General features: G+C 43.1%; 1 protein-coding gene across 1 annotated transcript; it reads right to left on the bottom strand.

Moving 5' to 3' along the window:
- Nucleotides 1-8,618: 8,618 nt before the first annotated feature.
- LOC145393422 (intraflagellar transport protein 74 homolog) lies at nucleotides 8,619-61,503 on the bottom strand. Its single transcript, XM_080267518.1, has 12 exons — nucleotides 61,401-61,503; nucleotides 60,509-60,694; nucleotides 54,387-54,464; nucleotides 53,947-54,109; nucleotides 43,515-43,711; nucleotides 37,157-37,333; nucleotides 36,589-36,714; nucleotides 34,318-34,419; nucleotides 33,133-33,332; nucleotides 32,860-32,983; nucleotides 24,111-24,335; nucleotides 8,619-8,867 (listed from the first exon to the last, which is right to left on the bottom strand). Exons 1-12 carry the CDS (start codon nucleotides 61,443-61,445, stop codon nucleotides 8,652-8,654), a joined length of 1,839 nt encoding a protein of 612 aa, XP_080123644.1. The 5' UTR covers nucleotides 61,446-61,503; the 3' UTR covers nucleotides 8,619-8,651.
- Between the last annotated feature and the right edge of the window lie 4,873 nt (nucleotides 61,504-66,376).

Raw genomic sequence — 66,376 nt, 5'->3', positions numbered from 1 at the left:
GGGTGTAGAAGCTGCAATTAAGGAGAAAAGAAGGCTTTTCCGGGAATGGAAGAAGGGTGGTAGCAAAGAGGAATATTTGGCTGCCAAGCGTAGGGCTAGGAGAGAGGTATACAGGGCAAAGTCTGAGTCACAGAGACAATTACTTGATAACCTAAATCATGGGGAAAGGAAAAATATATTTAGGGTGGCAGGTCAGGTGAAGAGGGATAATCGGGATATCATAGGTGAGCAGTGTGTGAAGAATGATGAAGGAAGGGTAGTGGTGAACAGTGAGGATATTCAAGATGCATGGAGAGAGCATTATAACCGGTTGTTGAATGAGGAGTTTGACTGGGGCAGGGAAGGTTTGGAGCCAGCAGATCCAGTGTCTGGCCCTTGGCCTTTGATTGATACTGCTACTGTGAGTGAGGCAATAGGCAGGATGAGGGTGGAGAAGGCAGCAGGTGTGTCTGGGTTGACTGCCGAAATGTTGAAGGCCTCAGGCGATATAGGGGTGAGTTTAGTCACCGACCTGATAAATAGGATTATTTATGAGTGTGTTGTCCCAGATGATTGGCTGAAGAGTGTAATTGTAAATGTGTATAAAGGGAAGGGTGATGCCCTGGAAAGAGGAAATTATAGAGGTATAAAGCTTTTAGATCAGATAATGAAGGTAATGGAGAGAGTTTTAGAAGGTATGATTAGAGAAAGAGTGAATATTGATGAGATGCAATTTGGGTTTATGCCAGGTAGGGGGACCACTGATGCCATATTCATTGTTCGACAGCTTCAGGAAAAATATATTGGTAGGAGAAGGGATCTTTATTTTGTTTTTGTTGATTTGGAAAAGGCCTTTGACAGAGTCCCTAGAGAGGTGGTGAAGTGGGCAATGAGAAAGCTTGGCTTGGAGGAGTGGCTGGTTAGGGTGGTTATGGCCATGTATGTGGGTGCTCACACCCAGGTGAGAGTGAATGGAGATTTGAGTGATGAGTTTTCCGTGAATGTTGGTGTGCATCAGGGGTCAGTCTTGAGTCCCATGTTGTTTATCATGGTACTTGAAGCCCTTTCACGTGACTTTAGAAACGGACTCCCGTGGGAGTTGTTGTATGCTGATGATTTGGTGTTGATTGCAGAGAATGAAAGGGAGGCGGGGGAAAGGTTTAGGAAGTGGAGAGATGGTATGGGGCAAAAGGGTTTAAGGGTAAATGCAGATAAAACAAAAGTGATGATATCTAGGGTTGGTGGCGGTACTGTCAAAGACGAGGGAGAGTGGCCATGTGCAGTTTGCCACAAGGGCGTGGGAAGTAATTCCATCTTGTGCGGTGTGTGTGATAAGTGGGTGCATAAGAGATGTAGTGGTATCAGAGGTAGACTGCGAGATAATGCTGATTTTATGTGTACGGCGTGCCGGGGTGAGCAGGTGGAGATCGTCAGACGTGAAAGGATTGAACTTGCTGGTGAATCTCTTGAGTGTGTGGAATAGTTTTGTTATTTGGGAGACATGTTGTGTGCTGGAGGTGGGGCTGGAGCTAGCTCTGTGGCTAGGGTGAGAAGTGGTTGGAAGAAGTTTAGGGAGCTCTTGCCTCTCCTGACATTGAGAGGGCTCTCCCTACGTGCTAAGGGGTCTTTGTATGCAGCATGTGTTAGGAGTGTAATGCTGTATGGCAGTGAGACCTGGGCAGTGAAGGAGGAAGACATTCGCCGGCTCAGACGTACAGAAATGACAATGATTAGGTGGATGTGCAGTGCGTCCCTGCGTCCAAGGCCTGGAGGGGCTGGGTTTATAATGGAAGAGTTGAGAGGTAGGATGGGACTGGAGTGTATTGGTGTTGTGATGAGGAGAGGTAGATTGAGGTGGTTTGGACATGTGGAGAGGATGGGGGATGATAATTGGGTGAGGAAGGTGAGAAGTGTTAATATTGGGGGTGGGGCTATGAGGGGTAGACCGAGAAAGACATGGGACGAGGTCATTAAGTGTGACCTTAGGGTTAAGGGACTGAACAGGGAGGCTGCAATGGATCGTGCAGCGTGGAGAGCCGCCATTATGTGACCAAGGCCGACACATGCAAGCATGTTGGAGCCTTTAAAAACGAAATGAAACGAAACGAAACGAAACGAAAACGAAACGAAAAAAATTACTACAACTTTATTCCCTATAATATTTTAGGTTAAATAATTAGTACTGGGTAATTGTTAGGGTCCCAGGTTCATATGAAATGTAAACTTGGTGAACTGTAGGCTGAAGCTGTCCTTTTCCTACAGTTCACCATCCTCCTCTGCGGGATATGGAAGGAATTGAGGGATGATTGTATAACAGTGCGATGGAACCTCCCGGTTATAACAGTTCCACTGCATGAAGGCATCCCTTCTCAGCATCTGCCAATACTGATAATTGAACACGTCATCAATAATGGATGAAATAAGTGCAAAAATACTGTGGTACAGTAATGAGAATGCAGACAATACAGTACACCACAGTACTGTAAATGTAAATTGCATGGTATGCTAGGAAAGTGCAGTTCTTTCATCTTAGCTTGCTACAATTTTCATCCCTTTGCAGCTTATGTCATGTAGCTTAGTGGCAGAGAGACAATACAGTACTACCATTCCACATACTTTCCACTGGACCTCTTCATGACCAGTATCACACTCCAGTGTTAACCTGTTCTTAAAATTTTGCATTCACGCTGGAAAGATAGCACTTTTAGACCACACTAAGGCAAAAAGAGCATAAATGTCTGGGGAAATGCAAAGTTGGTTTCATATATGACAAATTTCAAAGGATGAGTTTGCTGAGTGGGTGTTAGCGTACTTTACTTATATAAATGGTGCAAACAATTATATAACGTGCGAAGAACTGGGTGGATTAAGAAAGGGCTGGGGTACATACATTTTCAAACTGAGAATTCTACCACAGAAATATTTGCAGAGAACAGGGGAATGCAATATGGAAGGAAGTACATTAACCCGTAAACTACTAATCAAGGCAATAACACACACACACACACACACACACACACACATACACACACACACACACAAATTTGATTCTGCAAAGTTTCTACAACTGAATTTTTGGTCATACTGGTTCAAGGCACACAAAATTTGATACTGCTAGGCTTCTATAACTGATTTTTTGGTCACACTGGTTCAAAGGAATGTGATTAAGTATATGTATGTATATTAATTTATATTGTTATGTGCCACAGCTTTTGCTGCTCCACTTTCCAGAGGTTAAGTAGTTTTCAGTAAGCTGAAAAGCCTATGTGACACTGCCTGTTATAAATTCAAAGACTGGTTATATAGGTATGTGATGAGAGAGGGAATGCTGAATTTTGGGTAAACATATACAAATTTCCAAGTCAGTATCTACTGCACCAGTATGTTGGGCATAATGAGAGCTAATACTGTACAAAAAGTACAGCAGATTAAATTTTAACTTGTCTATATTAACCCCTTCATTGCCAATAGCATTGATTGATGCCAAATAATTTGCTAGGTTCAAGCTGCCTGTGGCACTGACCTAGTCTATGCCACCAAAGTCTGCATGATGAATCCAGGGAAATATGCATGGTCAGAGAAACAACGGAGATGTGTCGCTATGTATCAAGTGTGGCATAGCCTTGAGAAAGATAATGTAAGCCATATTTATACTGTATTTTTGTTCTTCAGTCTTTTGTGTGCTGCTTCAAAGCACTGTCCTACTCAACACTGCAATTAAAAGTATAATTTCTGTTAAACACCTTCCCCCTATCAATAAAGCAGCAGCAGCATTAGTAGTAGTAGTAGTAGTAGTAGCAGTAGTAGTAGTAGTAGTAGCAGCACCAGCAGTAGTAGTAGTAGTAGAGTAACCCTGGTTTGTCTGCCAGTGCAGACTCATCAATCATGGACAAGCAATTGCCACTTCAGGGCCATCATCTTCATTGAACCAATGTTCCCTTGTGGTGGACAGTGCCTTGGAGTGACAATGCCTTGTCACAGCAAGGTGCAACAAAGAATGTAGAATGTGGAGCTTTGGTTCCTGGAAGGATGCTGCATTTGCATCTCTCCACCTAGTTAACAGGGGCACCATAGTAGACTCCAGATCACACCTTTATCTGGTTATATGGTTACCATCCTGCATTGTAAATGGTTTCTTGGGTTCAGGGAACCATTAGGCTCATCACTCTGTGTTGAGTCACCTTCAGAAGAAGTTGGCAGCACTACATCAAGTGAGTGGATGATGGTCACCACAACCCAATGGTACTACTAGCAGATAAACTAATGAGGAGACATCTGACTTAAAACCATTATATGCTATTAAATATATTATTTATAACACAGTTACATGACATAACACTCCTCATGAGATACTGTATATTTCCTTCCCATAAAAAAAAAAATCAATCTGGCTTCTTAAAAGAGTTAAATACATAGGGCTATTTCAAAGTACTGTACTGTATATGTTAACTTTGAAAGTCAGTACTTCGATACTAAAGGTAAACTGTTATGCTAGTACAGTGGTTTTGACAAAAACTGATCTTAATACATGAGAATTCATTCTTACTTCAATAAATAATGACAGGGTAACTAGAATATGAGAATTTACAGTATGAGTAACTATGTATGTACTAGTATATATATATGTTTGTCTGGCCTGAAAGACAATTACTGTACAGTATTATGTTTATCAACCACTGGCTATACATGAAAAAAGATAACTTCTTTAATTCACACAAACACCAAACATTTACTGGCTGCGCTGCTGCATCTTTACCTCTTTTCTCTCGCTACTTCAATGGTCACTGTTCCTCTGAACTGTCTGCTTGCATCCCTCCACCTCTACAACAGGCACGTAGCACCCGTCTAGCGACAAACTCTCATCCCTTTTCCGTCCAACTCTCCAATGCAAGAGTTAACCATTACTTCCAGTCCTTCATTTGTGCAACTGGTCAACTCTGGAACTGTCTCCCTCTGTCTGTATTTCCTACTTCCTATGATCTCCAGTCCTTCAAATGCAGTGTGTCCAGGCATCTCAAAATTTAACAGATCTTGAATTTGGCTCTCTTTTGCATTGTTTTTGTTTTTTTTCTTGGAAGGAACAGTTTGTGGGCTCCTGGCCTTTGGTTCCTTCTTCCTTGCATAAAAAAAAAGAACTTACTGGTTATTTATTGCAATCCACATTGTAAATAACTAAAATACAACATGTACGAATAATTTCCTTAGTGTGTTTATAATCTAACTTAAACATAACTGAAATTATAAATATTGCACCAACCAAAAGTTACAGTGACTGGACTAAAAAAGAAGAAGAAGAAGAAAAATGCATCTGCTGTTTCAAAATACATACGTTATTTGCTAGTAGTGAACTAGATCACAGACTTGACTAAACTAGTTATTGAACATGAAAGAAAATGAGAAACTACTTCATAATTGTAAAGATCACTTACAATGTATTATGATACTGTTCAGTGTTCTGGTTATCTGGCCATTTTTTTTTTTTTTTTTTTTTTTTTTTTTTCATTGGTCTAGCTTAAGATTCTGTCCACTTGATGGCAGCATTATGAGGGTTGAAATATTTTAGGCAGGTCTATTTGCAGAGATCCTGTGAGGTCCTCTAGTGCTTCTGTTGCCAGTGAACTGTGAATATTTAATTTTAAATGGTTTTGTGCTGAAAACACTCACGCTGAGTAGCATTTACTGACAATGCCAGCAGCGCAGTACAGTACACTCACTATTTTCGCGATATATACTCTCGCGAAATTTCATTTTGCAATGGCAAGGGAATGTTTTTTTCCTAGGAGTCACGATTTTCCTATTTCGCGAGTCCCCACATCTCCGCAGTCACTTGTTTTGAACCGACCATCGAGGAGATGTTGGAAACAGACGAACGAGTCAATAAAGTTAAGGAACCTTTACCTGTCCCACCAGGTGAACCAACATCTCACCAAATCACAGACTTGCTGGCAACCACTGCTCGTTTGAAAGAGCAAATTGAGGAATGTGATGAGAGGACAGATCAGGGACACCTTCCTCCCGACGGTGGACAGACTGATTAACTGTATGTAATTTATAGTAGGGGTATTGTGTCCTTAATGGGTAGCTAAGGGGAAACGAGGTGGCTGACCCTGGAACCAATTACCACTCATTATGTGTAAAGTATATGCACGAATTTCGCGAGTTTGAGTTTCACGGCACAATTGTGGTACCAATTAGGCACGAAAATAGTGAGTGTACTGTATAAGCACACGGTGCAGGAGGTCTTTGAAATCATCCTTACAGTCACTTTGCCAAGAGTGTGGTTCAGAAGCCGATGCCACTCTTATCTCAAAATTCTCTAACCAGAAGTTTTTTATGGCTCGACTGAGTTAAAAATTTTAAAAATTCACATTTGTTTATGACCAGTAATGGTCTAAACCAGTGTATTAAAGTTCTGATCCCTCCTTTGTCATAATCCACCAAGGCATTGTCATCTTTGGGCAAAGTGCACTGAATGAAGACTGAACCTGGCAACTGCTTTGAATGAGTGTAGTCAGAGTTTTTCTAGAATACATTCATTCTAGTCTCTACTTTGTTAACTACTGTATGAGAAAGGTAGATGCTCTGATGGTTTCTGGTACAGTTATAGGTAGATATGCTATGTTCAGTGCATTAGTTTCACCCAGAGGACAGCTGACTGCGGTGTGCAAGCATGAGTGGTAGTGCCAAACCTATGAATTACCCGGGCAACTATGAAAAAACATGACTCCCAGCAAACTTGTGACTGGCTAGTTCTACATAATTTTTACTTGCCAAGAAAATACCGTATTTTGCTTGCCATGGCAAGTAAAATACTCGACACTTTCAGACCTATATGCATGCAGTATAGCACCTAGTCTATGGGTCATCTTGACAGATGGGCATTTCTACAATACACATTCAACACCTGCTTTTACGAGTTTGTATATAATACAGGAGCTGCACTGCACAGGTAATCTTTATGGACAGACAGTTCTACAATACACATTCAGTACTTGCTTTACAAGTCCTTGGCGCCATGAGACACCACACTGTATCATTAGAAGGAGTGACCCACCCTCAGCCATGCTGCAAACATGAATTCTGGGTATGGGGGCTATATGTAGAATGAGTGGGAAGTGCATGTAGTAACTGCTTTGCTGGAATGGCAGTGTTTATCTGTGTATGTCACCAAGGGAACCTAAACATGGTGGAAAGATGTGATAACACTTGCATGAATAAACTGCTACATCCATACAAATGTCATCTCTTGACCAGAAACGACTGCTCCTCCTGTGGGACACAGGACAAATGTTGCATCATCCATTTGACCAATACCTGCTGCTCAGAACTGGCTCATCGCTCAACAGCTGCACATACTCATAGCTGTAACTGGTGATGAAAGCAAGCAGCACTTATACATCATACCCATTCAACAATCTGAATATTAGTGAGGAAACAATGGAGAAAGGAAAGGAAAGAGAGTTTACATAGTAAGGTCAGGTATAAAGTGGGTAACAGATGTTTGTCAATAACAAGATGGATACTAAATATTTCATGAAAGGCAAAGGTTTTCTCTGATGGATTATGATTCATAAAGACTTTTTCTATAGGGATATCTGGGAATCCTGTTCAAAATTATGTAAGCTTGTCTGTATCAGTAACTTATTATTACAATAGTTTTAGAGTACTGTATATTCTATTATAAACTGTCTTAAATATCTCATCCATTTTCAAAGGACTCTTGCAAAACTAAATGATTTTATGTTGTTGATCAACCCTGGCCTGTCTGGCCAAGTAGATCCATCAACCACAGGCAAGCAATCATCCCTGAACAGCCATTCTGTGATGTTAAATGATATTCCCTTGCAGCTGACAGCACCTCACCACAATGACAAATGGGGAGGAGTGTGGAAGTTTGGCTCCCTGATAGATGCCACATTTGCATCTCACCACTCAGTCAACAGGGACACTATAGAGAGCAGGCTTCACGTTACCCTGTTATTTGGTTATATGGTTGTCATCCAGCACTGTATAAGGTTTCCTGGATTACAAGAAACCATGTCTTGTCACTTAGAACTGAGCCACCTGAAGTGGAAAGAACAGTAGTAAAAGGTGACAGGAAGGTAAGGGAGAAGCAGAAAGTGATGAGGGCAGACACAGAAACAGAATGATGAAGGAAGAAGTAGGCAGCACTACATTAAGTGAGAAGATAATGGTTGCCACCACCCACCACCTACATTATTCAAAAGATTAAATAAACTTCATGCGCAATACTGTATATCTGTTGTGAATCTCTGCTTTAACAGTGTTGTGCAAGCTGAAGAGATCTGTTCCAGTTGTATTCTGGATGGAGGGGGGAAAGTGAGGAATGAAGTATGACATGATAGTTTTAGATTTTAACTTATTCAATTAACTTTGTTTAACATTTTAAAAAGTTTGATGACCTCAGTTCAATGCAGTGCTGTAATGAACACTGAACACTGCTGTGTTACATGGCTTTCCCTGAAACATACACAGCTCTATTAACTGGGATACTATGTGTTCTTCAACTAATTCCTTCTTAAGTGTTGAAAATGTTACTCATAGTATACTCTCATTAACACTTGTATACACTCACCTGCAGGGCAAAACTCAGCAAGGATGAAATACTCACATGTTCAACATCCTTCTCCCTTTCCTGATGCCACACCTTCTCACACAATGGCAGTCCCACTCTGAACCACCTCCTGAAGTGACCTATTGAATTCCTGCACCAGTCGCAATGCCTGGCTTCGCACTGGCATGTAGTTGGATTCAGCCTTCCGTTGTGCCACCATTTCTCGTAGACTGAAGTTTGTCTGCTCAAGGTGTGACCATTTCTTCTCCAATGATGCCAGTTGAGCATGGGTTTCATTTTCCTGGAGATGGGTCTAAGAAAGTGTAAAAAAGGGCATTAAGCATCTGTATGAAGTTTGCAGTAAAGGAAAAGTAGGAGATAAAGTGGGAGGCATGATTTAACAAGCGACCTGGAGTCTATTTCAGATGAGACCATTTCAGGTTTATGAATGCTGGTTTTATAGAAGCTCATATTCTACACGTGGAACAACTTATAGCAATGTTGGTCATGGGCGCGTACATAAGTGACAATGGAATAAAGTCTGTTATAGCCCACTGTTTAGGTTATCAGGGCTGCCATTACATGTACATAACAATGTAAAGGAAATGTCACTTAACCGATTGATTAGTTTCTGTTCGTTCATTTATAAAGGCTCTAACATGCTTGCATGCATTGACCTTGGTCATCTAATGACGACTCTTCATGCTGCTCGATCACTAGCAGCCTCTCTATTCAATCCCTTACCCCTGAGGTCACACACAGGTCTTCCTCAGTCTGCCTTTTGCAATCCTACCCTTAATGTTAATATCTTTTACCCTCTGCACCCAGCTGTCATCCTCCATCATCTCCATATGCCCAAACCATCTCAATCTGGTGGTAGGTGGTGGTGACCATCATCCACTCACTTGGTGTAATGATTCCTACTTCTTCCTTCCCCTTTCTCATTCTATGTCTTATTTCTGTCCTCTTCTCTTCTTGCTTCTCCCTCTCTTACCTGTCACTTTTTAAAAATCTTCTTTTCACTTCCATTGGCTCTACACTGAGTGACAAACTATAGTTTTCTGTAACCTTGCAAACCATTTACAATGCTGGGTGGTAATCATACAGTCAAATTACAACCTCTCCTTTTCCCAGTCACAGAGCTAGCTCCAGCCTTACCTCTGGCACATATCATATCCTCTAAATAACAAGACCCCTCCACACACTCCAGAAACACTCCAGCAAGGTCAATCCTTTCCTGCCTCTCAGTCTGTGCATGCTCTCCCCTACACATCACCCACACAAAATCAACATTATTTTGCAGTCTACCTCTATTACTGACACATTTCTTATGTGTCCATTTATCACAAACACTACAAGGTGAGCTGCTTCCCATACCCTTGTGGCAAAATGCATATGGCTACAATCCCACAGCTTTGACAGTACCTCCACCAGCCCTAGATATCACAACTTTTGTTTTATACATGTTTATGTTTAAAATTACATATCATATATTATCTGAACAAAAAAATAAATTTTCTTAATCAGGTCAGAATAATCTGTTGTTGCTGTAGTTGCCTAACTCTGGTCTGTCTCACTGAGCAGACCCATCAACCACAGGTATGCAACTGATTCTGGTGGGCCTTCCTACAGGTACAGTACAGTACTCACACTGTGTAAGGGTCTGGCACCTCTTGTGGTAGATATGGCCTCACCAGGATAATATCAGGGTCCTTACCATAACAAGGTCCAGGTAAATTTGATGAGGTTTGGTTCGTGGGTGGATGCTACAACTTTACCCAGGGTGCACAGTGCCACTTCATGTAGGCTTCTCACTAGTGTCCAGTGCCACCTCATGTAGAGATCTCACTAGTGTCCAGTGCCACCTCATGTAGGCTTCTCACAAGTGTCTGTTCAGACTAAGTGAGAATCATATCTACACTACACTACATTTTCTTTTTCCTCTTACACCAAACTACATTTTCTTTTTCTTCTTTTACACTACACTACATTTTTTATTTCTTCTGTCAAAGAGGGAAAATCCTTGCAACATCTTCCCAATAATGCTAGTTCACATTATATTACCATCCATTCACTACATCATTATTACTTCAAGTCAGCTAAGGAGGAGCCATAAATACAGTGCTGTCCTTCGGTTTCCAAAATAGTGTATGATAGTTTTCAAAGCATTCTTCATGAAATACAAACAAGAGTCTCCTCAAACCATTATGGATTATAATTCTCATCAATCTTTGTTACAAAAGCTAAATTAAATATGGATTCAACTGATACACATGTTCATAGCTATAGGCTGGGATGTTGTTGTTGCTAAATAAATGTCATGCATGACCCATGCTCACCTGTGATATCCCTATTCTCCCTCTCCATCTGATTTGCCATCTTAAATATCATATTCTTCCTTTCCACACAATTTAGGTTATCAAGTAAGTCTCTGTGACTCAGACTTTGCCCTGTAAACCTGTTATCTAGCCCTATGCTTGACAGCCAAGTATTTCTCTCTGTTACCACTCTTCTTCCATTCCCGGAAAAGCCTTCTTTTCTCCTTAACTGCAGTTTCTACACCCTCATCCCACCACCAAGTTACTTTATGTCTTGGTGGGCCTCTTGTCCATCCACATATCGAATCAGTAAATCTCAAGGGGTTTTCTTGGGGGCTCTGTGCTCCTCATTAACATTTCCATCAATGTCTCCCTGTTCAGCCATCACTCTCCTCATCTCCCTATAGAAGACATCCCTTACTGCTTGTTTTTCAGCTTCCATATTTTTCTCCTAGGTGCACAGGTCCTCTTTTTCATCACCTGCTCCTTAAGCACCATGCCACATATCAATAACATGTGTTGCTGCACACACTCCTCACTCTCTATAACTTTAACATCCCTCACTAGCTTCCTATCAGTCCTCCTGACCAGGAAATTGTCTATCTGGCTGCTATTTCCCCATGACGTGTATGTAATCAATCTACTCTCTTCCTAAAGTGTGTGTTGCACAAAATCATGTTCACTGCCTCTCCAAACTTGAGTATCCTTTCCCCTTCCTCATTTCTTGTACAATATGCACATCCCCCATGTATTATTTCATATCCTTGAGTTGCTTCATTTACATGACCATTTAAGTCCCCTCCCAAAACTATAATCTCATCATCCCCCATACCACTTACACATGTATTTAGTCATCCCTAAATCTATCCTTCTCTACTCCTTCCAAGTCTATCTGTGGGGCATATGCCGATAAAAAAAACATTTTCCCACCAAACACAATTTTCACTACCATTTATCCTATCACCTATGCTCACATAACAATCATGACATATTCCACCCATTTCTCCCCAACCAACACACCTATCCCACCATATCCGTCTGTCCTACCCTACCCAAACAACTTATAATAACAATCCCTCCCAGCAATCTTTCTGGCTGATCCACCCCTACTCCGGACTTCTTGCACACATCCTACATCCAACTGCCTCCTATTCAGTGTCTCAACCACTTCCCCTGCCCTACCCCTCAAGCTTCCCACATTCCACAACGTCACTCTGATCCCCAAGGGGCGATTTAGAGTCCTCAGGCTTACTCTGAATTTCATTCTTTATCTATCTATCTATCTATTGCCAGATGCCTTAGTCCCGTATGGGGTGGCCACAAACAAATTGCCTCCATGTTGCCCTGTCCTTTGCCATTTCACTGTCCTGCTCCCAGCTCACACCCCCCTCTCCTATATACTGTACCTCTCCACTTCATCCCTCCCTCTCATCCTTGGCCTCCCCCTCCATCTCCCTCCCTCCACCTCACTCACATACACTCCCTTCATCAGTCCCTTGCTCTCTATCCTCTCCACATGGCCAAACGACCTCAGTGTGTTTCTCCTAATGCTTCCTATCACATCCACATTCATACCACAATGCTCCTTCACTTCCTCATTTGTCAGTCTATCTCTCCATGTGACTCCACATGCTCCTGTCAAATAACTCATTTCCACTGCTCTCACTCTTAACTTGTGTCCCTCCAACAAAGTCCAAGCTTCACTTCCATATGTCAGAGCTGGTATCACAATACTGTCATGCAGTAACTTTCTCACTTCCATGTTCACTTCCCTGTTTCTCAATACTCCTTTCAAGGAACCAGCAACCTTTCTTCTTTGTTGTACCCTTTCAAGCACTTCATCCTCTAAGCTTCCACCCTTACTCAACACACTACCCAAGTACAGTGGGCCCGCACAGTACGCGAGTTCACAGTACGTGAATCGCATACAGTAGCATGTGGGTGACCAAAAATAATAACTAAAAATCCTTGACTGCACAAGTTTAGCCCACAATACACGAGGCAGAGGCAAGGAGTGGCACAAAAATGCCATTTTCCCTGAGTACGCGACCCCCACCCCCACACAACATGTCCATCGTGACATCAGTCGTGATGTAGATGTGCAGAAATTCCCGGGCATTCTACTGCACTGAGGCGGGGAGCCACGCCATTACAGCCAAGACTCGTGCACAGTGAGGATACGCTCTCTCAGGTTAACCTGTCGTGTACTACTGGTGGCTTTTTTTTTGCTCATCCTGGTTTGTACCTTTGCAGAACCATGCCTTCAGCCCCATGAGCGAAGAAACTTCTTACGTACATGACCAAGTTGGAGATCATCAAGAGAAAGGAGAAGGGGCAAGGGTACTCTGCTATCGGCAAAGCCATGGGCCTGGCTGAATCTACAGTGAGGACTGTATGGAAAAACCGTGATGTCATCAGGGGACTTGTGAAGTCGTATGGTGCATCTGAGCTTGACGGCTGTTCCCACATGGGTAATTGTGTGATTGTTCTCATGGAAAGATATCTTGCCACCTTCATTACGAGGAATGAGAAGGAAGGTGTACCACTCAAAGGTAGATGTATTCGTGACCAAGCCCAGGTCATTTACAAGGCAGCATCTCGCAAGTTATCTGTGGACAAAACTTTCAAGGCATCTGTAGGATGGCTGCACCATATTTTAAAACACAAGGAACTCTGTCACATCAAACTGTCGGGTGAACGTGCCTCTGCCGATGAGCCAGCCGCGAGAGAGTACCCTGTGATATTTAGAGCACTTATTGAAGAACGACAGTACACCAAGGACCAGATCTGCAACGTCGACAAAACAGCATTATACAACAAGGCCATGCCAAAATTGACTTGCATCGCTAAGAAACACAAACAAGCCCCTGGTTGCAAGCTCGACAAAAGGTGACGATAATGTTGTCTGTAATCCTGTCTGGGAGCCACAAGATGAGGCCAGTTGTTGTACACACAGCTTCACACCCTAGGTGTTACAAGAACCTCACGAAGATGGATGCAAGTGACGTGTACCAGTACAAGTCTGCTAATGGTTGGATGACTGGCAATATCATGTCAGAGTGGCTGACGAAGCACTGCATCCCTGATGCCAGGGCCAAATGTTGGGAACTTGGCATCCCTTTCAAGATGCTTCTTGCTCAATAATGGACCAAGTCGCCCTCCCTACCTTGAAGATCTGCACGAGGATTGTCGTGTTGTGTTTCTGCCGCCTAGTACGACGTTGCTCGTGCAGCCACTGGATCAAGAACTGATCGCTATCGTGAAACACTTTTACCACCAATAGGTGTATGACTATCTACACAGGAAGACCGACACACAAGTGGAACTTCATGCCCTAGAAGAAGACCACGATGCAGATATCGATCAGGCAGCTGATCCCGTACCATCTTCGCCAGGAGCTGAATCCCCACCTGCCTCAGCTGACATATCTGCTGAGGCATTCTGGCTTCGTTTCTCTGTAAAGGACGCAGTTGATATCATCCTACAAGCCTGAGGCAAGATAACACCTGCAACGGTGAACCATGTGTGGCAACTGTCCATGCCTCACTTATGCACGAACCACGTGATGGCCATTCAACCAACCAATGATCAAGACTGAGGCAGCAACACTGACAGCAGCACAAGCTGTACCAGGTTTCGAGGATGTTATGTTGGCGGACATACGAGAAGTGCACACTGTTACCGAGGACCAGCCTCCCCAGGAAGTGTTGCAATGGACAGACGAGGCTGACGCAGAGCCCGAGGTCAGGCATAGTCAAGTTGAGCAGCCTAGTGTGATGGAGGGCGGCACAGAACTGTCTATGTCAAGGATAAGCAAGATCCTTGCTGCCATGGACAGGCTCAAAGAAGAAGTGATGGAACATGAAATCAGCCAACAAAGAACAGATGAGGTTCTCATTAGTATCGACAAAGCTTTCCGCTTCTACACAGACAGGCACGGGCAAGAAATTAACAGGAGGAGGCAGACACTCATAACAAGTTACACACGGCAGCCTCAAGACAGTGAAAGTGAGGAACCAGCTACATCGTCTGATCCTGTTCCTGTAGAGGAAGAAGAGGATGCAATGTCAGTTGTGTCAACATTGGACTTCAAGGGGTTTTTGGCCAAAGTGACTGAGTTAAAGGCTCATGGGGAAGGTGCTCAGGAGGAGTCTGAGGACAGAAGCGTTGGTGTAGCAGGGGGTGCAGCAATGTAAGTGTTGCTGCGCCTTGGAACCCGTTATTTAAATCCATCAGGCCTGTTGTCTACTGTTGTTAAGGTGACTGACTATATTTTTGTTATTGTAGCTAGTATATGTCTGAAAAACTTTCCTTTTATTATGTCTCTAAGGGTAAAAAAATGTCAAGGTATGAAGGGGTACCGCCCATATGTAATTTTTCCCACAAGATTATGTATTCAGAGTGTGCGAGGACCAGGACAGCCCATCCACTCGCGAACTGTGGGAGACCAATGTACTTAAATCCACTCACATTTTCCATTTCCTCCTTATCTAACCTCATTGTACATTCACTGACTTCATTTCTCTTGGAGACCATAACTTTACTCTTCCCTACATTCACCTTTAGTTTCCGTTTCTTACACACTCTCCCAGACTCATTCACCAAGCCTTGCAGCTCCCCTTCATCTTCACTTAACACAGCATCATTTGCAAACAACAGTACAGGCAGTTTCCAAACACTGTCCTCTCTTATTAGAGTCGTACTCTGTAAAAATAATAAAGGGGAGAGGCACTCCACAGGCCCCATCCACTGCACAGTCCCAGGTCTAGGCAATGGATCTGGGCCCTGACCTGTGGCTGAGGTAGTGGCCTTGGGGCACTCTGCCAGGACTGCTACAGGGACACCCTCCAAGCACTCCTTGGTACTGTAACTTCCCCGCCATTATACACCCATTAATACGGCAGCCTCCTGGGGCACTACTTTGAGGTTCGGGCCCCTCTCTATTGTGTGGAAGTGGCAATGCCCTGTACCCTCTAGCAAAGGTTCAAGCCCCATCTCATCCCGGCCCCACAATCTATGCTGGTGGAGCACTCGTCACGCCTCCCCTCAAAAGGTCCGCCACTAGGTAGCGGGGGCAAAGTTTTCTGGCCACATGTCCTTGCTGATGTCAACCCCTGTGATGTAGTGGGGTATGTTGTGTGATATGTGTGTACTGTATGAGATAGTTAGAGGAAGTGCCTGGGAGAGTATGCTGGTCTACTCTCCATGTAAATGTCATACTGAAAAGGTCAGCAAATGGGGATGGTTAGGTAGCTAGTGAAACAGAAACTCCAGCCCTCCCTGTCACCAGCATTCCCATTCCCCTCGGGAGTACCATCCTGATCGGCAACAGCCGATCAGGATGTTGCCCCATGAGGAGCATAGAAGTCCAGGGCTAGGCAAGTTGGTCCTGACATTTAAGATGAAAGTGGCCAGTCTCACTCATCCTTGAGTGGCATTGTGTGAGCAATAAACCCCAACCACCTCTTGGATATAAACCTGCACATGCTCAATACAACTGGAGCACCTTAATTACCCACAAAACCACCATGCGCCATAATTTGATTATATGGTTACAACCCAGCATAGTAAATGGTTTCCTGGTGTGCAGGAAACTATATACCAGTATATATATATATATATATATATATATATATATATAGTACTGTATATATCTGTATCTATATCTATCTATCTATAAATATAAAATGCAGTAGTATTGTATTTAACACCATTTTGTTCTCCCTCACCTCACCTCCCCTGTGAATGGGAAAAAGTGGTGGGGAAAAAGAAAGAGGATAATAAGGAAGGACCTCTTATACTGAAGGGACTGGAAATGATTCCCATTAGCCTTAATCAGTATGATGATTACATTTCCATTATACTGACTGCTGCCACTGAGTATTATTTAACTTGCAAAAAACCTCCCAATCTGAAAGAAAAAGAAGCTAAGAACATTTGAAGAGGAGGAATGACTGCTTAATGCACAATCTTCTTGTGAAAGGTACAGTAAAGCTACTGTACTCCTTTGTATCTTACTGTATCATTCAAATCATTTATAAAGGCTCCAACACATTTATGTACATCAACCTTGGTCACTTAATGGTGGCTTTCCACGCTGCTTGATCTCTGGCAGCATCTCTGTTCAGTCCTTGATTCCTAAGGTCACACTCTGTGACCTCATCTCAGGTCTATTTTGGGCTGTCTCTTACAACCCTATCCCCAGTGTTCAGACTTCTTACCTTCCATGCCTAATTTTCATCCTCCATCCTCTCAACATGTCCAAACCATCTTAGTCTACCCCTCCTCATCACCAACACCAATACAGTCCAGCCCCATCATTCCTCTCAACACTTCAGTCACATTCCTGGCCCTCCAGTCCTCACATTTGAGGATGCACTACACATCCATCTAATCACTGTCATTTCTGTGAGTTTGAGCATATGAATATCCTCTTCTTTTACTGCCCAGGTCTCACTACCATACAGCATTACACTCCAATACATGCTGCATGCAAAGATCCCTTAGTATGGAGGGAAGGCCTTCTCAGTGTTAGGAGAGACAACAGCTCCCTGAACGTCCTATAACCATTCCTTATCCTAGCTGCACCTCCAGCACATAACATGTCTCCTAAATAACAAAACTCCTCCACAAACTCAAGAGACTCTCCAGCAAGATCAATCCTTTCATGCCTGACAATATCTGCTTCTTCTACCCGACACACCCCACACATGAAATCAGCATTACAGTATTTCATGGCCTACCTCTAATACGACTACATCTGTTATGCACCCACTTATCACAAACACTGCACAAGATGGAGGTACTTCACATACTCTTGTGGCAAACTGCACATGGCCACACTCCCTCTGCTCTGACAGTACCACCATCAGTCCTAGAAATTTGTAGAATGTAGATGATGCACTTACAGTATACAGTAAACTCTCAATTATCCGGCGCAATTCAGCCATGCCCTATGCCGGTTAAAGTAAAATGCTGGATATTGCAAAGTACCCCCCATCAGTTCAATATTCAGCATCGAGCCGGATACTGCACTAATATCTGTCTCGAACCTCTATCCTAAAAACTTTTCCATGAGTAAAAGATGCAAATTAAACATAAAATACAATAAAGAAATAACAAAATACTGTACAGTAATACAGCCCCAGTTGGCTATTGTTTACGAGCCGGATGGTATGCCTCATTGCCAGATATTGCATAGACCCGCTGGTTATGTCCCGTTTCAGCGCCGGATATTGCATTGGGTCGGATATTGCGATGATGGATAACTGAGAATTTACTATATATATTATATATACAGTGGTTCCTTGTATTTTGACGCATTTCACTTTGACGCCTCGTTTTTCGTGCAAGAAAAAAGTTTCCGAGTTGTCTCACATTTTGCGAATTTCCCTACATTTCGATGCTCCCAGCCGGCAACTGATGACGCATGCCTGAGGCTACCAACATCCTACTGACCTTGAGTGATCTGAAGTCTCAAGTGATGGCCGTCTACAACAGAAACACACAGGAGCAGAGACAAGCCCAGATCACAGAGATCACACGATATTTTCCGGAAAGACAGAATGTGGCTGCTATTCTGCAAGACTTGGACGTGCCAGCAGGGGTGGATGAAGGAGGAGAAGTGGACAAGGAGGAAGTGGAGGTGCTGGAGCCTGAGTTCGACTTCAAGGGCTTCGGCCTAGGTGATGGGGCTAGAGGATGGAGGGAATGAAGAATGAAAGACAAGAGGGACATCACTGATTCATTCCAAAGGAGGAAAGGACTCTGTGCCATACCTCTATTCTCTCTCTCTCTCTCTTTCTCCAAGAGAGGAGGGAGGGAATGGACAATGAGAAAGAAAAGAGGGACGGCTGTCACGCACTTTCTCCTCATTCGTGCATGGGATGCATTTTCTGCCATTTCTTTTTTACTTTCTCTCCGTCTTTGTCTCTGTCTTGTGTGTGTGTGTGTGTGTGTGTGTGTGTGCAGATTCCCTTTACCTCTCTCTCTCTCTTTCTCTCACTCTCTCTCATGCGTGTGTGTGGGCGTGCGCAGATTCCCTTTCTCTCTCTCTCTCTCTCTCTCTCTTGTGTGTGTGTGTGTGTGTGTGTGTGTGTGTGTGTGTGTGTGTTTGTGTGTGTGTGTGTGCAGATTCCCTTTCTCTCTCTCTCTTGTTCTCTCTCTCTCTTTCTCTCTTCCTCTCTCTCTTGTGTGTGTGTGTGTGCAGATTCCCATTATCTCTCTCTCTCTCGTGTGTGTGTGTGTGTGTGTGTGTGTTTGTGTGCAGATCCCTTAGTGCCTGGTGTGGGATTGGCGGCGTCACGGGAGGGTAGAGCCTGTTTGGTGTTATAGTACTTTCTGATATGGTAAGTACATGTCCCACCAGAATGCTCCTCTATTTTTCCCACTGATTCTTAACTTCACACTTCAACATTTCACATTTCGCGTGGTCTTAGCGGAACATCCAAGCAGCGAAAAATGAGGAACCACTGTATATATATCACCATCATCATTATCCAATCCTACATTGCCCCATGAGGAGTGTAGGAGCCCATGGCTAGGCAAGTTGGTCCTGACATTTAAGATGAGAGTGACCAGCCTCACTCATCCCTGAGTGGCATTACGAGAGCAATAAAACCCAACCACCCCCTGGATATAAACCTTCATCGGCTCAATCCAATTGGAGCACCATAATTACCCACTAAACCACCAGGTGCCAAAATTTGGTTATGTGGTTACCACCCACCATAGTACATGGTTTCCTGGTGTATAGGAAACCGTTTAGCTTGTCACTCAGTGTAGAGTCACCCACAGGCAGAAGGAAGAGGAAAGAATGAAGGAAAGAAAGACAGAAGGGGATATATATATACAGTAATCACTCTAATATCCGGACGCCCAATAACCGAACATCCCCACTAACCGAACCTTATCATCCTGGGATCAAACATTCCCAAAATGGTCCGAAAATCCAAGAAAATTAAAAAAAAAAATCGATTTTTTGCCGTCCGTAATTTGAACTTGCCGCGCGCGCCGCGTGAGAGCATTGTTTTGGTTCGTCATTCCTCCGACGTCCGATAGAGCGCCGCTGCATCCTCCCCACTTCCCGCCTGTCTCTCACTGCGACTGGACCTACGCTCTTCGCCATGGCTGCCCACGTGCTCGCTTTTGTGGTGGTGCCGTACTTGCTGCAAGGCCTCCTGCTGCTCTCTGCCCTCCTCTTAGTGTGTGTGATGATGGCCCCGCCTCCTGAGAAAAGGAAGAGAGTGGTGTTGACTCTGGAGAAGAAACGGGAGATATTGGAGAAAGTTGATGCGGGTTGGTCTTCTTCACGCATTCTCCGCGAGTTTAACCTGGCCCGGTCGACTTTGTTCGATATCAAGCGTTCCCAAGACAAGCTCATGCAGTACACGGCTGACTTCTCGTCGAGAAGCAAACGCAACGTGGAAAGGAAGGTTATGTTTACCCCCAAGTTTGCAGAAATCGACCGATCCACGTTGATTTGGTACCGACAGCAACGTGCAGCTGGTGTGATGGTACGTGGAACGGAGCTGAAGGCTGCTGCTGAGAAGTTTGCAAGGCTTCACGACGCCCTAGACTTCAAGGCATCCGAGGGTTGGCTCTTCGCATTCAAGTTGCGACATGGCCTTACTAACCGTAAAGCACAATGCGAAGCATTGGACGCTAACGAGGATGGAGTTGACGAGTTTCGGCACAAGGTGAAAGGCTTGATCGACAGGGAGGGCCTCACTCTCGGTCAAGCCTATAACGCAGACGAAACTGGCCTATTCTATCGCTCGGTGCCAACGAACACTCTAGCCGATGAGACGGAGAAGCGTGTACCTGGCCGCAAGCTTTCTAAGGAACGGATATCTGCTTTGTGTTGTGCCAGTGCTAACGGCATGCACCGGCTTAAGCCCGTTATTGTTGGCCGTGCAAAGCAGCCTCGGTGCCTTCGTGGGGTGATGGATGTCCTTCCTGTCGTATGGTACCATTCTTTGAAAGCATGGTTCACAGCTGTGATTTTCAAAGACTGGTTTCACCGTCACTTCGTCAAGGAGGTCATCCAGTACCAGACGAAGACACTGGGAATTCCTCGCGACCAGGTAAAGGCTCTCCTTCTCCTCGACAATGCACCTGCCCACCCGTGCGACAAGGACTTGGTTGCTGAGAATGGCTGTATTAGGAGCATGTTTCTGCCACCTAATACGACTGCTCTCATTCAACCCATGGACCAAGGAGTGATCGTGGCAACAAAGCGCCTGTACCGTCGAAAGTTCCTGGACGAGGTGATGGTTGTTCTCGAGGACGAGGACGAGCGCAGGGAAGGACATGACACTCGAGGCAAGCGGACTTTGGAAAACCTTCGCCGCTACAACATCAAGTCTGCGCTGTACAACTGGGCTAGTGCATGGAAGGAAGTCCCTGTGAAAACTCTTGAAAATGGTTGGTCTCGTCTGCTTCTCGGAACAGATGTGGAGTACGATTTCCTAGGGTTTGACGTGGATGACTTCCATGCACGGCTACGTTCGCACAGCGACGATGTTGATGTGGACGATGTTCATGAGTGGTTGGACGACGACGAGGGCGATCCTGGGTATCAGACGTTGTCTGATATCGAGATCGCGTCTTCGGTTGCTGGTGTCAGTCCCGAACTTGAAGATTCCGACGACGAAGGCGATGATGATGCGGACTCCTCTCAGCAGGACACTACTCCAGCCATCCCCAAGCTGAGCGCACTCCGGGAACATCTAGAGTTCATCCTAGACTACCTGGAACACCCGGACTGCGACAGGGAGATGGGGCCCTTGGGACTCGTGGAGGAAGTGCGTGCTTTCCGGCAGCGCATCATCAATCGCCAGAATCGTCGGTCCTTGCGTCAGTCAACGATTGACAGTTTTTTCAGGCCCGTGACCCCCGCTGTGCCAAGCCCTGGTTCCACTCCGTTGCCTCCCCAAGACAGGCCCTCATGCTCCGAGCCACAGCCCAGCACATCAGCTACAGTGGAGTCACCGCTCGATGTGAGTTTGCGGCTATCTTCAGAGTCTTCTGTAGTCGGTACGCCATCACCACGACCCACCGATGCACCCCTTGGTCGCCTGCCAGTGATGCTCTCGGACTCTGACAGTGAATAAACAGCAAGAACTTCTCCACTAGACCACACAGGAATTTTGAGTGTTGTGCAGTGAAAAAAACGGTGTGTTGTGTTAAGGTTTTCGAAATGAGAGAAAAGACTCAGTGGAAACAAAATTTAACGTAACTAACCTTCTTTGTTTTGGCTTTAGAAATTGATAAGATTGGGAAAAGTTTATGTGCAACACGAAAGTTAACTGGAACATTATTTGGACTAAAGTGAACACTGTGAAGAGAACGGACTTCTGTGTGTTATTGACTAAGTTCAGTGCAAGACTTCAGGAAGAGTGTACTGCAAGTGCTTCAGGAAATCGTTCTTACTGTCAGAGTCCGAGAGGAGGCGGTTATTCATCGAGGTGGCCAGGGACTTGCTGTAAGTAGCCAGAATGTTTCATATTGTACTTTTTTCCATACTATACCTACCAGAATGTGTCATATTGTACTTTTTTCCATACTATACTTACCTCATGCATGTGCAGTAGGAATGTGTTTTTCAGAGTTAGGTTCGGTTAGGGTCCATAAGTACCAGAATGTTTATTAATGTATGAACATACTTCTAAACCCTCATTTTATGTTTCTTTTGCATTTATTTCAGTCATTTATGTGCCTTATTGGTGTGATTTGGGTGTTAAATAGGTGCTATGCATGTCCGGAGGGAGTTGTATAGGTGTTTCTCTGAGTTAGGGTCCATCAGTACAAGTCCATAAGCTGGGGCCCAATATCCGGACGAAACCAATATCCGAACCTACCGATGGCTCTATTGATCCGGATATTGGAGGGGTTACTGTATATATATATATGTTGTTGAGTGAAGACGAAGGGGAGCTGCAAGGCTTGGTGGATGAGTTTGGGAGAGTATGTAAGAAGTGGAATCTAAAGGTGAATGTAGGGAAGAGTAAAGTGATGGAGTTTGAGAGAGGTGAAGTCAGTGAATGTACAGCGAGGTTGGATGGTGAGGAATTGGAAAATGTGAGTACGTTTAAGTACAGTATATATATATATATATATATATTAATAGTATATATCATCGTCATCATCAGCTGTTTGAGTACCCACTGTAGGACTGGCCTATCCCGAGCGAAGTAGGGACAATACAGCCTATGTATCTCTACCAAGTGGCTTAGGCTATCTGGTAGAGATTGTATGTAGGGTGAGAAGTGCTTGTAAGTGTGATTGTAGTGTTGTAGTGGTTTTGGATGTGTGTGTAGTCTGTGAACCAAGTGTAATCGGCCCACGCAAGCCGACTGGGTGCAAACATACTTTACAGTATGTGACACTGGTTTAACCACAGCAACCCTGGTGTCCGCCAAAGCAGTACATGGCCACGAGGACGCTTCCAAAGTTTATTACCCTGGCAGGGCGCGAACCCTCGCTCTCCAGTGTATGAAAACGCACACTTTACCACTGTACCACAGAGGCTCCACAGTATATATATATATACAGTATATATATACGTGCTCCCTACGTGTCAACTAGTGGGTTGGTGGAGGGTTGGTGCCCCTCCCTGTAAAACAACTAACTCAGTGTCAAATGGCCACCCTTTGCGGGATTATGGTGTCTGGCAGTAGATAGATAGACAGATAGATAGATAGATACTGTATATATATATATATATATATATATATATATATATCTCATATACTTCTCCACTCTATCCATCCATCTCATACATATACACATGAGTAAAATCATACTGAAGGGGTTCAATATCATTACCTTTCATGATACTTCCTGAAAAGATTGGAGTAATGCACTCTTTTGGTTGATAGTTATACTGTAAAGAAATTGGGATGAGTGGTCTACTAAACTGCTGAAAGCTGCTGATTTTACACAATGCAAGGGCACCACACATACACATATGATGTACAGTACAGTTTCATGTGTTTGGAAGCTCAAGATACAATACACAATTAATTTTCATGCATGCCAAAGTGAACAATTTCTGTTTTATCAATTTTATTTTGCTTTTCATAACTTACTAAATTTTCCTGATAACACAATGTTGTCTAAACTATCCTTCCTGTCTAATGAAAAAATGCCTAAACATTATGGTACAAATGTTACCATAATGCAAATGGATAGGGTAAGTGTGAAGGTTAATCAAATATTCACAGTATTAGCTTTACCTTTATATTGTTGACAGCAACAGTAGCCATCTTAACACTTAGTTCAGCAGCTGCTTTCCTGGCCTCAAGTTGTTCCCTATCTGCAGCCAGCAGCTTCCGTCTCTCCTCTGCTCGGGACCTCAATCCTTGCAAGTCAGAAAACGTTATCATCTCCTCCTCCATGGTGGCAAACTTCTCTTGAAGGTCTATAAGCTCTTTCTGAACTTTGGATTCCAGAGCCTCAATCTGGAGGTGGTTAAAAAGATGAAATCAAAGAGTAAATACCATTCAACAGCTAAATGTATAAAGTTTGCGAGAAGGATACAAATATTATGGCACAATTAAGTGTCTATTCATCCATCCATCCATCATCCAATCCAGTCCCAGGAGAGATCACCCGCAAAATTCAATCATATTAAGGAAAAAAAAAAAAGTGTAGGGGTCTGTGGCTAGACTCCTCAGACCAGACATTTATGACATGTGCCTAGTTTCTCACTCCAGAGCAGCATTACATGAGCAATAAACCCCAACCACCCTTCAAACGTAGATTCTAATGAACTACATCCAGATGTAACACCTTCACTCGCTACATCACTGAGCATCTAAAAAGTGTATAAAAGGCAGTATGACTAATGAACTATTTTACACATCAGTACACCGCACGAAGGCCCACCTTTGATCTCCCCGTATGCATCAGAAAACTATCTCATGGAGCACCTTCACTCGCTAGACCACCAAGTATCTAAAATGTGTAAGAGGCCAATGCAACTAATGTACTATTGTACACACCAGTACACTGCACAAAGGTCCATCTCTAATCTCCCAGTAAGCATTAGAGAACTGTCTCATACAGAGGAATAGGTGCTAAACTGCAAATGGGAAGATTACAAGTCCCATGCACACAAAACAGACATAAATGATCAGTTGAGCTGCCATGAATGCTGTTCTCTGACAAAGTTACCAGTGTGTACACTGCATGCAATAAAAAAGTCTAAGAATATGAAATGAGGTATAAACACAAGTTGTGAAATTAAAACCACAAAATTCTCAGGCAATTATAATGTGCAAATTTCATGCAATACAGGAATGATGCAAAAATGGCTAACTGAGACAGATGGATGTTTCGGTGATGATGGTTGTGGTTTCCTTTAACTTTAGCTGTAGGCTCTGATGAGTTTTCTTGTTAGTTGTAAGGAATGCCTGTGTATGTGTAGTGTGAATGAAGTATAAGTACATGTAACACGTAATATGCTGAGTGGGAAATCATTACAAACCTTTGTGTGCCCTTTGGGCAAAATATATTTCATGACAGTACTTCTACAGGAACTGATGGTTAAATAAAAATCTACTGAGATGTAAAACCTCTGGTTGAGAACTGTATTCTAGAATGATGGATATCTGGGAGAATTTCAAAGAAAGTGTGGTTTAGTTCCCTTCACAAGCTGATTCCACATAAGTCAGGGGAAAAAAGGCTCTCATACCTTGCAGTCAACTATTATCTTCCCTTTTACCTATCCACGGGAGTGGTATTGCTGATAATGGTCTTCACGACAGAGTTTACTGTGATGAAACTCACCATCCACTCATTCGATGTAGTGCTGCCCTCGGGTGTCTGCCCTTTCCTCTCCTCCATCCCTCTTTCCTTCCATCCTCTCCCGTCTTTCTTTCCTTCATTCTTTCCCCGTCCTTCTGCCCACGGGTGACTTTACACTCTCTCTTCTGTCTTTCATTCCTTCATTCTTTCCTCTTCCTTCTGCCTGTGGGTGACTCTACAATAAGTGACAAGCCAAATGGTTTCCTGTACACCAGGAAACCATTTACTATGCTGGGTGGTAATCATATACCCAAATTTTGGCGCCTGGTGGTTTAGTGAGTAATTACGGTGCTCCAATCGGAATAAGCTGGTGAAGGTTTATATCCAAGGGATGGTTGGGGTTTACTGCTCATATAATGCCACTCAGGGATGTGTGAGGCTGGTCACTCTCATCTTAATTGTCAGGACCAACTTGCTAGCCCCAGGCTCCTATGCTCCTCATGGGGCAACGTAGGATTGGATGATGATGATGATGAAACAGTAGTTATTAAGTTGCAATAGCTTCATTATTTCATGTAGCTAAGTTAGCAACAATAAGAGATGCAAAACAATTCACAAAGCTGCAAAGAAGTGTATGGCCCAGAATATACATGAACAAATGAACAAAATTAAATCTTACATTCTGTGTTCATTTTGGTTGTAAATCTTAATCATCCTAACCCTGTTTCTCAATAAACAATGGGGTTGTATTGCATGCCAGCACTACTGTTACCGTGGCCCTAGGTTCATCTGGACATGATCCTGGTGGAATGCAGGAAACTGGTCACTTCAGCCAGGCACTCTCTAAGATCTTTTATTAAGAGTGAGATGTGTGAGGCATGGTATGGTGTGAATAGATGAATTACAGTGAGGACATTGGATTATTTTGAGTTGTATTCTGTGTTGTCATTAAGTAGAGAGGGTGGTGGCCACATTGTGGACTGGTTAGGTGAACTTGTACCTCCCTCCGAAAGCCAAAATCTGTGGGATAAATGTCTGCTAGGGATTTGTGAAGGATGCTGTATGACTATAGGTTTTGGATGCTGCAGGTACTATGTGCATATGTATATGTCTATGAAGTGTACACAAACACTGAGCCACTACAGTCATCCAAAGAATATAGCAAAACAGCATCTTAGTTTAAATGAGGTATATGTGCAACAATAACCATTACGTCTGGGCGGTATTCATATTGATTTATTGAGCTGAGGGAAATGCCTGCCATATAAAAGATCACAAAACATCATGAATTAATTCAACTGGGTAGGACATCACTGAGGTAATGTCATCTGCCTTAATCCAGACACTTTTATTCAGCTGAAGAATCCCCTGGCCCATGAAAGGGTTAAGAGAATCCAAACTGTTTGGGAGGAATTTGATAACTATCTTGTATTAAAAAAAAGGAAAGTGAGGCCAAAGGTTGTAATATGAGAGACATGTGGTGCATAGTGTATACTGGAATCCATGCTCAAAATCATAGTTCACACGGATGTCTCCAATAATAATTTCTATAGTTTCTACATGTTTTCTCTTAAAGCTCATTACTTTCAGTACCAAAACCATCTCTTAGTTACTTCACACTGTCCAACACCCTGATTTATCTTCTGTATTCTAACTTCTCTTCAGTCTCAATCAATTTGTAGTTTAACAAACACCTCAATCATATCCTTAACATACACATTTATAATCTTAACTACATGAATACAATAACATATCTTGCTGGTTTATTCTTGCTACCTCCAGACAACTGCAGATCATTCACCTAGTACTGAAACACTGGTTCCCCAAAACATCTCATCATAGAAATTTCGCAATATAGAAATAACAGAGCCTATAAGAAAAAGGAATCTGGTCCTACTTCCCGCTCCCTTGTGTCACCTCTAAGGACCCCCCTCTATGTCTGGCTTTAACTTCCTACAATGGTCTTAAAAGTACCAAACATCTGAATGGAAGCCTAATGGTATGTTGATAAACACATTTATAAACACAATTATTGTACTAAGGATGCTAGACCGGCATGGTGCAAGGAGTAGGGAGGGAGAAGAGGAGGCACTCAGTGGTCCTTTGCAGAGTCACATGTCTTGTGTAATGAGAACAAAGGTCACATAATGGATGAGAATGGCACACTTAGGCTGTCTGTGGGCCCAAGTTTCACACAGTGTATGTTCTACTTGTGCAATAAAAAATCTTTAGCCCTGACTACAGTATACATTAGTTTGGCATGCAATAAATCAATAGAATGATGCACTAAAAGATACACAGTAAAACTCTGATAACACGAACTTCAATATAACTTGTACTGGAATTCGCTTTTATCAGACTTGAGGAGCCAACCGGACTAAATTCTTATACAATACTGTACTGAATATCGGAAAAAGTCCAGTAAAGCCAGAAGCAGTCTGGACTGCCTGACCACTTCAGCTATGTTCAATACAATAAGATATATAAAAGACAAGTTTATCAGTGTACTGTACAGTATTATTATATATATATTATACCATTTGATTATTGTAATCCTCACCCTGCCCTTGGGTGGGAAAGGAGGTCTGGATGATGATGATGATGATGATGATGATGATGATGATTGTAATGAATGTATAATACAATACAGTACTGCAATGGTAGTGAAAAACAGTTGGTGTGATCCGGATTGATGTCTGATATATTGGAAAAAGTCAGGGTTAGCAAGGGGAAGTCCAGATGACGCTTTTGTCGGACTTTTGCTTTTTTCAGAATGGTTTGGGCCCCCAATTGGCCCATTATAGTGAGGTTGAACTGTACTCAGTTATGCGAATACAATGGCGACATTTGCTTAAATGATGATTGTGGTGGCCAAGTACAACAATCCTATGCATATACAGTGCCTCTTGCACATGCCATCAGTCAGATGTTTGAGCCAAGACAGCTGCTCAGTGTTTACATTTGCTGATCATCAACATTTCATTCTATTTCATGCATGCAAGGCCATTGAAACACCACTGCTACTGCCAAATAATGATGCAAGTGCGCAACAAATAGTGCAGCGTGCAGTATTAAGTGAAGTGATGGCTTTTTGTGTGTGAAATATTGCAACTTGTGACTTGGAACACTTGCATGGCAAGGATGCTACCCCTAGTGGAATGTGTGGTGCTACTGAGGACACCAAGGGCAAGCCTACAAGTTTTTTTTTTTTTTTTTTTTTTTTTTTTTTTTTTAAAGGTTAAAGGTTATGTGGTCATTGGCCCCCTACACAACTCAATGAGCCCATGTTATATCAACCTTGGTACACGACAGATTGTTATGTGATGAGTTTTCACTTGATGTAACCCCATCTCGCATACCAATGCATAACTGTAGTAACAGTTCATTCCGTTACAGATGAATCATGCAGTGAAAATTCATGTTACAGGCAAATACTTTCTACAGTTCTCATCTCTTAAAGAATCTCTAGCACTGAAGGAATTAATAGGAGATATACAGAAAGTAAAACCCTCCCTGGAATGTAAGGGGAGTGAATGATGAGGTGAAAGAGAGAGAGATTGTCCAGGTGCTTGAGGGTGCAAAAGTGGATGTATGTGGAATAACTGAAACAAAATGGAGAGGAGAAAGTGTGAGAGAATGGGAGTATGGATGGGGTATATGTGCAGGAGTAGATGAGAATGAGAGGGCAAAGGAAGGAGTATGTATAGTTGTGAGTAAAAGATGGAAAAGGAGCATAAGACAGTATGGATCAGTTGGGTCTAGGATTGTGTGGGCAAAGTTGAAAGTTGGAATACAAATGTGGGCAATTGTGTGTGTGTATGTGCCAACGCAAGATCGTGCTAGAAGAGTGAGAGAAGAGTTCTGGACAAATGTAGAAGTGTGCATGGAAAAGTTTGGAAGGAATGAGAGAGTGTTTTTGATTGGTGATATGAATGGTAAAGTTGGGAATGTGAAGGTGGATGAAATAGTTGGTGAGTGGGGTGTGCCTGCTGAGATATTTGAGAATGGGAGTGTGTTAGTGTACATTTGTGCTGGGAGGGGGTTGGTGATAGCCAATACCCTCTTCAGGCATAAAATGATCCACAGGTATACATGGCGAGTGATGAGAAGGGTAGGTGGTGAACTGAATGAAAGGAAGGCAATGATTGATTGTGTGTGTGTGGATGAAAGGATGCGAAGATGTGTAATGGATGAAAGAGTATATAGAGGATGGGGGAGTGGACTTTCTGACCACTACTTGGTGGTGACCGGAATTAGATTTCAAGTAAGATGGAGGAATAGAAGAAGGGAAAGACGAGAGGAAGGAGTAGTGGCAAGGAGAGTGGAAAGGTTAGAAGAGGATGAGAAAAAGGCAGAGTATAAGAGAGAAGTGGAGGAACGATTGGGCAAATATGAATTGGAGCAGATGGGAGACGTGGAAGGTGTGTGTAGGATATTTACAGAAGAAATATGTGCAGCATGTGATGTGGTGTGTGGAAGGAAGAGAAGACGGAGGGGGGTGCAAGGAACAGCGTGGTGGACTGAAGAGGTGAAACAGGCTGCGGCACAAAAGAAGAAAGCATACAATGAATGGATGAGAAATAAGGGCGTGGAAGAAGTTGAGAGGCGGAAGAGAGAGTTATATGTAGAAAGAGAGAGAGAGGTGAAAAGATTAGTAAGAGAAAGTAAGAAGAGAGTGGATGAGGAATTTGGAAGGAATTTGAGTGTAAAGTGGAGGGACTGTAAGAAAATGTTCTGGAAAGAGGTGAAAAGAGTAAGACAGGGTGGAAGTGAAGTTAGCAGGGGAGTGAAAGATAAAAATGGTAGATTACTAGTGGAGAAGGGAGAAAAAGTGAGCAGATGGAGAGAACACTTTAAGGAATTGTTGAACGTATAGGATGGAAGTAATGCGAGTATAAGTGGCTGGGGAATGGCTGGGAGAACGAGGGAAGTGAGAAGACAGGAAGAAATCAGTAGGATAGAAGTTGTGGAAGCAATGAAGAAAGTTAAATTGGGGAAAGCCCCAGGAATTGATGGAGTGTGTGGTGAAATGCTGAAGCATGGGGGAGAGATAGTAGTAGAATGGATGTGGAAGATGTGCAGATTGGCCTGGGAGGAAGGTAGAGTCCCGGAGGATTGGAAGTCAGGTATAATTATTCCCTTGTACAAAGGAAAAGGGGAAAAAGAAGTGTGTGGTAATCATAGGGGCATTTGTCTTCTTAGTATAATAGGAAAAGTGTATGGTAGGATACTTATTGATAGAGTTAGAGAAAGAACAGAGAAATTAGTTGGAGAAGAACAGGGAGGCTTTAGGAAGGGAAGAGGTTGTGTAGATCAGACATTCATTCTTAGATCTTTAGTGGAAAAGTTTCTAGAGAAGGGAAAGAAGTTGTATGCGGCTTTCATGGATTTGGAGAAAGCATATGACAGGGTGGATAGACAAGGATTGTGGAAAGTGTTAAGAATATATGGAGTAGATGGGAAGTTGTTGAATGCTGTGAAGAGTATGTACGATGGTGCGAAGGCTGCAGTGCGTGTGGATGGTGAACTAAGTGAATTTTTCTCTTTGAAAGTTGGGTTGAAACAGGGATGTGTCATGTCTCCATGGTTGTTCAATCTGTACATGAATGGGGTAATAAAAGAGGTACAAGGTAGGGTAGTGGATGTTGGAGTGTCCCTGGTGAGAGAGGATAGTGTTTGGAAACTCCCTGTACTGTTGTTTGCAGATGATACTGTGTTTGTTGAGTGAAGACGAAGGGGAGTTGCAAGGCTTGGTGGATGAGTTTGGGAGAGTGTGTAAGAAACGGAATCTAAAGGTGAATGTAGGGAAGAGTAAAGTGATGGTCTTTGAGAGAGGTGAAGTCAGTGAATGTACAGCGAGGTTGGATGGTGAGGAATTGGAAAATGTGAGTACGTTTAAGTACTTGGGTAGTGTGATGAGTAAGGATGGAGGTTTGGAGGATGAAGTGCCTGAAAGGGTACAGCAGGGAAGAAAGGTTGCTGGTTCTTTGAAGCAGTGATAAGAAACAGGGAAGTGAGCATGGAAGTGAAAAAGTTACTACATGACAGTATTGTGATACCAACTCTAACGTATGGAAGTGAAGCTTGGACGTTGTTGGAAGGACACAAGTCAAGAGTGAGAGCAGTGGAAATGAGTTATTTAAGAGGAGCCTGTGGAGTCACATGGAGAGACAGGCTGACGAATGAGAATATAAAGGAGCGTTGTGGTGTTGATGTGGATGTGATAGGAAGCGTTATGAGGAACACACTGAGGTGGTTTGGCCATGTGGAGAGGATGGAGGGTGAAAGACTGACGAAGAGAGTGTATGTGAGTGAGGTGGAGGGGGGAAGAGAGAGGGGGAGGCTGAGGATGAGATGGAGGGATGGGGTGGAGAGGTATATGAGAGAGGGGGGTGTGAGTTGGGAGCAGGGCAGTGAAATGGCGGGGGACAGGGCAACTTGGAGGCGATTTGTTTGTGGCCACCCCAAACGGGATTGAGGCATCTGGCAATAGATAGATAGATAGAAAACCCTCCAGTTCGAAAAGTCCCTCCCAAGTTGAGTAAAACTGTTTGGAGACAGCAAGAATATACTGTAATATAAAACTGTTGTTGTATTGAAGGGGTTACACCAACTTCCAAAAGTCATTGCCTGTCAAAGTCTTTCCCCGGTAATCAATATTATTCAGAATTATCTCACCATCAATGTCATGGCCCCTTTAGTTAAACAGACTGAAGGCTGGTTTATGTATGAGATACTGACTCCTACTGTAATCTAGACCCATTACATTTCTACCTTCCTTTCCCATTAACTACATTCTACCTTTAAACTCTGATCATTATTACCTTGAGCATGAATCCAAGTGGAATCTCTTCATAATCTCTACCAACAAACATTTAACCCAGTCAATCCGATGAAATTTTCTCTCTTTTATTCTTGTCACCTCCAGACAATTTTATTCACTTTATACCAATGAACAATTAACCCCTTCAATCTGATGATGTTTCCTATATTATTCTTGCCACCTTCAGACAATTTTACTCAATATAAGAAAGACCTCTATTGGTGATGATGTTACTGAAAGCTATATTTAACGCCTTCAATTTGGAAATCCATCCAACAGAGAATACAACCACCAAGACAGAGCAAGAATAATGTAAATATGTCAAAATACTGAAAGGGTTAATACAAGTTTCCTCTACTCCCCTACAGGCTCTTCACAAGTAATTTTCATAACTTTTTCAGTCATCCTCTGACCTTCTGCAGATTTGTTTGGAGGTTGAGGCTCTGATTCTTGAGGCCCTGCTCAGTAAACTGTGATTTCTCTAGCTCACCCTCCTTAAAAGCAAGATCCGATCGCATCACATCAAACTCATTGGTGCTGCAGAAAAAAAGCACGAGGTTACAATGATGATTCACAGTTACTTCTACATTATTTTCATCAACAAATGAATGACAGCCAGGCATGTACAAGTTTCTCAGTTACAGCATCATACTCATACTGTACATAATAAATGTTCATGAATGCACCTGGGAAGGTGCTTAAAATGAGCAAGGTGAGCAGACAGCTTCTCCAGGAGAGCCACATTTTCAGCCTCCAATGCTTCGAGACGGTTCAGCTCCTCATCCCGGCTGGCCTCAAATCCTTCAAGAAACTGGTCCATGGTTTCCTCCCGTTTACGTAGTTCTCGATACTTCTGACTTCGCTCACTCTGGTTCTCCTCCAGTTCCTGTAGAGGTTAAGGACCCATTAATGGGTGCAACCTTTGGCTAAATAAAATACAGTAGTCTGGCATTATACAAATGAACCTAGCTGGGGGTATAACAAGAATTAGGTAAACTCAGATGCTACTTAGCCTTTTGACTAAAAAGGGTGTCTTGCAGCTAATAAAAATTGATACTGGCTACAACAAAATATCTAGAAAGATGCATAACAAAGAGCTGCCTGTTGTTTTTGTTGTTGTTGTGGGCTGTCACACAAATGTGAAGCTGCTGGACTGCAGACATCCACCCACTTCGGCTGGCACTTTCAGAGATCTCTAACTGATATAATGTTGATGAACTGTGCTCACTTTGTGAGAAGGTGTGCCAAAATTAACCCAACTGGTAAAATTTTTTTTTTTTGTGAAACAAGTATTGCACTGTAGTGCATAAGAAAAATGAGAAATGCTGGAAAATCAAATATGGCTACAAATGAAATCTACCATTATGAATGAGGCTGGCAACATGGATGAGCACTCAGGCTCTGCTGTCATAAGCTGTACTGCAGTTTGCTTGGTTCAGAGGTTACTGTACCAAAAACTTTATTTTTTAATTGGAAGGAAACAAGGAAGTAGGCTGGACAAAGGAGAGTGAGCAGGATGAGTTGGGATGATTGTGGGTATGGGCATATGAAAACAGGCATGGTGTGAATTGGTGGAGTGCAGATTTCCCTTACCAATTCCACAGTATGGGATATGTGGAGAAAGATGGGTGGGGCTTGCTGGAATGGTGATGGAGCAGGGGAACACCCAGCAAAATGGATTGTGTAATTTTATAGTGGTACAGGTGTGGTGAAGGCCTGAAACACTTTTCTCCAAGCAGAACAACGGCCTGAAACACTTTTCTCCAAGCAGAACATCATGAAAATTACCATCAGCAATGCTCATATACCTGGTGTCTAACAATGTATGTAAAAACTTTAGAGTAACTGCCAGAACCCCTTCATGCAATTACCTGGTCAAGCTGCTGAAGTTCCTCACTCAGCTGCCTCATCTGCTCCTGCACCTCACTCACTTGTCGCTCCATTGTGGCAATCTCAGCATTGTCCTCTTTTACCTGTTGACAAAATGTGTCCACAGGAGAAAAGATTAGTGGCTTTCAATACAAAGTGGGATTTTCTGACAAAATATTAGACTTGGAATACTATCTATTTGTCTACTGCCAGACGCCTCAATCCCATTTGGGGTGGCCACAAACAAATCGCCTCCAAGTCGCCCTGTCCCCTGCCATTTCACTGCCCTGCTCCCAACTCACACCCCCCTCTCTCATATACCTCTCCACCCCATCCCTCCATCTCATCCTCGGCCTCCCCCTCCCTCTTCCCCCCTCCACCTCACTCACATACACTCTCTTCGTCAGTCTTTCACCCTCCATCCTCTCCACATGGCCAAACCACCTCAGTGTGTTCCTCATAACGCTTCCTATCACATCCACATCAACACCACAACGCTCCTTTATATCCTCATTCGTCAGCCTGTCTCTCCATGTGACTCCACAGGCTCCTCTTAAATAACTCATTTCCACTGCTCTCACTCTTGACTTGTGTCCTTCCAACAACGTCCAAGCTTCACTTCCATACGTTAGAGTTGGTATCACAATACTGTCATGTAGTAACTTTTTCACTTCCATGCTCACTTCCCTGTTTCTTATCACTGCTTTCAAAGAACCAACAACCTTTCTTCCCTGCTGTACCCTTTCAAGCACTTCACCCTCCAAACCTCCATCCTTACTCATCACACTACCCAAGTACTTAAACGTACTCACATTTTCCAATTCCTCACCATCCAACCTCGCTGTACATTCACTGACTTCACCTCTCTCAAAGACCATCACTTTTTTCTTCCCTACATTCACCTTTAGATTCCGTTTCTTACATACTCTCCCAAACTCATCCACCAAGCCTTGCAACTCCCCTTCGTCTTCACTCAACAACACAGTATCATCTGCAAACAACAGTACAGGGAGTTTCCAAACACTATCCTCTCTCACCAGGGCCGAACCGAACCTCAGGTAAACTACAGTACCCTCGCATCCAACATGGTAATATTGTTATGAACAGGTCCCATGTTAGACCAAAAACATGTTGGACAAACAACAGAGCTTGTGGGGAAAAATGAATTACGTCAGCAACCCTAGAAAAGTGACACCCTAAATACCTACCATATACCTATACATATATTGGTACTACTGTAATTATAATAAGTGGTACGGTACTATGAATGATAACTAACCTCTTAGGATAGTGTTGGTGGGCTTGCTGGGCATAGAAGGTGGTATCCAAGGCTGTAGGTAGTCCTACTGGGTCCCTGGAGGATGGCTGCTGGCGTCACTAGCGGGTAACGGCTGCTGGTCCTCCTCAACCTCCCTCATAAATCCTTTGAAATTCCTCTCCCCTTTCTTCTTCCTCTTGATGATTTCTAGCTTGGTGGCCTGAGGGAGGAGCCACCGCTTCATGGGGTTCTCAGAAGGCTTCCTAGGCATCGTGAGCATGGTAAAATGCAGTAGCAAGGGCAGAAAATGCAGCGAGAAAAAAGGACTGTCCAATGTGAATTATGTGACTGAGTGGCGCTGTGGCGGGAGAAATTTAAACAAAACATCACGTGAGAGCAGGAGCGTTTTTAATTGGACGACATCACAATCACGTCACGATAGTGGGTGGGGGAGGCTACTTGATCGGAAGTATTGATTGGCTGTCAGTGTCACGGGAACGTCCAGTATGACCATGTCGGACCATGGGTGATCATGCTAGAGGTGAACTCTGCGGATTTCGCCCACTTCTCAGAGCTCCGTCCCTGTTATGCTAACGCACCCGTGTTTACGGTAACTAAATCGTATTAAATCGTACTAATTTTTTTCTCTCCGTGCTGGACGCAAATCGTGCTGGACAAACGTGTGTTGGACACGAGGGTACTGTATAACCTTTGTCAAAATGCATCTTATTACAGTGCTAAAACTTCATCTGATGAAACTTTCATATGCATTAATCAATGAATAAATCAATAACCACAAATGACACAATGCTTGTTCTAAGGGAATCATTTTATTAGTAGCCAGAGTAATTACCTCTGATTCATATTATTACTGCACTTCATGTTTTATATGTCACTTTACATAATGGGCTCAGAATCCAATCTCCAAGGTCTTGTAGTATACCCACTACAAAGTCCCTTTTACATTCAGCCACAAACACAAATGAAGTAAACATGAGGTAGTGAGTGTTATCACCTGAAGGAGAAGCCTCTCACGCTCTTCCTTAGGCGTGCCACGTTTATGGTTCTCTGCCAAAATCTCTGCCCTCTTCTCTTCTAACTCTTGAAGGCGCTCGTATAGGCCCACTGCATCTTGCTTCACCTGGGGAAAAGGATTATCTGAAGGAGTCATATTTCTTATGACAGTCAATACATTGTAATACACTATTACCTTACCAAGATACTGATACTGCTTTCTTTTTTTTTTCTTTTTTTTTCTTTCTTTTTTTTTTTTTTTTGTTCAGGCATCATAAATGGGCTCACTAGCCTTTATATCTCCTAGCCATTTCAGCATAATGTTTACTGACACATACTGCAGGAGCATTTACACTTTTTGAATGATGTGTAAATAAAGTGAGCAGGTTTGCTGCGGTGAGACTTTAATTAGTTGCCTCACGTTAAGTTTGTATTAATACATTACCAATATCATCTTTATGCCAGGCTACATACAGGATCCTTTCAGTACTATAACAACCCTCTTCATTTTACCATCTATATATCTCATATTCCCAAATATTTAATCTTTACTGATAAACCATACTAACCTTAGAAGTGACAAGCTCATCTTCGAGTGATGCAATGCGAGAATCAAGACTATCCATTTCACGCTGGGTGAGGTCAAGGTGGTGCAGAAGGGAAGTATTGGCCTCCTGCAGCTCTATGTACTTATGTCTAAGTGCTGGCTCCATTCCTGCCACCAAACTCTCTCCCATATGACGTTCCTGAACACCACAGCAATCACAATATGTACATCATTGGTAAGTAGGATCATCAACTTAATCATCACCATCATCATCATTCAGACCAATTTCCCGAACTAAAGACAGGATGGAACAGGGTCCGGGACCTAAAACAGAAATTACATGGTCACTGTCATCCAAAACATTACTCATTATCACACAGCAGGACGATGCTTAGCAATGTACTCTGATCTACCAGAACACACACACACACACACACACACACACACACACAAAGAGAGAGAGAGAGAGAGAGAATGCTAAATGAAATGGGTCACATAATAATTCACACATTAATTAAACTTTTAAGTCCTGGCTCTACCCCTAATGTAACACCACTGACACACTATTTTTTCTGTTTAAATCATCACAAACACCTTTTGGATAGTCATTTCACTGACTAAGTCTGGTAAACTGATGATATATTTTCCAGAAGTGTAGCGAGTGACTGTTACATACTCTCTATAAAAGAAAACTAATTTTAAATATTCTGCAACTGAATTTGGGTCATGATGTTGCCAGCTGACTATCAGTATGTTACTAAGGCTGAAAGTTGAAAATGATAAGGCAAGAAGAAGACAGTAAGATGATCACTGTGCATGACAACAAGGCTGATGATAAACTAAGAGCTTAACACACTAAAGATGTGAAAGAAATGAAGACTGTTAAATGCATAAGATTAGGACTCTCTCTCTCTCTCTTTCCCTGTTAAATGCATAAGATTAGGTCTCTCTCTCTCTCTCTTTCCCTGTTAAATGCATAAGATTAGGTCTCTCTCTCTCTCTCTCTTAATGGTTATCTTAGGAATGGCTCTACAAGTGTTTGTGAATCATGGTTAATGGAACTTACAGTCAAAGAAATGAATAGTGAGTGAACAAGGAAATGATCCATTTCACAGGGAAAACTAAAAGCTTCTGCTTTTGTTTTATGTATTCAACTCAGACCACTCTTTGTGGTCTATTCTCCAAGGCCCAGCAGACCTCATACTAACCACAAAATCTTCCTGTATCACTTCTCTGCTGTATTTTTCTGGTTTCTGAAGCTATCCTATGCTATATGGAACTGGAATATGAAAATAATGATGAACAGAGCTGCATGTACAAATACACAATTCATCATAACAAATATCTCATAAATCCATGCTACAGATCTGTTCCACACAGAAAATATATAAATCCATGCTACAGATCTGTTCCACACAGAAAATATCTATCTCATCATTTACTGTCATATATGAACAATGTCCATTAAGGTGATGTGAGAGGACAATACAGTGATCCCCTGGTTAGGGGGAGGCGGTGGCTCAATCGGTAGAAAGGTGGCCTGCAGTCCTAACGGACCTGGGTTCAAATCCCACTGGGGCAGGGAACAGTTTAAGGATTTGAATTTCATGAAAATCAGACATTAATGATCTACCAGAAGACCCACCGACATGTCGTAAAAATACCATCGCTAATACCAATACACCAGTCCTGTATGAGACAGCCCTAGCATGTATTCAATATGGATGGCAGGTGTTAGCGCCAAACTGGTGACATGTAGAGGTGTGTGGTACGTAGGAGGACTACTGGGCCTTGAAAGCAGGGTGTGAAGCCTATGCCCAGAGTAGGACACACACACACACACACACACACACACACACACACACACACACACACACACACACACACACACACACACACACACAAAAACAGGCATACACTATTTTAATGATGCAATTGGTTAAGTAAAAACCCATCGCTAGGCAGGGCATCGTATCATGAGGTAGATTTAACTTGCAAAGTATAGGAATGCGTTTTTAAGCCTTGGGTTTCCCCCCCAACCAAGACCTAAACTCACCCAAATGAGTCTAAAAACAAGTTTCTAGTTAACTTAAACCCCCAAATACCTTTAAAACAATCTAAACTAAGCCTTAAAGTAGTTTATAACTCACCTACACCCAAAAATAAAATCTGAAAATCATCACAAATAAGTCTGGAAAAAAATCAAACTTAGTAAACTGTACCCCAAAATGACAATGTTCACCCCACCTGTAATTAAAACATATTAATCTAAGTCTAAAAACAGTCCATAAATCAAACCATAAAATTAAGTCGAAAATATAATCAAAATCGGTTAAAAAAAAACAAAACCCATCGTTATACTGGGGTTTGGCCATCGTTTGGCGGGGTAGGGTGGTATTTCTACTCCACCCACTATGCCGGGGTATCGCATATAGAGGTATTGTATCTCGGGGTCTGCCTGTAATTAGTACTGGGCCTGGTGTGTGATAATGAAACTGCAGATAACAAAAATTTGCCCGTTTACAACAATTTATACATATCAAATAAATACATAATGTTATGGAATATGTCAGAAACACACATAGGCATGGTTAGGTTAACAGAAACTGAAACTGAAAAGGGCACAATAAAGAAGAACACATACTGTACCAAAGAGGGACCCAAGATGGGCTTGAGGAAAGAGGTTATGTGGCTAGGGGGTGGAGATAGTGGTCTCCACCACCTGGGATTAACACCTCGAAAAATGCCTCATCTTTGAATTCCTCAAAGCCATAAAACAACATAGATACTGCACCAAACTGTCAGCAGAAATCAGCTCAGGCATGTGATAATGATGTTTTTCTGCTAAAAAATGCACTATAAAGGAAGGAGTGCTGATTTTCATTTGTCGTGATAACAAAAACTGCTATACCCATGGAATCACTGAACAAGTTGGTATTAAGATCTGTTTAATCTCTGAGCTGCATGTTTTGCTTTGTGATTTCTGGGATGTTAGGACCATTGATATTAGAAAGGTATGTCACCAAGCAACAAAGCTCTCCAAATGCAAACCCACCAACACCTTTCTATTTACCATACTATTTCCCACCATATAATATGCACCAGTATATAACGTGCATCCATGATTTGGCAAGGAATATTATGAAAAAAAAAAAAAAATCTTTAATTTACCACTCATTCATATTCAACATCCACCAATTTGTGAGGACAAATAAGTTTGCATTAAATTATTTAAAGTGGAAATACAAGATATTACATATCTTTTACAAAAGCTTTGCATTCGCTAATTAGTGAAGAGCTGATTTTTATTTACAATCTACAGATGCAGTTAACGTGGTACAATCATTCCCTGCTCCATGTGTGTGCATAGCTAACTCACAAAATGCTTTGTTTACTGTTATTTATGATTTATGATAATACACACCCATCTAAGTCTGCATTACTGAATTTTTTTAACCCGCCCCGTCCCGACGACGTATGGGTACGTCACCACGATTTGCATTTGCCAGTCCCGGCGACGTACCAGTACGTCGTGCAATTGCAATGTACCTAATTTGCACAATTTTCAATTTTCGCACGTGATTTTTCGTATGTATACACCGGACACCTTCCTCTATTCCTGTACAAGATACCAGGCAGGGACAATGCCTTACACTGCATAACCTCCCCCCTCCCCCCCTCACGCCATTGTCTTGGCAAAGGACCTGTTACCAGTGACCTGGCTAGTAAAGTTATTCAGGGCCAGAGTGATTCCCCAATCGATGACAATGTGGAGGACAATGTTTACATAGCATTAGAAGAAGAAACAGCCAGAAATAATGATCAGGTAGTGTGGCAAAAATAGGTCAGGTATGGTGATTAGTTAGTGAGTGAAACAATGCTTATAATGCCTTTATTACTGCTTGAAAACCAATATACTGTCATACTACATATACATTCGTACCAAGTAAATAAATAAATACCGTTTATGAGTGGATGAAATAGTTACCCTCCCATAGAACTCGTTTTCTTTGGTGCCAGCATGTTAGAAAACCCACTCAGGTAAGGAGGAACTCCTACCTGGATTGGGCACTTTAAACCTCAGGTGAGCGATTTCTCTATGAATTTTCGATGTTTCTCACCAAAAGCGAAGGTTTTAGCCAAAAAAAAAAAAATCGAAAATACCTCGGGACTGGGGGATGTCGGAGGTGCGGAAAACCTCGGGACGTGACGGGTTAAAGTACATCCCCACAGTACACGAGTTCCGAGTACGCGATCCCCCTTGTACGCAAGGACCAATTTTTTATTTTACATTAGTAAATTTTTTATTAGTTTGCAAACTGAACTCCTTGTAAGCAAGACGGGCAGCGATGAGTGGCCCAAATCCGGGGATACCCCGAGTACGCGACATTGTCCCCCCAAGAAGTGATAATGGTTGCCTATGCTCCACCCACCTTGAGCAGGAGATAGCAGCAGAAATGGCAGCAAAACCAGTGATGGAGAGTGAAGATTTGACCATGATGGAGATCAGCAGGATACTGAGTGCCCCTGATAAATTCAAGGAAGAATTCAAGGACATCGAACGCTCTCAGTTGTGAGTGGAGGAGGTGATGTCTTCACTGGACAGAACCTTCCGCTACTATACTGACAAGCACAACCAGGAAGTAAACAGTCAGAAGCAAACACTCATCACGCATTTCCTTTAGCTTGAACAAAGTGAGGAATCACTCCCTTCAACATCAGAAGAGCCATATCCTGAGAAGGATCAAGAGGCTGATTCGATGTCTGAGGTGTCAGAAATAGACTTTGAAGGGTTTATGAATGAAGTGAGTGCATTAGGTAGTGAAAGTGTCGAAAGTGCTGGTGACGAAAGCGGTGAGGAAGGTGGTGTGTCAGGTGGTGTGGTGGGTGATGCAGGAGATGCACGCTAGGTGCCTCATTCTGCCTCGGATCCTCTTCTTACCTCCATCACACCTGTTGTCTTCTTGGGTAAAGGTGAGCAACCATATTCTTGTTGGTTTAGCTAGGCTATATCCTTGTTGATTTACATAGTACAGCCATAATCTTATTGGTTTACTTTATCTTAGGTAATATGTCTTAGATAGTTCCCATGTATAGTACAATATTTAGGTTTGAAAGGCGTCTCAAGGGTTGCCCACGAAGGGGGGTGCCATCCATATGTAATTTTTCCCATAAGTTTACATATTCACAGTACGCGAATTCCTAGTATGCGACGTCCTCTGCCGCCCATATAGGCACGTTCTAGGGGGATGTACTGTAGTTAGTAAGGTCATCAAGTGATTTGCTTCTGAATGTTGGTAGCCTTGGTAACAGTCACCTCAACTCGTAAGCCTATCTCATACCATGACCATGGTATAATGTGCAGGGTGATTTCTGAAGCAAATATTTTGGGGCAAAAGTGTACATTACATGGCAGGAAATACAGTACAGTAATCCCTTGATTATCTGATGTAATTGAGCCAAAGACATGTCTGGGTAATGGCTCCGTCCAGATAATGGACTTCTCCCCTGGCCCCCCTTCATACATAACCTAACTCTGAGGGCCAATGTAAAAGGCCACTACAGTACATTGTACAAAGCTTGTTCCTGTTGTTTAACACTACTCTATCTGGTCTAGCAGACCTATAAACCACAGCTAAGCAATTACCATGGTCAAACAGACCCATCAAGCACAGACAGGCAATCACCACTGCAGGGCCATACCCTGCAGTGATGTGAAAAGATGAAAAATCCGGTTTCACAAGAAAAATACAGTGGGCACACAAGATATAATGGTAAAATGGAATAAAATCATGGTAAAACAGAATAAAATCACGGTACGGTACAGTACAGTCAGCTAGAATAAAATCGTCAACACTCATGATCTGACCATCCAGCGTCAATTTTACCTAGGATCTCCTGCTTCTCCAGAGTCAACATTACCCTCTTCCTTTTCCCTGGGGAAGAGGCCATCACCACACACCCTAGGAAGAGGCATGTAAAGAACAGCAAGGCCTGAAGCAGGTAGGAAACAACCACAAGCGCTACCACATGCATAGCCATAACAACTGACTAGAGGAGCTGTTCACTACCCTGTCACTGCACGGGAACTGAGAACAACCATGGGGGGTCTCTTGCAAATGCTGGGTGAAATACCCAGCCAGACAGGGCAGTGTGGACTATTCTCGCCCAGCTGGGTGCAAAAATGTTTGCGCGGCCATAATATGCGCCTGGATGCGTGCATTTTGTCTGGATAAAATTGAAAAATGTACAAATAATGGTTTCAAACAGCCAGATCGCCGAGTCTGGGTAATGGATTGTCCGGGTAATGACTGACAGCTTAATAGAGGAATTACTGTATTCTCCCTCTTGCAATTTCGAAACCCTAAACTCTCACCTACCTGTTGTATCTCTCCCTCAAGCTGGTTCATTGCCGCCTCCAGGTGTTGCTTGCGAGTGAAGAGAGAGTCCAGTTGTTGTTCTGCTTGCCGGTTCTCTTCTGCTACTTCTCGACCTTCTGCCTCAACTTCCCCTCGCTCAGTATCCGTGTTCAAGAGGTCCACCAAGAGATTATAGTCTGCCAAGTTTCCCTGCAACTCTAAGAAGAAAAATGGAATGAGGAGTGAACAGATGTAAGACTGTTAAAGTAGGTGGAATTGGACTTGGCTGGGGCCATAAGGTCTGAAGAACTGGAGGGAAAACAAAGACAACAAGAATAGGGGGTTATTAGCACTGGTTGGTGAAGACAAAGGAAGAGCAGTGTAAAAAAAAAAAAACAAGCACAAAAACAAACAAAAAACACCAATCATCCTTGTGAAAACATTAATTTTACTGTCACCCTCTGATATGCAATGCAGTACGAAAGCTACTATGTAGAACCTAACTGGGTGAAAGATTACAGGAATAGGAGTTACAGTACTGATAAATTAAGGATTTGAAAAATCTGTGACTATGTACACCTTGTATGTACAACTAAAACACATCAACTGACATCATCTCTTGTATCTGCCATTCAAACACAGTAATACCTATTAAAGCCACCTAGCCCTATGATATAATTTTCTAACATCATCACCATTCCGCATTTATTTCCCACTCAAGGGAAAGATGAGGCAGGGTCCAAAATGCATGAAAAAAGAAACGCATGATAATGGGGAGAACTACTCAACAGCACACCAAATGACATGGGCCACACACTCATTCACCCATCATTCAAACCCCCGGAATCCTGACTTAACCTCACAGTCATAATCATCCATACTGATGATGGTCCAAATGTATCTTTTTCAACATTCATGAATGTGAATGTGAATTTTCCATACAGTAATCCCTGTAAGACCCGGACGCCCCAGTCCCGGACATCTTGGGCTTGGGTCCTCAGATGCCAAAAATGCCCCCCCCCCCCTCCCCCCCCCCCAATGTTTTCATCCCTACTTTAAATTTGCCGCGTGGTGATGAACAGCTGTGTTTTGGCGCGTAGTTCCGCCGACTTCTGCTAGAGCACCCCTGCATCCTCCCCATATTCCACCTACCTACTGTCGTGACTGCATGCTCGTTGCTGTGGCTGCCCATGTGTTCGCTTTTGTGGTGGTGCCCTACCTGCTGCAGGCCCTGCTGTTCCTCTGCTGCCTCTTACTCGTGTGTGTGATGATGGTCCCACCACCCAAAAAGAGGAAACAAGTGGTTCTGACTCTGGAGAAGAAGACGGAGATGCTGTATTGGAGAAGCTGGATGCTGGATGGTTGACTTCCCACATCCTCCGTGAATTCAACCTGGCCTGCTCTACCTTGTTTGATATCAAGAAATCCCAGGTCAAGCTCAACCAGTACATGGCTGACTTCGCATCAAAGACCAAATGCAATGTGGAGAGGAAGGTCATCTACACTCCCAGGTTTGCAGAAGTTGACTGCTCCACGCTGATTTGGTATCGACAACAACGTGCTGCTGGTGTGCTGGTGCGCGGTACGGAGCTGAAAGTTGCCGCCAAGAAGTTCGCAAGGTTATACGACACCCCAGACTTCAAGGCATCCGAGGGTAGACTCTTCACTTTCAAGTTATGGCATGGCCTTACCAACCGTAAGGCTTATGGCGAAGCTCTGGACGCCAACGAGGAGGGAGTGGAGGAGTTTCAGCAGAAGGTGAAGGGCTTGATCATGTGGAGTAGACTGTAGCACCAGTCGAGCAGGGCAGTACTCCCGAGGTGGATGGAAAGCTGATGACAGGGAGTGCTGGAGCTCCCGTTTCATCAGCCCTCAGGACTAGTTCCTGACCATCCCCCTTTGCTGAACTTTTTCAGTGTCTCAGTTACACAGAGAGTAGGACAGCATGCTCTCCAGTACAAATTTCTCTAACTATCTTCACCAAACTACATGCACAGTACACACTACACTTCCTATTCAAAATTTACCTAAAATGGCGTCGTTATATCAAGCCTCGGAGTCCCCAGGGGGGGGGACCATAAATGCCCCCACCATCTACCCCTCTCCCGGTGACGACTCAAGGTGCCTGGAACCACTGTCTGACTCTCTTCTTCTTCATTTCTGCAACATTCGCGGCCTTTCCTCTAACTTTCGCTCTGTTGAGCACCACCTCTCCTCCTCTAAACCTCACCTTCTTTTTCTAACGGAGACTCAGCTGTCTGAGGCAACTGACAGCAAACCCTTTTCTGTATCCTCCTACTTTCTCTATACTCATTTCAAAGCCAAAGGTGGCTGTTGTGTATATATACGTAACGACTTATCTTGCTCTCGTGTTCCTGAACTTGATTCTTCTGAATTCTCCACACTCTGGCTTCGGCTTTCCTGTCATTCTCTGACTAAATATATCTGTGCTGTTTACGTATCCCCTAATTCTACTGACTATCAAAAATTCTTCGACTATCTTACTTCTACAATGGAACACATTCTATCCATTTCTCCTTTCTCTGAAATCTCCATTCTTGGAGATTTCAATGTCCACCACCACCTTTGGCTCTCCTCTCCTTTCACGGATCCACCTGGTGAACAAGCCTACATCTTTTCTATCCTTAATGACCTAGAGCAGCTTGTACAGCACCCTACCCGTATCCCTGACCGCCTTGGAGAGAGCTCCAACATACTTGACCTCTTCCTCACAACTAATCCTTCTGCTTACTCTGTTGATCTTTTCTCTCCGTTGGGCTCCTCCGATCACAACCTTATTACCTTAACCTGTCCTATCACTCCGGTACGGCCTGTGGACCCTCCAGGGAAAACGTCGTCTGTGGCATTTTGGAGCCGCAGACTGGGAGGCCCTCAGGCAGTGCTTCTTTGATTTTCCCTGGAATGATTATTGCTTCCCATGGCCGTGAGCCATCTGAGTGTGCCTTGCGCATTACGGAGGTTATTCTCTCGGGCATGGAAGCATACATTCCTTTCTCATATCCTTTGACTAACGCAAGAAAGCCTTGGTTTAATCACGCTTGTTCTAATGCTGTCCGCAACAAGGAGAGGGCCTACAAAAGGTACTGGAGCCAACCCACCCCTGAATCACATCATCTTTACGTTTCTGCCCGGAATCGTGCTAAGTCTGTCCTTCGCTCTACTAAAAATAATTTCATTCATACTAAATGCTCTCAACTCTCCAACTCGAATTCTTCCCGCTCCTTCTGGCATCTTGCCAAAAATCTTTCTAACAACTTTACCTCATCATCCTTCCCTCCTCTTTTCTACTCTGATGGTTCTGTAGCTATTTCTTCTACTGATAAAGCAGATCTCTTACCTGAACTTTCTCCTCCAATTCTACCTTAGACGATTCCGGTGCTGTTCCTCCATCACTTCCCCCCTCTGACTTCCTCATGGCTGACATTAAAATTTCTTCAGTTGATGTATTTTCTGCCATCACTGGCCTCAGTACTAACAAGGCATATGGGCCTGATGGGGTCCCTCCTGTTGTTCTCAAGAACTGTGCTTCTGTGCTTACACCCTGCCTAGGCAAACTCTTTCGTCTTTGTCTGTCAACTTGTACCTTTCCTTCTTGCTGGAAGTTTGCTCTCATTCAGCCAGTCCCAAAGAAGGGTGACCACTCCCAACCCTCCAACTATCGTCCAATTGCTTTAACGTCCTGTATTTCAAAAGTTTTTGAGTCAATTCTTAATAGAAAAATTTTAAGGCATCTTTCCTATCACAACCTTCTTTCCTATCGTCAGTATGGGTTCCGTCAGGGACACTCCACTGGCGTTCTTCTCACCTACCTTTCAGACTCCTGGTCATCCTCCTTTCGGGACTTTTGCGAAAGCTTTGCCATTGCACTTGACATCTCAAAGGCTTTCGATCGAGTCTGGCATAAATCTTTAATTTCCAAACTGCCCTCCTACGGTTTCTATCCTTCTATCTGTGCCTTCATCGCTAGCTTCCTTTCTGGTGGATTCTATAGCCGCTGTTGTAGACGGCCATCGTTCTTCTCCTAGATCTATCAACAGTGGTGTTCCTCAGGGCTCTGTCCTATCACCAACTCTCTTCCTTTTATTCATCAATGGTCTTCTAAGCTGTACATCTAACCATATCCACTCATACGCTGATGACTCCACCCTTCACCTTTCCATTTGGTTCCCATAACCCCATCTCAACAGTTACTTCAACAAACAAGGGATGAGGCTATGGCACACCTAATGTCTGACTTGGCTCGTATCTCTGACTGGGGTAAAAATAATATGGTTGTCTTTAATGCATCTAAGACTCAGTTCTTACACCTATCAACCCGATAAAATCTTCCACAGGTATACCCACTAATGTTTAATAATATTCAGCTTAATCCTGCATCATCCTTGAACATGCTTGGGGTTTCATTTACTCGGGACTTATCTTGGAAAGATCATATTACATCTCTTATAAAATCTGCTTCCAAGAGATTGGGTGTGCTAAGCCGACTCCGCTCTTTCTTTACCCCTGCGCAATTGCTGACTCTATACAGGGGTTTTATCCACCCCTGTGTGGAGTACAACTCTCATGTGTGGGGAGGCTCCCCACATACAGCTCTTCTCAATAGGGTGGAGTCAAAGGCTTTTCGTCTCATTAACTCTCCTTCTCTTACTGACTCCCTTCAACCTCTGTCTCTTCGCCGCACTGTTGCATCTTTATCTCTTTTCTATCGCTACTTTAATGGTCACTGCTCCTCTGAACTGTCTGCTTGCATTCCTCCACCTCTAAGATGGGCGCGTAGCACCCGTCTGGCAGCAAACTCTCATCCTTTTTCTGTCCAACTCTCTCATGCAAGAGTTAACCGTTACTCCCAGTCTTTCATTTATGCAACAGGTCAGCTCTGGAACTGTCTCCCTCTGTCTGTATTTCCTGCTGCCTATGATCTCCAGTCTTTCAAACGCAGTGTGTCCAGGCATCTCAAAATGATCGGATCTTGAATTTGGCTCTATATTGTATTTTGTTTTTCTCTTGGAGGGAACTGTTACTGCGGGCTCATGGCCTTTGGCTCCTTCTTCCTCGCATTAAAAAAAAAAAAAAAAAAAAAAAAAAAAAAAAGGAGGGCCTCATTCTCAGTCAAGTCTACAACGCTGATGATACTGGCCTATCACTCGCTGCCAACGGCCACTCTAGCAGAGGAGACGGAGAAGCGTGTACAGTGAGTCCTCGGTATACGAAAACTCGATGTACGAATTTTCAATGGTATGAATGCGATGAATGTAGGACAAATTCCACAATACGAAAAGCCTCTGTCTCGATGGTATGAAAAGCGATATGAGAGGAAATACGAAAAATTCAAAATGGGCGTGCTGCACAGCACCACGCTCGCTTGCGGTGAGAAAACGAACTAACCCCTCTCTGGTAAACACATTTTCGCGCGCTTCTCAGTCGAGTCACATCCGTCCTCTCCTTTCAGCTTCGCTGTACGTTACGCTGTTTTTAGCTGTTCTTCACCATTTCATATTTTCACCATGCCTCCCAAGCGCCCTGCATCATCTCCAGCTTCCGGGGAACCAGCTGCAAGGAAGAAACAGCATCATACTCTCACTCTTGAGAGGAAATTGGAAATAATAAGATGTCACGAGGAGGGGCAGGGAGTCTCGGAGATTGGGCGAGCTTTAGGCCTTGCACCATCTAACACTACAGTACTAATACTACAGTAATCAGCTGTATGTTTTATTTTTTAATGTCTGTACAATAGTATAGTACTGTATACATGTATTGCATACTTCAAAATAGGAGGGGTAAAGTTTAAGTGGGGGGTCCAATGGGGTCCTGGAATGCATCCCTCCCTTTCTATGTATATTTCAATGGGGAAAATCATTCCGATATACGAAATTTCACATTACGAAAGTTTTTTTTGGTCTCTATCCCTTTCGTATATCGAGGACTCACTGTACCTGCCCGCAAGCTCTCAAAGCAATGGAATTCTGCTTTGTGTTGAGCCAATGCTAACGGCATGCACCGGCTCAAGCCCGTTATTGTTGGCCATGCAAAGCAGCCTCAGTGCCTTCGTGGGGTGATGGATGCTCTTCCTGTCGTGTGATACCATCCCGTGAAGGCTTGGTTCACACCCAAGATCTTCAAAGACTGGTTTCACCAGCATTTCGACAAGGAGGTCATCCATAATTATACGAAGACACTGGGAATCCTGCGCGACCAGGTAAAGGCCCTCCTTCTTCTGAACAATGCACCTGCGCATCTGTCCGACAAGGAGTTGGTGGCTAAGAATGGCCGTATTAGGTGCTTGTTTTTGCCACCTAATATGACTGCTCTCATCCAACCAACGGACCAAGGAGTGATTGTGGCAACGAAAGGGCTGTACTGTCAGAAGTTCCTGGACAAGGTGATGGTTGTTCTCGAGGACAAGGACGAGCACAGGGAGGGACAGGACACGCGAGGCCAGCAGACTTTGGAAAACCGTTGCTACAACATCAAGTCAGCCATCTACAACTGGGCCAGTACATGGATGGAAGTTTCTGTCAAGACTCTGGAAAGTGGTTGGTCTCATCTGCTTCTCAGAGCGGATGTGGCGCACGACTTTCCAGGTTTTGACATGGATGACGTCCATGCACGTCTTCGTGCGGCAGGCGATGATGTTGGTGTGGATGAAGTGCGTGAGTGGTTGGATGACGACGAGGGCGATCTTGGGTATCAGATCGTATTTATATCAAGATCGCATCTTCAGTTGCCGGTACTCCGAAGAGGACAGTGACGATGATGCAGACTCCTCTCAGTACGCCACTACTCCAGCCATCCACAGCTGAGCGCACTCTGGGAGCACGTCGTTTGTTCTTGACTACCTAGAACACCTGGACTGCGACAGGGAGATGGGACCCCTGGGACATGTGAAGGAAGTGCACACTTTCGGGAAGCACATCATCACTTGCCAGAATTGCCGTTTCTTAAATCAATCAACCACTGACAGTTTCTTTAGGCCTGTGACACCCACCGTGTCCAGCCCTAGCTCCACACCACTGCCTCCTCAAGAAAGGCCTCCACCTCTGAGCCACAGCCCAGCTCATCGACCATGGTGGAGTCACCACTGGACATGAGTTTGTGCCTGTCTGCAGTGGGTAGTCCACCACCACATCCCAGCGACGTGCCCCTCAGCCACCTGCAACACCTACTTTCAGACTCTGACAGCAAATAAACAACAAGAACTCGCCACTAGACCATACGGAATTTACAGTGTTGTGGATTGTCTATCTATCTATCTGTTGCCAGACGCCATAATCCCGTAAGGGGTGGCCATTTGACTTTGAGTAAAGAACATAATGTACAGTACGATGTTAAGGATTTAGAACTCAGAGTGCAAATGGCTTAAGTGCAGAGTGCAACAGTGGTGAGTTTCAAGTGCAGTAGAGCGCGTGAGAAAAGAATGCGAAGTGTTAAGAAATCAGAATTCGGAGTGCAAAGGCTTAAGTGCACAGAGCAACACTGGTGAGTTTCAAGTACAGAAGAGTGCAAGTGAGAAAAGAATGTGCAGTGTTAAGAAATTAGAATGAAGAGTGGAAAGAATTAAGTGCAGTGCAACAGTGGATTACTGTAGGTGCTGCACCTTATTACTGTCAGGATCTGAGAGGAGGAAGATTATTCATTGCAACAGCCACAGACTTTGTGTAAGTATCCTGAATACTGCTAAATATTTTCCATACTCACCTCTAAATCCTCATTCTTTGGTTCATTTTCATTTATTTCATGCTTTATGTCCCTTATTAGTGTGAACAGGGTCTTAAATAGATGCTATGAATGTCCAGCAGGGAGTTATGTAGGTGGTTTTCTGAGTTAGGCTGGGTTAGGGTCCATAAGTACCAGTCCGGACATGCCATTGGCAGTATTACATTGGATATTAAAGGAATTACTGTACTTAACTGATAGAGTCAATTCAAATGCTGTTCCGTTAAAAAGGAGCGTCAAATCCTTGGTCACGCGCTTCTCCCCACAAAATTCATCCAGCCAGCTCGATCTCTTGTCAGACCTTTAGCCTCACCAACTTCCATACTTCTCTTCCTAACACTCATCCACCATATCTCTCCACCTTCTTGGCCTACCTTGCCTCCTCCTTCCTTCAAATTCACTCGGATATACCTCATTCACCACTCTATTGTCATCTATTCTCTCATGACCACACCATCTCAGTTCCCTCACTTTGATTCTGGTGTCCGCAGACTTCCTCACTCTGCATCTTTCACAAATCACATTATTTCGTATCCTATCCACTCTCTGTACTCCACATACATTCCTCAACTGTCCCATCTCCATTGCTATTACTCTTGACTTTCATTTTCATGCAACACCATAGCCTCACACCTGTGTGTTAAAGTTAGTACTATCAGTCCTTCATGTAAGCCTTGTGCAGCTGCAACACTCAAGAATCTGTTTCTTATTATGGCCTTCATAGCACCAACTTCTTTCTTTCCTTGTGTCACTCCACTTTTTGCTTCTTTTGCACATTTTCCTCTCTTTTCTATGACTGTACCCAGGTATTTGAATTCTCTCACCAATTCAAGTATCTCTCCATTCACTGTAATACCACACTGAGAGTCACCTTCGCTGTCAGTAACCATCAGTTTACTATTTTCTACGTTTACTCTCAAGGCACAACACTCACAGACATCTACAAAACTCTGCACTAGTCTGCCAAGCTCTTGTCTGGTATTTGCAAGTAGTACTGCATCATCAGCATACATAAAATTTGAGATATTCCATCCATACTCATTGATAGGGTTAGGCATATGACAGAGGAGCTAGTTGGAGAAGAACAAGGGGGATTTAGGAAGGGAAAAGGGTGTGTAGATCAGATATTTGTTCCAAGATGTTTAGTGGAGAAGTATCTAGAGAAGGGAAGGAAAGTGTATGCTGCCTTCATGGACTTGGAGAAAGCTTATGACAGAATAGATAGGCAAGGTATGTGGAAGGTATTAAGAATATATAGAGTGGAGGGGAAATTGTTGAGTGCTGTGAAGAGTATGTACGAGGGAGCTAGGGCTACGGTGCGAGTGGATGGTGAGCTGAGTGAGTTCTTTGATCTCAATGTGGGACTGAAACAGGGGAGTGTGATGTCTCCATGGCTGTTTAATATATATATGGATGGGGTTGTAAAGGAGGTGCAAGGTAGGGCAGTGGATGTGGGGGTGGCCCTAATGAATGAGGGTGAGATTTGGAAGCTTCTGGTGTTGCTGTTTGCTGATGATACAGTATTGTTGAGTGAAGATGAATGGGAGTTGCAAGGTTTGGTGAATGAATTTGGGACAGTGTGTAGGAGGAGGAAGCTGAAAGTTAATGTAAACAAAAGTAAAGTTATGGTGTTTGAGAGGAATGAAGTCACAGAGTGTGCAGTGAGGTTGGATGGCAAGGATATGGAGAATGTGAGTGCATTCAAGTACTTGGATAGTGTGATGAGTAAGGATGGAACTCTGGGGGATGAAGTACGTGAAAGGGTACAGCAGGGAAGAAAGGTTGTTGGTACACTGAAAGCAGTAATGAGAAATAGGGAGGTGAGTATGGAAGTTAAGAAGTCACTGCATGAAGGTATTGTGATCCCTACCCTGACGTATGGAAGCGAGGCGTGGACCTTGCAAGAGGGGAACAAGTCAAGAGTGAGAGCAGTGGAAATGAGTTACTTGAGAGGAGCATGTGGAGTGACGTGGAGGGACAGGTTGACGAATGAAGAAGTGAAGGAACGTTGTGGGGTAGATGTGGATGTGGTTGAAAAGATTAGGAGAAATACACTGAGGTGGTTTGGACATGTGGAGAGAATGGAGAATGAAAGACTGACTAAGAGGGTGTATGTAGGTGAAGTGGAGGGAGGGAGACGGAGGGGTAGACCGAGGATGAGGTGGAGGGATGGAGTTGAGAGGTATATGAGGGAGGGGGGGGTGAGTTGGGGGGAGGGGAGTCAAATGGTGGGTGACAGAGTGACTTGGAGGCGTTTTGTCTGCGGCCACCCTTTGCGGGATTAGGGCGTCGGGCTATAGATAGCTAGATAGATAGACCATTCATTACCAATGCCATCTCTCTCTCTCCACTACTGGTGCTTTTACTTCTCTCATCACCCCATCCATATATACATTGAATAACCATGGGGACATCACACAACCTTGTTGCATGCCCACATGACTGTAAACCATTCACTTAGATGCTCATTTACCATTAATACATTACTATACAACTTTATTACCGGTAATACTGTATTTGCAAAATATTTGCATGACAACATGCGAAAGCAAATATCGAAAAGATATGCAAATACTGTATTTGCAAATGCGAATGCGAAGGTGAATATTCAGACCATCACTAATCCATACATTCTCAAAGCACTTCATACAAATAGCACTGAACGAAGTACAGTATAGACGAAATTACAGGTACTGTTAATTATCATTCGATAATTTACCAGTTAGTTCTTGTGCCATTTCCTTAACACGTTTGTCATATGTGAGGAAAGTCGACTGCTCCTGCTTCATGCTCTCCATCTCTGTGCCAAGACGTGCCACCTCTGTTCCAACCTCACTCATCTTGGTTCGCAGCAAACCCAGAAAGTAGCTTTTGTCCTGCACCTAAATCAACAAATGGAGCTGTCAGAGGATGCATTTGTACCACAGATGACTGCACACAAACAATGAACAATAAGCATGGAAGAATTGTCTACATGCATACACATCTGTACTCATGGGCACACAAATTTAGGGATAGAAAAAATATATATTCTAGTTGCTTGTAATCTCCTTTAACTAAATAACTAAATTCTGTAATAATATCTGAGTTCTCTTCTTGGCAATGGGAGACTTAAAGACCTTTGAAATAAATAAAATATCATGATATCTGATGCCTGACCTGGCGCTGAGGCCCCCTAGAGCTGGTCTTCATCCCGCTGAGGCCTTGCTGGGTGATGGGACGATCCACCACACTTATCTGAGGAAATGGTCAAAATAAGGTACAGATACATGTAGTCTTCCCTCCTTAATCCTTTCACTGCTGTCAGTCATTGTTACTGTTGCTGCTTAACCCTGGTCTGTCTGGCCATGCAGACCTGTGGACCATAAGTAATCAACACTTCTGCAGGGCCATCCCACAGGTTCAGTACAGTACATACATTATGCTGAGATCCAGTGCCCCCTTGTGGTAGAAAGTGCCTCACTCAGGACTTTCCCAAAGTGAGGTGCCTGGAAATATAAAGAGGTTTGGTTCCCAGATGAATGCTGCAGCTGTTCCATCTTGAGTGCTCAGTGCCACCACATACAGGCTCCTTATCAATGTCACAGCTATTGGTATACTTGGGGTTCAGGTCAACACTATATGTTTTTCATCTGATATCAATCCCAGTGGCCAAAGACTTTAAAAATCTCCAGAGTAACCCACCTGCTGTTGTTGGGGCATGTAAAACTTTATTTAGGATAACACAAATTTTTTTTTTTTTTTTTTTTTCCACAAAGTAATCCCATTAGCCAATGGGTTAGAACTGTTTAATGATGTCCAATTACTGTATTAAACAGGTTATGAAATTAAGCTACTTCCTTAATAAAAGCTGCATGTGATTTATTATCAAGGTGTTTTAAAGTTAGAAGCTTTTAACCCCTCATGCATGACCAGATGGATGTCTTACTTAAAAACAGTACTGTACATAATATAATATAGGGAAGCTACAATTAATCTCTCAAACATTTCTGTTGTTTTCTATACATTATAGTGTATACTTTTCTCAATCATTTGTTGCACTCTCCTTAAAATAATTTTTCTGAACATCTTTCCTGGCAAGTTCACAGAATAATTTCTGTACAATTCTTACATTTTTCTTTCCTTTTACTGTACAATCTTTCTCGTTATTCAACTCTTTTGATACAACTCCTACCTCTCACACTTCTTGACAAATCCTATGTCTGACAATTACAATTTGTTCAATCTTCATATTACAGAATCTTAGCTATGTCAATTTCACACCTCCTCCCACCCACAATTTTACTCATATAGTGTAAATTTTTTACACCACCCTATCTATATCCACTTTCTCCATTTGACCATACCAGCTATGCATGCTTTAGACTTTCCTACTTTACATCTTTCCAGAATCTATATTTCTTATCCTATCCAACCTATGCACTATTTACACTGCTCTCATTCCTGGTTTTCCATGCCATACCAATGGGTAAGTCTCACACTCGTATGCCAACTATAAGTATTAACACATTTTGCAGCCTATATACTCAGCTTTCTGTTTTGTTATCAAGGCCTACATAGACCAGCTACATATCTAACCTGTGCTACTGCACTTTCAGTTTCATACTTTCCTCTTTTTTCTATCGCTGCACCAGTGTACACATACAGTACTGAAAATCTTTCACCAATTCAAGTTGCTCACCATTCATCAGTACCTCATACTGTTAGTCATTTCCTTCAACAATCAACACTTTAAGCTTATCTACTGTAAATTTACATTTGGATCTCACTGATCACAGACATTCACTAAACTCTGAACCAGCTTTCGGAAATTTCTTTCATTATTAGCTAAAAAAGTACAGCATCATCTACATATGCAAGATGTAAAACATGGCAACATTTCCATTTAGTGCAACTCTGTCAGGGAAGTAGAGTAAATTTTGTTGTTGATCAACCCCAGTCTGTCTGGCCAAGCAGACTCATTAACCACAGCAATGCCATCCTGTGCAGTGAGCTGATGTTTCCTTGTGGTTGACAACGCCTTGCCAAAGCACTGTGCTGTATGGAAAAAAGTGTGATGGTTTGGTTCCTGGTTGGAAGCCACATCTACATCTCCACCCGGTTAACAGGGGCACCATAGGAGGCTCTATTTCACCGCATAATCTGGTTATATGGTTATCCCCTGTATTGTAAATAGTTTCCTGGGGTACAGGAAGCCATTAAGTTTGTCACTCAGTGTTGAGCCAATCTGAGTGGTAAGATGAGTAAGAAAAAGTTACAGGGAGGAAAGGGTGAGGTAGGATGAGAGAAGGGCAGACACAAAAGGATAAAGTGAAGGAAGATGTAGGCAGCACTACATCAAGTGGGCTGATGATGGTCACCACCACCTACCACTACATTAAATGCATCCTAGGAGGAGGCCGTAGCACGGGCCGAACAGGGCAGTACTCCCGAGGGGAATGGGAATGCTGGTGATAGGGAGAGCTGGAGCTCCTGTTTCACTAGCTATCTAACCATCCCCCTTTGCTGACCTTTTCAGTGTGACAGTAACATGGAGAGTAGACCAGCATAGTCTCCCAAACATTACCTCTAACTATCTATGCACTACACCACATGCACTTTACATTTCACACAACGTATCCCACTACCTTAGAGGGGGTGGCGCCAGCAAGAGCAAGCGGCCAGAAACTTGCCCCCGCTACCTAGTGGCGGACTTCTGGGGAGGCGGGCGGGGGTTCCGCCGGCATAGATCATGGGTCCAGGCGAGATGGGGCTCGGGCCTGTGCTAGAGGGTACAGGGGCATTGCGGTTCCCAGGCTGCCGCTTCCGCCCAATAGAGAGGGGCCCGAACCTGGGAGTAAAGCGTCCCCAGGAGGCTGCCCTATCAGTGGGTGTATAATGGCGGGATAGTTGCAGTGCCAAGACGCGCTTGGAGGGTGTCCCTGCAGCTGTCCTGGCAGGGTGCCCCGAGGCCACTACCACAGCCACTGGTAAGCTGGTGGGTTAGGGGTCCCAGATCCATTGCCTGGACCTGGGATTGTGCGGTGAGTGGGACCTGTGCTGTGTCTGTCCCCATTTATTAATACTGAAGATGACAAAACAAAAAAAGGTTTCAAAGCAAGCCTGAGGGACAGTAAATCACCCATGGGGATGAGGTGGGTTCATGGAATGTGGGAAGTTTGAGGGGAAGAGCAAGGGAAGTCGTTGAGGCATTCAGTAGGAGGTGGGTGGACGTGGCGTGTTTGCAGGAAGTCCGGTACAGGGGTGGATCAGCCAGAAAGATTGTTGGGAAGGACTGTTGCTATAAGTTGTTTTGGCAGGGGAGGACAGATGGATATGGAGGTGTTGGTGTGATGGTTGTGGAGAAATGGGTGGAATATGTTATGAATGTTTTGAGAGTAAGCGATAGGATATTGGTTGTGAAAATTCTGTTGGGAAGAAAGATAGCTGTGATTATATCGGCATATGCTCCACAGGCAGGATTGGATGAATCAGAGAAAGATAGATTTTGGGATGATTTAATACGTGTAGTGGGTGGTATGCGGGATGATGAGATAGTGATTTTGGGAGGGGACTTAAATGGTCATGTAGGTGAAGCAGCCCAAGGTTATGAAGGAGTGCATGGGGCTGTGCATATGGTCTAAGGAATGCAGAAGGGGAAAGGATACTAAGTTTGGGGAGGCAACGGACATGATTGTGTGCAACACATATTTTAGGAAAAGAGACAGTAGGTTAATTACGTATGAGTCTGGGGGAAATAGCAGTCAGATAGATTATTTTCTGGTTAGGAGGGCCGATAGGAGGTTAGTGAGGGATGTTAAAGTTATAGGAAGTGAGGAGTGTGTGCAGCAGCACAAACTACTGATTTGTGATATGGTGCTTAAAGAACAAATGATGAAAAAGAGGACTTATGTACCTAGGAGGAAAATATGGAAGCTGAAAACCAAGTAGAAAGGGATGCCTTCTATAGCAAGTTGAGGAGAGTGGTGGCTGAACAGGGAGCTGTAGACAGAGGCGTTAATGAACAGTACAGAGCCCTCAAGAACAATTTCTTGAGAGTTACTGATGTAACATGCGGCTATTGGACAAGAGGACCACCAAGACATAAAGCAACTTCATGGTGGGATGAGGGTGTAGAAGCTGCAATTAAGGAGAAAAGAAGGCTTTTCCGGGAATGGAAAAGGGTGGTAGCAAAGAGGAATATTTGGCTGCCAAGCGTTTAGGGCTAGGAGAGAGGTATACAGGGCAAAGTCTGAGTCACAGAGACAATTACTTGATAACCTAAATCATGGGGAAAGGAAAAATATATTTAGGGTGGCAGGTCAGGTGAAGAGGGATAATCGGGATATCATAGGTGAGCAGTGTGTGAAGAATGATGAAGGAAGGGTAGTGGTGAACAGTGAGGATATTAAAGATGCATGGAGAGAGCATTATAACCGGTTGTTGAATGAGGAGTTTGACTGGGACGGAAGGTTTGGAGCCAGCAGATCCAGTGTCTGGCCCTTGGCCTTTGATTGATACTGTTACTGTGAGTGAGGCAATAGGCAGGATGAGGGTAGGGAAGGCAGCAGGTGTGTCTGGGTTGACTGCTGAAATGTTGAAGGCCTCAGGCGATATAGGGGTGAGTTTAGTCACTGACCTGATAAATAGGATTATTTATGAGTGTGTTGTCCCAGATGATTGGCTGAAGAGTGTAATTGTAAATGTGTATAAAGGGAAGGGTGATGCCCTGGAAAGAGGGAATTATAGAGGTATAAAGCTTTTAGATCAGATAATGAAGGTAATGGAGAGAGTTTTAGAAGGTATGATTAGAGAAAGAGTGAATATTGATGAGATGCAGTTTGGGTTTATGCCAGGTAGGGGGACCACTGATGCCATATTCACTGTTCGACAGCTTCAGGAAAAATATATTGGTAGGAGAAGGGATCTTTATTTTGTTTTTGTTGATTTGGAAAAGGCCTTTGACAGAGTCCCTAGAGAGGTGGTGAAGTGGGCAATGAGAAAGCTTGGCTTGGAGGAGTGGCTGGTTAGGGTGGTTATGGCCATGTATGTGGGTGCTCACACCCAGGTGAGAGTGAATGGAGATTTGAGTGATGAGTTTTCCGTGAATGTTGGTGTGCATCAGGGGTCAGTCTTGAGTCCCATGTTGTTTATCATGGTACTGAAGCCCTTTCACGTGACTTTAGAAACGGACTCCCGTGGAGTTGTTGTATGCTGATGATTTGGTGTTGATTGCAGAGAATGAAAGGGGGAGGCGGAGGAAAGGTTTAGGAAGTGGAGAGATGGTATGGGGCAAAAGGGTTTAAGGGTAAATGCAGATAAAACAAAAGTGATGATATCTAGGGTTGGTGGCGGTACTGTCAAAGACGAGGGAGAGTGGCCATGTGCAGTTTGCCACAAGGGCGTGGGAAGTAATTCCATCTTGTGCGGTGTGTGTGATAAATGGGTGCATAAGAGATGTAGTGGTATCAGAGGTAGATCACAGATAATGCTGATTTTATGTGTACGGCGTGGCCGGGGTGAGCAGGTGGAGACTGCCAGACGTGAAAGAATTGAACCTGCTGGTGAATCTCTTGAGTGTGTGGAAGAGTTTTGTTATTTAGGAGACATGTTGTGTGCTGGAGGTGGGGCTGGAGCTAGCTCTGTGGCTAGGGTGAGAAGTGGTTGGAAGAAGTTCAGGGAGCTCTTGCCTCCTCCTGACATTGAGGGGGCTCTCCTACGTGCTAAGGGGTCTTTGTATGCAGCGTGTGTTAGGGAGTGTAATGCTGTATGGCAGTGAGACCTGGGCAGTGAAGGAGGAAGACATTCGCCGGCTCAGACGTACAGAAATGACAATGATTAGGTGGATGTGCAGTGCGTCCCTGCGTCCAAGGCCTGGAGGGGCTGGGTTCACAATGGAAGAGTTGAGAGGTAGGATGGGACTGGAGTGTATTGGTGTTGTGATGAGGAGAGGTAGATTGAGGTGGTTTGGACATGTGGAGAGGATGGGGGATGATAGTTGGGTGAGGAAGGTGAGAAGTGTTAATATTGGGGGTGGGGTTATGAGGGGTAGACCGAGAAAGACATGGGACGAGGTCATTAAGTGTGACCTTAGGGTTAAGGGACTGAACAGGGAGGCTGCAATGGATCGTGCAGCATGGAGAGCCGCCATTAGGTGACCAAGGCCGACACATGCAAGCATGTTGGAGCCTTTAAAAACGAAAACGAAAACTATAAAGTACATGGCTCCAATGCAACTTTTGCTTCAATTAGGCAAATAAACAACATCAAAAGTGAAACGCAGTTTCTCAGAAGCGACTCACAGGTGTGTTGAAGCCAATGCCAGTAGCCACACCAGTGCGAGTGCCTGGGCGCTGGAGGGACGCTGATGAGAGGAGGCGTGAGGCTGTACCGGGGGCACCACGTAAAGCTGCACTCACAGGCCGTGCTGTTACTGGCCTTCCAGAGGTGGTTGGTCGGCTTGACCCATCCGCCTGGGGAGTGATGGCCTGTTGACGTGGTTGTGGCATGAAGTTTATGATAAATTGCAAATTCATATCTCTATGGAAGGACATGTACCCTCTGTAGGCTTCATGTTAATGAAACTGGCAAGGGTCAAGTTGCTTGAAAAATACTACTTGGGATGATAAAGTGAATTCGATTTGGAATTATGCAAAACTAGTGAAATTTAAGCATGAACACAATTATTGCATTAAGCATGCTGTTAGACAGATAGTACTGAACACTGATAAACATGTCAAACAAATGAAACTTGCTTTCTAAGAAAAAAAAAAAAGTAGCAACTGTTTATGAAACAGTGTTACTGTACTGTACAGCAGCTATTAAACACAGCAACAACTAGAATATGCAAGCTGGTTAAGTTGTGCAATATAATGTACATCAAAAGAAACTGCAAACCTACAATGTACATATTCATGACTATCAAAATCATAAAGTTACTGGTATCCAGAAAACTGTCTAAAGACCACAACTAATTTACACATACTGAACATAAATAACTACTGTACCTTCCTACAAATCAGAAAAAAAACTAATAAAAAAATTATCTACTGTAGAACTGTACTAACTTTAAACTTCTGTAAAAAAAAAAAATAAAATAACTGAAATAACTTTATACTTCTATACATTACTGTAATGAATTCATTCCATATGGGGTAAACAAACTGAAGCAATAAAATGTACCAAGACACTAACCTGACGTGTGGTGGGCCGCTCCCCATAGGATGACATCTGCCGCATGTCTGACTTGTCTGTGTAGCTAACTGATTGTGAGGAAGAATGAGCTCCACCAACACCACCACCACTCCGAGTCACTGGACGCTCACTGTTCCAACCTACACATGGAAAGAATTAAGAATATAATCATTACTCTCAAACTGCCAGCAATAATGAAACTGCACATTCAACATAATGGTCAATATCTCCATATTAGTAAGTACAGATGTTAACATGAATTAAAAAAAAAAAAAAAAAAAACTATGTTTACTTAAATACAGAGCCATGCGAAGCACTTTGTGAAGCTCTTGCTGGAACTGAGGACAAGTTATTGTCACATGCAATGTGCTTTAGACTCCTGTTTAAGAGCTTCATTCATAGTTATATTTCCTGAATTATACTTCCTGAATGTAACATTATCACATTGTGTCACAAAAAGCTTCAATTAGTGCATTACAAACACATCGACAGAATAAGTAATAAACTGTCAAGATAAATTGTGTTTAAAATAGTCTCTCCTTTTCTGCTTAGGTTCCTAGATTATTCCATGAGTACAACACAAATACTGTACTGTGCGCTGTACAGAGTTGGGAATAACTCAAGTTCATTCAGTGCATGGTCATCACATCAACCACAAACAAACTGCATAATCATCACTGCAAACTGCTTAGTGCCTGTCTTGTTTATCTGGAATGATTTTGCACTACTTTAAATTCAGAATTATTCAATGTAATTTTCATTAATTCAAAACTGCAATAAGGCTTGTTTCAGATGGTGTAAGGATATCACATCTAAAAATGAACCATGATTACGGTAGACAATGTATCAACACACTTCTGTAACTATAATTCAACACCATAGAAGGTTAAATGCATATCCTTTCATTTTCTGCAGTCTTAAAAGAACTTTCAAATAAGCATGAACCTGCAATACTGGTGTTCCAGGTCGGTGGTCAATTGTAACTGGTGCATTAAATTCACATCTAAGAAGACAACTGCAAAGTTGTTGGGTTCCAGTGAGCTTCAGGTGTTGGATGTATCCTGCATTTACCTGGCATACCTTTGCCCCGAGTGTTAGGTCGATCTCCTGCTGACGACTCTAAGAACCGCTTCCCTGCAGACCAACATAACACCACAGTCCCAGTGCTGCTAAACTCTACCCAATGCTCATGGTACAGGATTTTTTTTTTTAAAATTCCCATTACAGAATTATTTGAATTCATATTTTTTCAGGCTCTTATTGTATAAATACAGTACATATATATATATATATATATATATATATATATATATATATATATATATATATATATACACAGTATATCCTTCAAAAAATTTGAACAACAAAAAAAATCTTGATTTTTACATTTAGTAAAAAATATAACTCCAACACTGATGACAACAAAATGAAGGTTAATACAGTACGAAATAATTGCAACTTCTTGATAACATATATGACTGGTTATAACAGTGATACAAAAGTTCTTTACAGAGGCTTCCATTACAAGCAATGAATACAGCATTCTATGAAGCAGCAGCATTTAGAATAAGTATAAAATTATAGTAGCTACTGTATACATACAGTACACAGTTGTCATTTAATGAACCAAAAAGAAGTTAACTTTATCACTGGTACAGGAGCAACTATACTTATGCTACTTTGCAAATCAAAGCAGAAATGTAAGATTTTAAACCTGAGATGACCAAGTCCAGTACTGTACAAGTGTCACATGGCTATTTGTAGATACTGTACAGGCATAGCGTACCTGAAGTGACCGGCCGCTGGTCATACAGGATTCCAAGTTCCTCACGATTCACAGGCACCTCATCCATACTATCTTCAACGACTCTCTCAAACCTTTCAATCTCTTCTTTCTGGCTGCTAGTGAAATGTAGCTCTAATAAAGAAAGATTACAAAAATATGCGAATGAGAAAAAATCCTGTACGAGCAACTTCACTGAGTATAAGTCAGTACTTTTCACAGTTTACTGTGGTATCACTGATTAATAAACGCTGAACATTTTTAAAATATGTGCACTGCGTTGTACTCAGCATCATCACAGAAAATACTCTTACCCATGAACACACTGAAACCACTGCACCAGTACTGTAGTCACTGATTTTCTATATCTATCTATCTATTTATCTATCCACCTATCTATCTATCTATCTACTGAATCTACCTATCTCTCTATAAAGTTAAATAAATTTTTCCCTGCAGTACACTGACCATCATACATCAACATATTTCCATCATCATTATCCTGATTGAACTTCTCACTACTTTATTATAAGGTAGGTAATGTTCAGAAATAGGAAAAAGAAAACACAGAAATGGGAGAAAATATCAACAAAACACCCATAAAATGGGCAATATTCTTGGTTCTATCACACAGGTGAAACCAGCCATGCTCTGCATCTATCTAAAGCCCGATACCTTTCCCACAAGGCATAGTCTCTGGTAGGGTTGGCATGCTCAATATGTTTTATTTTCTTCAGTTAATCCTCCAATGTCATTTGGATGTGTGCCATTATATTAATATCTTGCTTCCTCACACATTCACCTCACAGATATCAACCCTTCCTTCAACCTTAACCCTTCATACGCCGGGTAAAAAAACATAACCTGGAATGCCATGTAGGGTCTTGAAAGACCCCAACTTAATATTTGGATTTCTGCCATATGCACAAAGTTACAAATGTTAAATTTTGTAAATATATTATCCAGGACATGGTATGTGTAGCCAATCCACCATATGTCACTTTTGTGTTTTATTTTTATTTTTTGGTGTGTGTTTTTTAATGAAAGTAAAATTTTTATGATTTTCTTAAAATTTTTGAAAGTTTGCACATGTAACGAATAATGTGGCATATATTTTTAGGTTACATCATTCTTTTTCCTTCAGTATGCTCTTAACATAATAAAATAAATGTATTGTCAGTTATAATAAAATAGAAAAAAAAACAATCATGAAAATAAAATGATGCAAAAAAAATTGGGTTGAATCTATGTTCAGAACATAAACAGGATTGACATTTATATTTGGAAAACCCCTGAATGATTTACAAATCAAGTAAACATAAACATGACTGACATATTCATAATCAAAAAACCTCTGAATGATTTTAACATCAGATAAATCACTGCAGGTGTCAATATCAGTATCAGGAATGGGAGGTTCTTCTACGATTCTCCCCCGCTGACTGTAGAACATCTCAACATTCAGTGACAAGGTCAATGATATCTAGAATCTGGAAAAAAAAAAAGTTACACGGAATGCTAGGCGCTAGGCGGGGTACCAGATAACCCCCAAAGAAATCTGCACCCTCCTAACTCCTGAACTATTAGAGTCATCCCACTCAATTGTTGTGTGCTTATACACTGGCCAAAGACAAACAAAGTCATGGTTCGCCAGATCCCTGAAACAATAAGTGGCTGCATGGCATCATTTGAAAAATGTGTTGGGGTCCATCTGACCCCTCATGATGTATGAAGGGTTAAATCTCACACAGCTTGATATATATGCCCTCTTCACTACCCTCATACCATTCTCAGACTCTGACCATGTCTGTAAGTGCACACTCTTTAACTATTTGGCCAAAAGACTTCCATAATCCAAATCCTCTCTCATCGTTTTCGTTTTTAAAGGCTCCAACATGCTTGCATGTGTCGGCCTTGATCACCTAATGGCGGCTCTCCATGCTGCACGATCCATTGCAGCCTCCCTGTTCAGTCCCTTAACCCTAAGGTCACACTTAATGACCTTGTCCCATGTCTTTCTCGGTATACCCCTCATAACTCCACCCCCAATATTAACACTTCTCACCTTCCTCACCCAATTATCATCCCCCATCCTCTCCACATGTCCAAACCACCTCAATCTACCTCTCCTCATCACAACACCAATACACTCCAGTCCCATCCTACCTCTCAACTCTTCCATTGTAAACCCAGCCCCTCCAGGCCTTGGACGCAGGGACGCAATGCACATCCACCTAATCATTGTCATTTCTGTACGTCTGAGCCGGCGAATATCTTCCTCCTTCAATGCCCAGGTCTCACTGCCATACAGCATTACACTCCTAACACATGCTGCATACAAAGACCCCTTAGCACGTAGAGAGACCCCTCTCAATGTCAGGAGAGGCAAGAGCTCCCTGAACTTCTTCCAACCACTTCTCACCCTAGCCACAGAGCTAGCTCCAGCCCCACCTCCAGCACACAACATGTCTCCCAAATAACAAAACTCTTCCACACACTCAAGAGATTCACCAGCAAGTTCAATCCTTTCATGTCTGACAATCTCCACCTGCTCACCCCGGCACGCCGTACACATAAAATCAGCATTATCTCGCAGTCTACCTCTGATACCACTACATCTCTTATGCACCCATTTATCACACACACCGCACAAGATGGAATTACTTCCCATGCCCTTGTGGCAAACTGCACATGGCCACTCTCCCTCGTCTTTGACAGTACCGCCACCAACCCTAGATATCATCACTTTTGTTTTATCTGCATTTACCCTTAAACCCTTTTGCCCCATATCATCTCTCCACTTCCTAAACCTTTCCTCCGCCTCCCTTTCATTCTCTGCAATCAACACCAAATCATCAGCATACAACAACTCCCACGGGAGTCCGTTTCTAAAGTCACGTGAAAGGGCTTCAAGTACCATGATAAACAACATGGGACTCAAGACTGACCCCTGATGCACACCAACATTCACGGAAAACTCATCACTCAAATCTCCATTCACTCTCACCTGGGTGTGAGCACCCACATACATGGCCATACCCACCCTAACCAGCCACTCCTCCAAGCCAAGCTTTCTCATTGCCCACTTCACCACCTCTCTAGGGACTCTGTCAAAGGCCTTTTCCAAATCAACAAAAACAATATCTATATTGTTATCAATATTGTTATCAATATTAACAATATCTATATTTTT

The sequence above is a fragment of the Coenobita brevimanus genome, chromosome 24 (genome assembly GCF_032717465.1).
Source record: "Coenobita brevimanus isolate Jiangsu-jjx chromosome 24, ASM3271746v2, whole genome shotgun sequence".
NCBI lineage: Eukaryota > Metazoa > Arthropoda > Malacostraca > Decapoda > Coenobitidae > Coenobita > Coenobita brevimanus.
The sequence above is the reverse complement of the archived record's forward strand: the minus strand, read 5'-3'. Positions and strand labels throughout refer to the sequence as shown.

Bases quoted from the DNA above. Each gene is read 5' to 3' on its own strand.
- LOC145393422 (XM_080267518.1), bottom strand. From the start codon at position 61,445: ATGCGGCAGATGTCATCCTATGGGGAGCGGCCCACCACACGTCAG. The intron at 54,465-60,508 runs GTGAGTCGCTTC...CCATTTCCTCAG, and splicing joins GCATTGGCTTCAACACACCT to ATAAGTGTGGTGGATCGTCC. The intron at 8,868-24,110 runs GTAAAGCTAATA...ACACTTTCTTAG, and splicing joins TTGCTGTCAACAATATAAAG to ACCCATCTCCAGGAAAATGA.